General features: G+C 42.9%; 2 protein-coding genes across 2 annotated transcripts; one reads left to right on the top strand and one right to left on the bottom strand.

Annotated features, from left to right (window-relative positions):
• Positions 1-27,130: 27,130 nt before the first annotated feature.
• On the bottom strand, positions 27,131-33,498 carry LOC149271731 (alpha-1,3/1,6-mannosyltransferase ALG2-like). Its single transcript, XM_089507167.1, has 2 exons — positions 33,187-33,498; positions 27,131-28,033 (listed from the first exon to the last, which is right to left on the bottom strand). Exons 1-2 carry the CDS (start codon positions 33,496-33,498, stop codon positions 27,131-27,133), a joined length of 1,215 nt encoding a protein of 404 aa, XP_089363293.1.
• Positions 33,499-34,131: 633 nt separating this feature from the next.
• Positions 34,132-36,677, top strand: LOC149271730 (protein transport protein Sec61 subunit beta-like). The gene is made up of 4 exons (XM_089507166.1): positions 34,132-34,180; positions 35,311-35,408; positions 35,822-35,923; positions 36,590-36,677. Exons 1-4 carry the CDS (start codon positions 34,178-34,180, stop codon positions 36,675-36,677), a joined length of 291 nt encoding a protein of 96 aa, XP_089363292.1. The 5' UTR covers positions 34,132-34,177.
• The last annotated feature ends 35,412 nt before the right edge of the window (positions 36,678-72,089 follow it).

Here is a 72,089-nt window from a genome sequence, read left to right as displayed (position 1 = left end):
GTGATGCAACTAGGAGGGGGCAGCAGAGAGAGAGGAAGAGAGAGCATGGAATAAAGAAGTTGTTGCCTGATCTGTCTGTCTTTATTGTACATACAACACATGGTACCAGGAGTGTATCTAAAGAATAATGGCAAGCAGCACAAGAAACATTCCTCCCCTGGATTTAGAATCTGGAAATGTATCAGAGAACTGGGCAAAGTGGAAGGAGCTGATAGAGCTGGTTTATGCAGGCCCTGATGCAGCACAATGGACTGATCAACAAAAGGCTGCATACTTTCTCATCAGTGTTGGCCAAACAGGCCGGGATGTATGCAGAGCATGGTGTGCAAGTGGAAACATAGCTCCAGAGGACAAGAAAAAGACAGAGGTACTCTTTGCAAAGTTTGATGAATATTGTAATCCACGAAAAAACACCACAGTGCAAAGAAAGCTGTTCTATGAGAGGAACCAAGGGGGCAGTGAATCAGTTGATGAGTGGGTCACACAGTTACAATTGCTTGCAAAAGACTGTGCATTTCATGATAGCAGTGATATGATAAAAGACAGGATATTAATGGGCAGTCAGTTCAAAGAAGTGCAGGAAAAGTTACTGCAAGAGGAAGAATTAACCTTTGAAAAAGCTATCAGAATTGCGAGAGCATATGAGATGTCAACAAAAGACTTGCAGGTACTGGGAGGTCCACAACCACAAGTCAGTGCAATTGAAAAGCAATCTAGAAGTCACATAAGAGAAAAAGCTGACTGGAGAGGGAATAAAAGAGAAAACAGAGCTAGGAACACAGAAACAACCTGTGGATATTGTGGAAACACACACTACAAAGATATGTTATGCCCTGCAAGAGGCCAAATATGTAATAAATGCAGAAAAAAGGGGCACTTTGCCAAAATGTGTCATAATGGAATGAGCTATAGGAAGCCACAGACACGACCAGTGTATAATATAGATGATTTGGACAACCATTCAGATGATGACACAGACGGCTCACAGATATACCTTGCATCGGTGCAGAACACACAACACTCTGCAGATGAAGCAGTGGTCACCTTACATCTAGGGGATGCTAAGATCCCTGTCAAGTTTAAGATTGACACAGGAGCTCAGGTAAATTGCGTGCCAGGACACATATATCGCAAATTCCTCAGTAAGGAATTACAACTCGAAACGCAAAGGCTACCAAAGCTAAGAGGTTATGGAGGAGAGGTCCTGGATGTTATTGGACATTGTCATACAAAATGTGCCTATAAAGGATCTGAAACTAACTTACAGGTGTTTGTAATAGAAACACAGGCTCCTGCTGTGCTGGGTCTGCGGACGAGCCAAGAGATTGGTCTTATCAAAATTATAATGACTGTTAACAACGGTGAAAACATACTTACAGCTCACGGCATTAAACATGATTTCAGTGATGTATTCAGAGGACTCGGATGTCTTCCAGGGATATGCAAAATCCGGATCAAAGAAGGGGCACACCCTGTTATACATGCACCAAGGAAAATACCTTTAACGCTTCAAAGCCAAGTAGAACAAGAACTCTCAAGGATGGAAAAATTGGGAGTGATCAAAAAGGTCACAGAACCTTCTGAATGGGTCAGCTCTATGGTGGTGGTGGAAAAGAAAAACACAGGAGCAATCTGTATATGCATTGACCCACGTGATTTGAACAAGGTAATAATGAGAGAACATTACAGACTACCCACTCTAGAGGACATAGCACACAAACTTGTTGGGGCATCAGTGTTCAGTGTACTAGATGCACAGTCTGGGTACTGGCAACTACGTTTAGATGAGAACAGCAGTCGCCTCACCACGTTTAACTCCCCGGTTGGACGATGGAGATTTACAAGAGTACCTTTTGGTGTAGCATCTGCTCAAGAAATGTTCCAGAAAAAATCACACGAGCTAATTTCAGGCCTGCAGGGTGTGGAAGTCATAATTGATGATTTATTGGTCTATGGCAAAGACCGTGCGGAACATGACAAGAACCTGATTGCTTTGCTTAAGAGATGTCGTGAGAAGAATATGAAGCTCAACCCGAACAAACTGCAGATTGGTGTTGAGGAGGTAAGCTACTTTGGGCATATCATCAGTAAAGATGGTTTAAAACCTGATCCCAACAAGATACAAGCAATCATTAAAATGCAAGCACCAACTTCCAGAAAAGAACTAGAAACAGCACTGGGCATTTTCAATTATCTGTCAAAGTTTTCGCAGGGTTTAGCCCAACAAACAGCACCTCTACGAACTCTACTGAAGAAAAATGCATGCTGGTCTTGGGATGCTAATATGCAAACAACGTTTGAGAAAATAAAGGCCACCATAAGCAAACAGCCCGGACCCATCTTGAAATATTTTGATGTAAACTGTGATACTGTTCTTCAAGTAGACGCATCACAATTTGGGTTGGGTGCAGTACTGACACAAAGAGGTCACCCAGTGGCCTATGCCTCGAGGGCACTTACGGCAGCTCAATCCAACTATGCCCAAATTGAAAAGGAAATGCTAGCCATTGTCAACGGATGTGAAAAATTTCATCAATATATCTATGGGCGTCCAGTATTAGTGGAAACGGACCACAAGCCTTTAGAACACATAATGCTGAAACCACTAAACTTAGTCCCTCCACGCCTACAGAGAATGGTAATGAAGCTGCAACCATATGACCTTACTGTCAAATACAGACCAGGGAAAGAAATCCCAATGGCAGACACGCTATCCAGAGTGTTTCCAGCAGGACATGACGCACGGGATGAACCTGATCTGGAGGAACAAGTGCACACAGTCTTAGTCAATGTACCCGTCTCAGATGTCAGATTGGAAAGTATTCAAAAGGAAACGTTACTGGACAAGCAACTAGAAAAACTTTGCCGGGTCATGTGCAATGGTTGGCCGGAGAAGCGCAAAAAACTACCACCAGAGTTACAGGAATTCTGGCCTGTGAGACATGAATTGTCAAATAACGAGGGCATTATCTTCATGGGTGAACGTATACTCATTCCTAGAAGTCAACGGAAAGTGGTTTTGGAACAAATTCACCAAGGACACTTAGGCATGGCTCTGTGCAAACGACGGGCACGGGAATTGGTTTATTGGCCTAACATAGACTCTGACATTGAGAGGTTTGTGAAGATTTGTGAAACCTGCAACGAATTTCAACGACGAAACACAAAAGAACCCCTCATCCCCTGGAGTATCCCTTCTCGTGCTTGGCAACGACTGGCTACTGATATTTTTCATACTGAAGGAAATGACTACCTGATTATTGTTGACTATTACAGTAAATACTTTGAAATAGTACAACTGAAGGATCTGAAGTCCTCCTCTGTAATTTCGGCTTTCAAATCAATACTAGCCAGGCATGGTGTATGTGAAGAACTTGTCTCTGACAATGGTCCACAATTCTCCAGCGCTGAATTTCAATCTGTTCTCCACGAATGGGGCATCAAGCACAGTCCCGTTAGTCCACATCTACCACAGGCTAACGGACTAGCTGAAAAATATGTAGGCATTGCCAAATCCATTCTAAGGAAAGCACAATCGTCCGGGCAGGATGTTCATTTGGGTCTTCTGAACTATCGTGCAACACCTCTGGAGGGCTTATGTTCTCCTGCACAGTTACTTATGGGCAGAGCACTGAGAACTACAGTGCCAATTTCTCCAAAGAAACTTCAGCCTTGCACTTGCACACGAGCATGTAGCTGCGCAACGAAACAAAATAATTTCCAAACAAAAGCGATATTATAACCAATCAGCCAAATCTCTGACACCACTTGCCACAGGACAAGCTGTAAGACACAGAGTAGATGGAAAAACTTGGGAACCTGCACGTATAGTACGAGTATTGGAAACCCCAAGGTCATTTGTAATCGAGAATCGGCTGGGTCAGGAACTCAGACGAAACAGATGTCATCTACGTCCTGACTTTTCAAGTTCTACTACATGTACCTCAAATGATGCTGCAGCTTCCAGCACACCCGCCTTAACAGACAAGCTCGACTCGTATTCTGAGGACAACACTGAACCATATAAAACTACCGACTCCCTGGGTTTAGCATGTTCTACGGCTCCAGAAAGAGAGAATGCTCTGAACACTCCTATGGAATCAAGGGACACCTACTCTAGTTACGGTCGCAGATTGAAACCTAAAATATGGGAGGACTTTGTTACACATTAAATGAGTAAATGTTTGAGGGGGAAGATGTGATGTAATGTTATGTTGATTTGTGACACTGTTAATGTTGTTAATTTCCAAACTCTAAAGTTCTACCTTAAATACTAATATATGGTCTACCTTAAGTCCTGTGATGCAACTAGGAGGGGGCAGCAGAGAGAGAGGAAGAGAGAGCATGGAATAAAGAAGTTGTTGCCTGATCTGTCTGTCTTTATTGTACATACAACACATAAGGCATTTCAGGAGGCAGAGTGGCGTATAGAGGGTTAAAAGGCATTTCTGGAGGCAGAGTGTCATTAAGGGGGTTAAAAGGCATTTCACAGAGCACTTATGCCCCCCATTTAACACTCCCTTCCCCTCCCTCCTCCAAACTTACTGGAGCTTCTGAGTTCCCGGTGCGTAGTCCGGGCAGCGTGTAGAGCTCTACGCAATTCGCGTAGACAACTTCCGCTGCAGCCGGGAGGAGGTGCGGTTAGCAGTGGGGGTTGTCTGCGTCCATCGATGGTGGGGGGGGCAAGAGGATCCAGGTCCCCTGCATCGCTGTGGGGGATCTGGATCTTAGTCGCATAGTCAGACCTAGTTGAGGTCTGATTATATGACGACCCCGATTATAAGACGAGGGGTATTTTTCAGAGCATTTGCTCTGGAAAAAAACCTTGTCTTATAATCGAGCAAATATGGTAATTTAATAAGGTTAACTTAAGGTGCAGTTAGAGGTAAAAGGGGGGGGCAAACTAAAGGGAATCTAAATCCTGGGGGCAGTGAAGATTAACTTAGTATTTATTGTGTCAGTGTGCTGTGAACGAGTCAGTGAAACAGCCTGACCACTGCATTAAAAACACACAGCTTATCATTTCTGTAACACAGACTGACCTTTGTACAACAAAACACAATTTGACCTCTGGCTTAGCTCTAAATACTAGACTTGGGCACCAGGAAGGTCTTCGTGTTCGTCTTCGGCAAAAAAAAATCTTCGTATTCAGCGAATATTTGCCCATTCCTATCTTCTCTTCCCCTAATGATCAGATCAGCAGCTGCTAATATTTAGGGAATCATTTAAAATTGGGTCAAACTGATGGAAATTTGCACTTGCAACAAGTAGTGAAAATCAAATCCGACAGCCTTAGCTGTGTCTCCAACCAACCTCCCACATTTTTAAATTGCAACCTATTCCAAATGTATACAAGCAGTACTGTTGAATCTATTGGTTGGTGCTCTACAAATCTCAAATTCAATTTTGAATCAAATAAGGAAATCAAAAAGGAAAGGTTTCCTTTTTTGTGTTTGGCTAGACACATACTGATGTACACACTCAGCCCTACTGGTACACTGACCACACTAAACCATACTGAGCACACATACAACCCTCAGTCAAACTTCCATGTACAGTACTTTATGCCAAATGACACTTAACTTACAAATCACTCTCAGCAAGGCCCTTTACAATCAGCCGAACAAAACATACATGACACTTAGCCAAACACAGCCAACACACACTATACACACAAATTAGACTCATATGTCACATTACAATTGTTTGCATCCAGAACAGTACATCTCTTTGATATTCATGCAACCTGAACATCATTGAAACAGTAGACTATTTCACTTATTCTAGTAATATGAAGACTGTTTCTAGAGTGTGAACCCACCTCGTGGGTGCCTTGATTTGGACATATTAGATGTTGGGGTTATGTTTAACACCATACGCACATACACAAGATAGCGCTATACGCAAAGGCACACAAACACAGACATCCTAACACCATACATTTCACCCTTTCCTCTTCTCCCTCACTTCTCCCCTCTTACTTTATCACTCTCATTCCTTTTCCCTTCAAAGCTCTTTCTCTTCTTCTCCTCCATTCTGGGTCCAGATGTTAAAGCACAACCATGCAACAGACTGCAATTAAAGAAGGTGCATGACCAGTAAAGAACTAACAAGAAGTGAAATACAGCGCTAGCAAAACAGCAAGAAAAGCTCCAAACCAAATACTCAAGGTGGTCTCCCTTGAACACACCCAAAAACCATAAAGTGAAAAAAAAAACTTAGAGTAGGTGAGCTGTGGATAATAAATAACTAAATCAATATAAATCAATATGTAAAATGTGTTGTTCACACCCTGCGATATCAAAAATTTATATAAAAATAGATATATATATTTATATCCGAATGTGGAACTCTTCTGTCCGAATATTTAGAACTCGTAACATGAAACATAAAAAAACAAATAATACATAGCGCAACCTCTAATTACAAGATGAATAAGATCGAAAATTTTGCAGTATCAAACTTACACTTTTAACAGCACTAATAAAGTGCTATATGCGTGGATCATAAAGAGTAAATAAGATCAGTCAAGGTCCCGCAGAATAAATTTCTATATGTAGGTTTAATTCCGGCATCAAATAAATACAATAAATATGCTTACAGGACCAATGTATACAGACCCAAACGGAAGGTAGAAAACCTAAGAAAGTCCATTGGCGTCTATCTTCTATAGCGCGCTGATTGCTTCCGGGTTCTTGTGTGACGTCTCACAGGATCTCCGGAGGTTGGAAAAAAAAAACCAGTAGCACTACGCGTTTCGCCTTCTATCACAGCTTCATCAGGTGCATCTTTTGGTTAAGGATCTTTAACCCCTACATATATAGCTCCATCTAAGGCAGGACAGAAGCATAAGGAGTGCTAATGGGAGTATTATAAGGTAAGGTGATGGGTGGAACATGGGCAGAACTATGAGAGAGACACAGGCTGATGGGATGGACATGGGCCGACTGATGGGATGGACACGGGCCAGCAGAGGAGAGTGGATACCCTGCTAGGTGTATAGGAGCCCATATGGACCCTCCAGTCCTGTGTTCCCTCATCTTCATCAGTGGATCCCAGTCTTCTCTTTCTCTTGTTAATCCAAATGGTTTCTGGCAAGGCGCAATAACACAAAACACCAGTGCCACACGTGGAAAAGGGAAATCACTGTCACTGCTTCAAATCCTAACAGCTATTCTGGAACCCCAGGGTCAGATGCCTGGATATGAATGTCAAATGCCAGGATATGAATAAGGTCAGATAGCTTAACTCGTCCCCTATAAAAGCACACAAAGTCTTCTGTATTTTCTTAGCTTTATTAGAAAAGTCACAGAAATAAAGGCATTTGTTGGTTGTATAGTATTAGGAAAAAGTGCTTCTCTAGAAGAAGGTGCTTTGGTATAGGTGGAAGTGCTTCTGCAAGGGGAAGGTAAAAACAGATTGCCTTGGAAGGGAGAATAAAATCAGAACCTGTAATCACAGAGGCTGCTGAGATAGAATGTGCAGGGGAGAGATTTAGGGGAACAGGAAAACACCCAGGACAAACTAACTACAGAAAAGATGCATGGGAGGAATAGCCCAATCTCAACTATGAGAATTGGAAGGTTGCCAGGGCAACCAGCCACTTACTCGAAGAAAGGGAAAGAACAAAATAAAGACACTTGTTCCATGACACTCCCAGTCTTGTTTGAGCACTGGAATCAAACACTATCCGGATTTGACCAGGTTTCTGGGGATGGTTGTCAGGCTTCCACCCTACTAGCCCGGACCATGGATGATTTATTTTGCTGTAGTCCTGCTGCTACCACTAGTGGCCACCTTCCCCCTCCCTCTGGAGTGCTCGGGATCAGATTACCAGGTCAACTGAGTCTGATCACCTGAGTAGAACCTGCCTTTATTAACCTGCCCTGCCCTTTAGTCAGGGCCTTTGCATTGGAGTGTTTAGACCGCTCTGTTTTGGCCTTGAACCAGTGCCTGTACCTGGACTTCCTGCCTGTACCTGGACTTCCTGCCTGGACCTGCATTCCTTCCTGGACCTGCATTCGTGCCGCCTGCCCTGCCAGTGCGCTACTTGCCGTCAGCCCTGTCAGTGGGCCTCCGTACCCGTCAGCCCTGCCAGTGGGCCTCTGTACCCGTCTGCCCTGCCAGTGGGCTTCCTGCCGTCAGCCCATCCCGTGGGCCTCCGTATCCGTCAGCCCATCCCGTGGGCCTCCGTATCCGTCAACCCTGCCAGTGGGCATCCTGCCTAGAGACTTACTGCCTTTACTTGCTGGTCCTATCACCTTCATCAATACAGTACCTTTCCAAGTATCCTGTTTGTGCTGTGTTTCATTGCGCCTGTCCGTACCATCCCACTTGCTGTCATGCATCGTGGGGTACAAACGGAACCCCTTGTGTCCCCTGCTACTGGGCTCCTACCCGACCTGCTTACCTGGGTCCTGACAATGGTAGACGCCGAATGAGGGAAGGTACCAGCATTCCTCGCCTTCCTTCTGAGGGGGCGCTGGTTCTGCGTGACCACTAAGGAATATCTTCTGCATGAAGGCCACAAAACGATCCCTGGTCTCTAATTTCCTTTGTAGATTACGGCGGAGCAAAGTCTAGAGATGGTATGCTCTCTGTTCTTTGGGAGGCGTCTTCTGGGCGAACTGAACAGTAACAGTGCGCCCAACTGTTTGATTCGTCTTTGAAGAACTTCTTATCCATTATCTTCAGGAATTCTCTGTCTTCTATCGATAGTGCTTGCTTGTCATCATCCCCTGTCTGGAACACTGTACATCCTAGGTAATGAGTGAGTTTTTCTGATTGAAGAATGTCTCCTTCTGTTTTGATCGTATACTTTTGTTTCTCTTTGTTTCCAAGCTTTTCCTTGACATGGAAATGATATGGATATGGTTTAAAGAGAGATATACGACCGTTCTCCAGTAGGTTTGTTTGTAGAGCTTTTACGTTATCTGGTTTGCGTATCTTGTCAATATACACTTCGCTCACTATCCCCCATCCTAGATCGAGCCTTTGTGCGCATGGAGTATTATTCTCCCCATTCCGTTGATCACTGATTTTATGTCCTCTCATGATGTCTCTGCCAAGTAGCAGCAAGATCTGGGTGATCAGCTATCGCCTGCAGATGTGGATGGTGGCGTGCCACATCTGGTGTTGGGATTTTGCTTCTATCCTCCACCATATGATTGTACTTGATGAGTCCACTGAACATATGGTGTAGCCATTTACTCTCCTTCCTGTTGTTTCTATGTGCCCTGAGCATGTCCGGAGCCAATAAGGGTATGTTGAAAAGGTAAAAGAATTCTGACCTGACCAATGATTGATTTACTTTGATCATCGATGATGGCATAATTCTTATGGCCCTTTACAGCTACAAGACATATCTTAGAACAAGATCTGCCATCCTTGGCTTCCCCACAGATCTCGGAGCATTTAGATGCTACAGATAGGGGGTATCCTTGGCTCTTCTTCCTCCCCACCCTGCTTTGTTACAAGGTTAGGGGCCTTGATTGTTTAAGACTTAAGTGTCTCTGGATGTAAAGCTTCTACATACCTGTGGCTGTTACACTCTGTGCACTTTATAGCTTCTTTACACTCTTTGAATAGGTGACTTGTAAAAGCACAGCATTTAAAGCAAACCCCCAATTCTCAGAGTAGGGCCTTACGCTCCTCTATGGGCTTCATTCTGAACCCAATACACTTGCTAAGCAGATGTGGCTATGTATGGGACATTCTTTGTTAGGGTTTCTTGTTTCCATAGGCCGACTGGTCCAAACTCATATGGGTCGTAGAGGTCACGTCCATTCTGTGTACCTGGCTGCTGGTCTTTCATTCCTTGGGTTCCTTGCACTGGGTGCAGTATGCGTATCTAACATGAAGCTGGGGTCATTTTTTATCAGGCTGATCGCGAATGAAACTCAAGAAGAATGAGAAAGGGGGGTAGGTGACTTGCTTCTCACGATTATATTTTGAACCTTGTAAAGTCCATCTCTCTTGGAGGCTGTAAGGTAGCTTTTCCAAGATGGGTTTCACTCCACAAGCAGAATCTAGGACGTTGATCCCTGTTAAGGATTGGTCTGTCCTTGAAGACTCCAGCTCCTGCAGCAAGTCTCCAAGTTCTCGCAACTTTCAGTAGTCTTTGGTTGTAATTCTGGGACTACCATAGCATTCTTCTAGTCTTTCCCATACTAAATCAAGACCTACTTCGGGGTGGTTCACATTTGCTGACCAAAGCCTCTTTGCATGTTCTGCGGATTCTTTCCCCAGCCATTTAGTTAGTAGGCTAAGTTCTCCTCTTGCCGAGAAGCCCAGACTCTTGATAGCGTCTTTGAATGTGAATTTCCATATCCTGTAATTCTTGTGACGGTCGTCGGAGTTGGTAAGACCTGTCTGTGCCATGTCACGTCGGATCATGTACTTGCCCATGTCTGTTAGGCCTGATGCATCTATATGTCGGCCTTGTGTTCTCCCTTTCCTTGGCCTAGATGCTTGATGACCGCTAATCAGTGTGAGGAGCTGTTTCTCTATGCGTGGGCCTACCTGAGCGCCTGTTGTAGTGTATCCGTATGCCTACTGACGTGTAGATCACCGCTGGGGCCCTGGCTATCCCACGATGTGTGTGCCCTTGAAAGAACAGCGTCTATTCCTTGTGGACCTAGAGAGTCTTCAGCGTCTGAGATGTTGCTCTCGCAATTCCGAGATGGTGTACTGGTACTGACTCTGAGGAGGCTCCTTACATAGTTTGCGGTGCGTTGATTTATATCTTCTGGAGTTGTCTGGTGATATGTCTGCCCCTGTAACTTAAGGTGCAGTTAGAGGTAAAAGGGGGGCAAACCAAGGGGAATATAAATCCTGGGGGCAGTGAAGATTAATCCTGTACTTATTTATAAAAGTATTGTGTCAGTGAGATTCTCCGAACGATTCGAATCTCTGAATCATTCTCTGAAGGATTCGAATTTCTGAAGGATTCTCTGAACGACTCTCTGAATCTATGAGTCATAGTTCCTCTGTGAATGGATGAGCTGTACCCTGATCCCAGAGTCTGGTCAGGAGGTTAAGAATATATAAGATTCCCTTTGGAAGAGCAGAGATCTAAATTGTTGCCTTCCTCCCCATTGCTCTTTTGTATTTTACTCAGCAGGTGTTAATGTTCAGATATGAACTAGTCATGCTTACCTGCTGCTGCCTTTATACTAATTTAATTTCAGGTCTTTTCAGTCTCCTTTCTTTGGATCTTTTCTTTTGTCCATCTTTCTTTCTATGAATGTGATCAACCCTGTAAAGAAGAAAAAGGAAAGAGGCAAGGGTAACCTACGTGCCTATGGTAAAGTCATTCCGTCTGTCCGTGCTGCATTTCACACTCCCGGCGGCAGGTGGGGCTGTTTCCAACCCAGCTCCAGTTCTAGCTTTTCCCAGCTGTCACATCAAATCAACTCAGAGTCTTAAGTAACGTGTAAGCTGCTTATTCCGTTCTGTTGTTTCTTAGGGCTCTTTACCAATATTGGCTGCTTGCTAACTATTCCTCTCTGTTTCCTCGTTAAATGGCATATCAGGTACTCAGCAATTTAGCTTGTCCTTTCTGGCATGACCAGCATCCCGGAACTGCTCTCACAAATATCTCTGCAGTTGGTAGAAACCAGATGCTAGCCTTATAGAATAAACAGTGGGGAGTGTGGATTTGTGTCGCATTTACATCTGCCGTGTTTGTGTAAATAGGATTTGGATTTGGCTCAGCCACTGTCTGTCCACGTAGCCCTCTTCAAGACATGTTGGTGTACACCTTAATGCAAACATTGTGTCCTGAAAGACTTATGACTATTTCTTTTTTCCTTTCACTATTGTGTTTTCAGGCATAATTTATCTTACTCTCAGCTAGTTTAACCACATAAAATATGTATTGATTTTCATGGCAAGTAGGGCATTAGAAACCATATGTAAAGAGAAACCATCATTTAGTATGAAAAAATGGTTTTAGCTATAGACATTACATAGCCAGTGCAAATGGAATGAAGAAACGTGTCCTGATTTCAGAAACACCTCATATAACATGGTATGTTACTTTTGGACTTTTTGGTGTTTTTACCCTTAATCTATATACCCCCTTTAACAAATTTCCCTCTAACCCTCCCACCCAAATGTGATTAAAAATGAGGTTAAAACACAAAAATTGCCTTTAAATGCCATTGGTTGTTGCTGTTCCGTCTGCATCCCAGGAGGATAAAGCTGGTAACTCTTGATGTCGTATGCCAACCATGCATCGCATAAACAGTTAATACGCTAAAGGTTCATCGTAAGTAAAAATCTTTATTTTACAGTTCAATTCTCACCAGAATGTACCGTATTTGCTCGATTATAAGACGACCCTGATTATTAATTTAGGAAAAAAAGAAAAAGCCTGAATATAAGACGACCTTATAGGAAAAACGTTTTACCAGTAAATGTTAATTCATGTAAACTATTTTTTTTTTTAATAAAAGCTATGATTGAGAAAAATATTTTGGTTTTATTTCCTTCTATTTTCCAACCTGCCCCCCCAGTTATGCACATCTGCCCCAGAAATGCCTTATACCCCTATATGCCACTGTGCCCCATGATATGCCTTTTAACCCTATATGCCACTGTGCCCCATGATATGCCTTTTGATGCCCTATGTGCCACTCTGCCTCCAGAAATGCCTTATACCCCTATATGTCACTCTGGCATTAAGGGGGTTAAAAGGCATATTATGGGGCAGAGTAGCATATAGGGAGGTTTAAGGCATTTCAGGAGGCAGAGTGGCGTATAGAGTTAAGAAGGCATTTCTGGAGGCAGAGTGGCATTAAGGGGGTTAAAAGGCATTTCATAGAACACTCTGCCTCCAGAAATGCCTTATGCCCCCCATTTAACACTCCCCCGCCCCCCCCCAAACATACCGGTGCTTCTGACTCCGCTGTCATGCAGCCCGGGCAGTGTGTAGATGTCTACGGGTAGCCAACTTACGCTGCAGCCGGAAGGAGGTGTGGCTAGCAGCGAGGGGGTTGTCTGCGTCCATCGCGCAGACCTTCCCCAACTGTCAGAGAGAATTCCCCGCACCGATGCCGGTGCCGCACCGGTGCAGGGAACTCTGATGGACGCAGACAACCCCCGCTGCTAGCCACACCTCCTTCCGGCTGCAGCGCAAGTTGTCTACGCGAATCGCGTGCCTAACCTGAGGGGATGTACTGGACTGGAATGAGAACCCCTAGGAGCAGATATAGTCATCCAGTAAAAATTTTACTAGTAAATTTTAATTCACATATAAACAATTTTTTTCTAATTTAATAAAAACTATGATTGAGAAAAATGCATTTTTTGTTTTTAGTTCTTTATTTGCCAACTTTATATACCACTCTGCCTCCCTGATATTCCTTTTAACCCCTTTATGCCACTCTGCCTCCCTGATATTCCTTTTAACCCCTTTATGCCACTCTTACCCTCCCTGATATTCCTTTTAACCCCTATATGCCACTCTTACCCTCCCCCGACATACCAGTGGTTCCCTAGACTTCCTTGGTGTGTAGTGGTGGCAGCCGGTGAAGGTCTGTGCAATGCGTGCATACAACCTCCGCTGTTGCCGGCACTTTCACCGGGGCTTCTATGAATGAGCACTGGAAGGTCATGTGACGCCGGCGCTCCGTTATAGAAGCCCCGGCAGCAGCAGAGGTATAAGACGATGGTTATTTTTCAGAGCATTTGCTCTTATAATCGAGCAAATACGGTGTATATATATATTTTATTTAGGGCTGCAACAACTAATCGATAAAATCGATGATAATTGATAATGAAATTCGTTGGCAACGAATTTCATTATCGATTAGTTGAATCGATTTTTATCGATTATAAAATGAGGGTTTTTTCAGAGCAAATCTGAAAAAATCCCCTTGTGTTATAATCCGTTTAGTGTGACTCACAGGAGTCACAGCAGCAGTTGCTACTTACAGTTCCTCCCTGCAGTCACTGCCGATTGGCCCGCCCACTTCCTTTTTCCAGTCCCTCCCTGCAATCGCTGCTGGAGAAAGAAAGGGGCGGAGCCAATCGGCAGGGACTGCAGGGAGGGACAGGGAGGAAGAAAGGGGCGGAGCCAAACAGCCGATTGGCTCCGCCTATTTCCTTAGCATCGCCATGGCTGTGACACTCAAGAGGCAAGAGGGATCTATAATCCTCGGCTTCAGATTTGTCGACAAGAGAATGTTCTCGTTCCTCACTTGATTCCTCCAGTACTTATGATTCAGAGGATGAAGCCGGTTTCCCGTCTCAAGAATTCAGCAAGTTTATAAGGGAAATTAACCATTTGCTGCAACAAGATCCTGAGACAAAAAAGAAAGGTTTCCCTATCCTCCCAAAGCTGACTGAATTGGTGCAGCGAGAGTGAAATAACCCTGGTAGGCGGGCGTTTATATCAAAGCACTTCAAGCAAATTTTTTAATTACAGGATGATGGTAAATGGGAAAATCTTCCTAAGGTTGACGTGCAAATAGTGTAGTTGTCTAAGAAAACTACCCTTCCTATAGGAGAAGTGGCTGGTCTCAAGGATGCCATGGACAAAAGAGCTGAAACGGCAGGTAGAAGAATTTTTCACAAAGCTGGGTCAGCTGGTGCAGCCGTAGCCAGAGCTCAGGTCTATGGAGCCAGAAACTCTAAGAGCATTTATTGGAAGATGCAGATAAAGACATCACACAGCTTTTAAAGAATTTGAAGTTATCCAACTAGTTCCTAATTGATACTGTAGAGGAAGTTGTGAAGCTTTCAGCACGTAATATGGGTCTTTCAGCTGTTGCTAGATGAGCGGTATGGCTTAGGTCCTGGAATGCAGATACGGCATCTAAATCAGCACTGTGGGATCTCCCGTTTGAAAAGGGAAAGTTATTAGGTTCTCCACTTGAGGATCTCATCAAACAAATGCCTGATACTAAGAGAGCTCTTAAACCAGAGACGGAGATGGAATCGGAGATATCCATACAACAAACAGAGATATTCCAGAGCATCTGACAAGTCTTTTTCCTTTCAGAGGCAAAATAGAGAAGGAAGGTTTCAAGCAAAACCCACTAGAAAGGCCAAGAAAATTCTGACAAGGTGGGAGGTCGCCTTCAGGTATTCCAGAACGCATGGTTCCAGACTACAAACAACTCATGGATCCGACAAATATCAGAAGGCTACAAGATCAGATTTTTCAAGGCTCCTGGCAATCACTTCCTGGTTTCTTCCTACCCATCCGTAAGCAGGAATACGGCATTAGTGACAGCCGCATCCAAATTCCTCAAGAAAGGATTCATCGAAAAGGTGCCAAGAAAGCAACAATTCCAGGGTGTTTATTCCCGTCTGTTCCTGGTTCCAAAACTAGATGGTTCATTTCGCCCAGTACTGGATCTAAAATCCATCAATCAGTGCATAGCATATCAGCGCTTCAGGATGGAAACGATTCTTTCAGTCACTCATATCATCCAAAAAAGGGACTATATGGTCATGTTGGATTTCAAGGATGCATATCTACACGTACCAATGGCAGTAAGAACCAGAAAGTTTTTAAGGTTCGCTATAAAAACAAGAGGCATTTCAACAGCTCCAAGAATTTTTACCCAGATTCTCAGTCTGTTAGCAGCAGAATGAAGACTTCAGGGTATAGCTATCATACCGTACCTGGACGACTGGCTAATAAAAGCCACCTCCCCGGCCCAGCTTCAGAAAGACCTACAAACCTTTTTACAACACCATGGATAGATTATTAATACAACAAAATCCAATCTGACCCCTTCCACAAAAATCAAGTTCCTGGGCTTTATTGTGGACTCTGTTTCCCTATGTATTCACCTGCTGACCCAGAAGATCAGGCATATAACACTATCCATTGTTCAGTTACATGCAAATCCATGCTGCTCTGTCAGAAAAGCTATGAGCATCCTGGGTTTACTGACATCCACTATTCTAGCAGTGGAATGGGCACGAACAAGCATGAGGCCACTACAGTGGCAGATCCTTTCCAACTGGTCCAAGACAGAGGAAGATCTGGACACAGATATTCTTATATTGGAGGAGGTTTTGCATCAGCTGAATTGGTGGAAGGTCAGAGCAAATCTATCCAAGGGTCTCTCTTTCCAGCCAAAAGCATGGGTTATCATCACAACAGATGCATCAGAAATCGGCTGGGGCGCCCACCTCCAGTTTCGGATGGCCCAAGGGAAGTGGACACCAAAAGAATCAGTCCAATCCTCCAATTACAGAGAACTAAACGCAGTATTCCAGGCTCTGCAAGTTTTCAAACCATGGATATCAGACAGAGCAGTGAGGATTCAATCAGACAATACTACCACAGTGTCCTATCTTAACAGACAGGGGGGCACAAAGGTTTTCCGTGCCTCTGTTAGGAGATTATGTTATGGGTACAACAAAATCTGGAGGCGCTTTCTGCATGTCACATCAGAGGTCATAACAATGTTCTAGCAGACAACCTAAGCAGAAGACGATGCTCCCAGGCAGAATGGCCACTAGATCCACGTATCTTCAATACGATTATCAAGAGAGTAGGTCTCCCAGAAGTAGATTTGATGGCAACAAAAATGAACCTACCCTTATTTTCTGGATGGGCTGGCCCTGAAGTGGCAGTTTTCCTTGTGTTCTCCAGAAAAGACAAAACAGACAAAGCACGAGTCTTGGCTATCCTTCCATTCTGCCCAAACAGTAGTTGGTTTACAGACCTCCGTCAGCTGTCAGTGAATCATCGGGAACTGCCAGTCTCCAGAGATGTATTGGAGAACAAGGAGATTCACCTTCACACTATCCAGATGTTCCGATTGACGGCATGGCTACTGCAAGGCTAATTTTAAAGAAAAAAATGACATTGCCAGTCTTCGCTTAAGCTCGGTTAAAAGCTCCACAGCTAATAAATATACTTAAGAACTTGGAGAATTTCTTGAGTGGTGTTATTCTCAGGTGCTCCAGAGTTCTCCATCTATACCGGTGATCTTACAATTTCTTAGATTAGGTTTTGATGCAGGCCTCAAGGTTTCTACCATTAAGCGTCAAGTCTCTGCCCTCAGTCATTTCCTGCTATCCGATTTTTCCTCAGACATGTTCATTAGATGATTTTTTAAAGCCATCACTATTAAAAGACCGCCGACAAGATCATGTTTTCCACCTTGGGATCTTACAATGTTGCTTAAGGCCCTGTGTCCCTCTCCATTTGAACCTCTACAGGATGTGTCCCTTAAATTTCTCTCCCTTAAGACTACCTTTCTGGTGACCATTACATCAGCACGAAGGATTGGTGGAACTCCAAGCCATTTCAGCAGCTGCAGAATTCCTTATTTTTCACCAGCATAAAGTGGTTTTGTACCTTAGACCTTCTTTTCTGCTTAACCCCTTCGTGACAAAGGCTGATTTTACTTTTTGTACCCTTCGTGACAATGGCCGTTTTAACATTTCTGCGCTGCTCGTGTTTAGCTGTAATTTTCTTCTTTCCTGTTTACTGAACCCACACACATTAGATATTGTTTTTTTCAGGACAAGAAGGGCTTTCTTTAGATGACATTGTTTTGATTGTATCATATTATTTACTACTAAAAAAAAGTATAAAATATGGTGAAAAATTTAGAAAAAAATGACTGTTTCTAACTTTTAGTTGAAAAATCTTTTACTCATTTATAAAAGGTAATGAAAAAACCTGCTAAATGGATTCTACTATTTGTCCTGAGTTTAGAAATACCCAATGTTTTTATGTTTTTTTGCTTTTTTCTACCCATTATGGGGAAATAAGTACAGGTAGCGTTTTGCTATTTCAAAGCCATTTTTTCCAAATCTGGTAATTCTTCCCCCCATGTGCCATTTCGGGTATCTTTGAACCCGGCCAATGCAATTTACCCCATCAAATCATATATTTTTGAAAACTAGACAGCCCAGGGTATTCCAAATGCTAGTATTTTAACTATTTCCATGCACCATATCTACCACCAGTTTTTGTCAAACTTTGTGGTAGTCATTTTTTTGCATTTGTTTTGTCACACACATTTTACTTCAGGTATCAATTAAAAGGTTCTCGTTTATGTCACTATCACAAAACACCCCAATATGTGTTCAGCAACATCTCCTGAGTACAGCGATACCTCACATGAATGATTTTGCCTGGCTGTTTGGGGGCAAAAGGGCCACATTTGGGGCATGCGCATTTTTCAATGTTGAACTTTGGCATTTGGGGATCCACTGCCTATGCCCTATTTGGTACATCTTTGAGCCGGGCCATTTCAGTGTGCCCAATAAACCCATATATTTTTGAAAACTAGACACCCCAGGGTATTTCAAATGCTAGTATTTTAACTCTTTCCATGCACCATATCTACCACCAGTCTTTGTAAAACTTTGTGGTAGTCATTTTTTTGCATTTGGTTTTCCACACACATTTTACTTCAGGTATGAATTAAAAAGATCTTGTATATGTCACTGTCACAAAACACCCCAATATGTGTTCAGCAACATCTCCTGAGTACAGCGATACCTCACATGAATGATTTTGCCTGGCCGTTTGGGGGCAAAAGGGCCACATTTGGGGCATGCGCATTTTTCAATGTTGAACTTTGGCATTTGGGGATCCACTGCCCATGCCCTATTTGGTACATCTTTGAGCCGGGCCATTTCAGTGTGCCCAACAAAACCATATATTTTTCAAAACTAGACACCACAGGGTATTTTAAATGCTGGTATTTTAACTCTTTGCATGCACACATTTTACCACCAGCATGTTTTCAAAGTTTGCAGTAGTATTTTTGTGTGTGTATTTTTCCCACACACACCTACTTTATGTATGAATTTACAGCTCCTGGTATATGCCGCTGTCACACGACACCCCAATATGTGTTCAGCAACATCTCCTGTGTGCAGTGATACCCCACATGCATGGGTTTGTCATTTTTGTGGGAACTAAAAGGCCACATTTGGTACGTGTGCATTTTTCTAATTGGAAATTAGGTGTGTGGCCATCCTTCCCCCGGTGTTAATTGGGACGTTGTTGAACCTGGCCAATTCAATTTACCTCATCAAATCATACCTTTTTTAAAAGTAGACACCCCACGGGCATTTAATATGCCAGTATTTTAACTCTTTCCATGTGAGAATTGTTTTAAGCTAATATGCTAATTTTAGGACTTGCTCACAAAAATATATTTTTTATATATATATATTTTTTTTTTGTCTTTTAAAAAAAAAATTTTTAACATTTTTTTTCAACTTGGAGGTTCCCCTGATAGTGACATCAGTGGGAAATGATTTTTACATTTTACTAGTTTTTTACTATTTTTTTTCTAATTATTATTAATTTTATTTTATTTTTTCATTTATTTTTACTAATCACACTGTGATTAGAAAGTTGGGTTCCATTGACTTGCATGGTGAATGCAGTACCTGTATTCAACCTGCAAGTGGAGCCAAAGTTCTCTAGATGGTCTGGACCATCTAGCGAACTTTTAAAATTTGTTGGTTCCTGTTACAGGGCAGCGGCCATCTTGCTTGATGGCGAAGATCATCGGCAGCTGCGGCTGTGACCGCTCTCCGGAGCGTTCACAGCCCATCGAAAGGTAAGTGTTTGGTGTCGCTGGATGCCTCCTGATCGTCGATCGCCTCCTAAACGCTTTTAAAACGGGCGTCCGCCGCCATACAAAGTATGGCGGATGTTGACGCCCCGTGGAGGGGCCAGAGATGGCCCCTTCGTTCCGATCGCGGCGTTGCTGAATGCCTCGAGGTCGAGGCATTCAGCAACGTTTTTTGGGTGCAGAAAGCGAAAACAGATCGCTTTCTGCACCCGTTTAAAGACGTGCCGGTCCTGGCACGTCAATTGTCGTAAAGCACATGCTTTCCCGTGTCGTGCCAGGACCGGCAATTGTCGTTAAGGGGTTAAGGTTTTGTCTCAAGTCAGTGTCAACCACTTTTTTCTTTCCACTTTTTACCCGAATCCTACCTTACCAGAGGAAAGAACATGGCATACCTTAAATGTAAAGAGGGGCTCTATGCATCTATTTGAAACACTGTTAATTCCGATTCTCTCCCATTACGGGATCTTGTTATATCCCACAGGCAGGGGCGTACCTAGAGTATTTGGCACCCGGGGCGGATCCTGTAAGTGGCACCCCCCCAAATGTAAAGAATATTTATTGCACCAATTTGTAAACTGTATGTCAACTGTAAACAACAAGAAATCTGAAAAAATAAATTAATAACTTATAAGTAAAATAAACACGTATAAATAACATTTACTGAACATATAATAGTGCTTTCTTTAATAACCCTCCAAAAAAAAAAAACAGCGTCCACATTGCCCACATAGAACCTGACCAGCACCCAAATTACACACACATAGGACGTGCCATCTTTGCCCCCAAACAGCCCAGCATGAGTGAGCATTGTTCCCAAACAGCCGAGTGTACGCCATCTTTGTCCCATAAACACGCTACCTGTGCCATCTTTGTCCCATAAACACCCTGCCTGTGCAGTTTTTGTCCCATAAACACCCTGCTTATACCACCTTTGCCTTTTTGACAAATCAACTATACACCTATGATTAACACAAACACTTTTACAGTCACTCACTAATTCACTTTCTGACTCTTTATTTCAATATTCTTTCTCCCTATCTACCCCTTCTCACTCCCTTCTCACTCCCTTCTCCCTATCTACCCCCTATCACCCCGTTTCACTCCCTTCTCCCTATCTACCCCCTCCTAACTATCTCCCCTCTCCCCTCTTTGAAGTTCACTTACCTTTCAGGAGTCCTGCGGTGGGGGTGCAAGGCCTCTGTCTCCCAGCTCTGCCACTGTATAGAACAGCATAGAGTGATGGGAGTTATGATGTACTTTAGAGCATAATTATATAATGAAAAAGACATTGGAAATGGTACAGCATAACACCCATCACTCTCACACATTTACCAATCCACACTTACCATTCCACAGATTCCACACATACCAATCCACACATACCAATCCACAGATTCCACATTTACCAATCCACACATACCAATCCACAGATTCCACACATACCAATCCATAGATTCCACACATACCAATCCACAGATTCCACACATACCAATCCACAGATTCCACACATACCAATCCACAGATTCCACACTTATCAATCCACATTTACCAATCCACAGATTCCACACATACCAATCCACACATTCCACACATACCAATCCACATTTACCAATCCACAGATTCCACACATACCAATTCACACTTACCAATCCACAGATTCCACACATACCAATCCACTCTCACTGTCACTCTCACTGAATCATTTCCTACCTTTCCTCTTTTCTTCTTACAGAAGTCAGCTCCTTTTCTTCCTCTTCGCTCCTCTTTTTCTGGGTTCAGAGGGCACGGACGGCGGTGGGCGCAGCTTCAGTGTTGTGCGCCAGGATCTGACAACAAACCCCGGCGCACAGGAGCAGTTGCCGCGTGGATCATGAGGGAGCGGTATTGGAGGTCTTTAACAGACCTCTGTCTCCCTTGAGTGATTTTAAGCCAGTTAAAGACCTCCGATACCGCTCCCTTGCGAGCCTTCTCCTCCAGCGGCGGACATTACTGTCCGTCTCTGGAGGGGTGCCGGGTGCTGGCAAGTTGGCACCCCCCTGATGAGCGGCACCCGGTGCGGACCGCCCCCCCCCAGGTACGCTACTGCCACTATATGTCACCGTAAATTCTCTTTTCCCCAGTATAGTGGCAGTACGGTGAGTTTTTTTCTGACATTCCACTTGATTAAAATAATAAAGAACACGATAACTATACGCAATACAAAAAAATATATACTCAAATAATAATATAAGCAAGGCAATAAAAGTAAATATAAAGTAAAAATACTCAAAAAGGTCCTCTTATAAGACACTCCCCCTATAGAGTCGAGGAGTACCAAAAGAAGAAAATAACCACTCACCACAGAGTATTGTGCCTGGCCAAGCAGGCGGCAAATACAGGACGCGTTTTGAATACTTCATCAGCTGTAGTGAGGTGTACAATTCTCTCACTGGTGGATCCGCCTTTAATAATCTATAAAAAACTCTCTCTCCTTCACCACAAGTCCGCTGCCTCAGAGTGACTCTTGATTCAAACTTATCTTTTATCCCTCTCGTCAAATCACTCTCTAAATCCTGCCACAACCAACTGCACAACATTTCCAAAATTCGTCCATTCCTGACTGCCAGCACCGCTAAACAACTAATCCACTCCCTTGTAATCTCCCATCTAGACTACTGCACATACTCTATGGGTATTTTATCAATATATTCCCTTTGGTCATTTAATGCATATGAATCTTAATATATTTCTTTATATTTGTTACTGGTCTCTTAACATCTGCAAGTATCTCATTTATTTATTATGGGATGTATACTTTTGAATATTTACTTATGTTAATGCGTGATCATCAATTATGCTACATATGGTGCTAGATTGGATTGGTCTTTTGATTGGCTATCCATATATTGATATGTGCTATTTAAACTCTTACTTTTGATTGTGTGGTTAACTTGATAAAGACCTCATTGTGAGGTTGAAACGTTGTTGCTGTCGTCCTGAGTTGAGCTGGAACCCTTGAGTGCCTGGAGCCTTTATTTATTTTGATCTACTGGGGAGCTGGCCCTTCCTGGCACAGTTAAGCACCTGAGTTCCTTTGGTGTGTGTGCAGATTCCTCATTCTGGTGACTAGACTACTGTAACAACCTACTTACTGGCCTCCCTCTCTCCCGACTATCCCCCCTCCAGTCTGTCCTCAATGCCTCTGCCAGACTTATCTAGCTCACCCGACGCTCTGCATCTGCCGCACCTCTCTACGAGTCCCTCCACTGGCTCCCCATACAAAGCTCTCTAACACCGCTCCCCCCTACCTATCCTCCCTCATCAGCAAATATACTCCAGCATACCCTCTAAGATCCAACAATGACCTGCTCCTCGCATCTTCACTTATCACCTCCTCCCACGCCCGCCTACAGGACTTCTCTCACGCAGCACCAACCCTCTGGAACTCTCTTCCCCATGCTGTCCTACTCTCACCAACTCTACCCCCTCCTTTAAACGCTCACTAAAAACTTTTCTCTTCAGGGAAGCCTACCACTGAAGTTATCGTCAAAACTTCTCTCTCACCCACCTACAACCCTTATCTCGCCCCACATTAACATAATTCACTACCATGTAGTCCTCACCTCCTGTTTCTTACCCCTTATCCACCTAGATTGTAAGTTCCTGCGGGAACAGGGCCCCTCATTCCTCTTGTATCTGTATGTCAAATGTTGTATTGTACCTGTCATTATCTGTAACCTTTTCACCTTGTACAGCGCTGCAGAATTTGTCGGCGCTTTAGAAATAAAGAAAAACGCGAGATCGCAGCATCATCCGAGACTTCCGCATGTACAGAGAAAGGGGAGGGGAATAGACTCCAATGCAGAGAGTGGGACGGGAACCATCAAAACAAACCTTGCATAGCAAGGCAGCAATGATGATGACGGAGCCAGACACACTGGGAGCATGGGACCTACACCAACTCAATATATATGCATATTCATATACGGAGCCGGCCTTAAGTGCTCTCGCGCCCTGTGCGGACTACTCCTCTGGCGCCCCCCATCCCCCCAAAAAAAGGAAAAAAAATCTTGTTACAAACAACTAGCTGTCATTAAAGATAGTTTATGTGCAAGTGCAAACAAGTACAGTAATATATAACTGGAAACAATGGAAACAACAATATACATTAAATACAAGGAAAAAACAGCTAATCTGCTGTAACAAAAACATCTTTTTAAATATTGAAAAAATTGGACCCCAGAAAGCATTTCCTTGGGCCCTGCTCCACGCTCCCTAGCATGCAATCACTCTCTCCGCTACACAGACTGCAGATTAGGGGAAGACTGTGATAATCAGCGCAGTCTTCCTCCCTTCTCACCCTGACCATGACTTTGAGAGGTCCTCTTCCCTGCAATCATTCCCAGTCCCTTTGTCCCTCATTCACTAAGCCATATCTCTCCTTTCCTGTGAACTATAGATCAACACATATAAACAGCACTTGCATGTATAGATCACATACAAACCCAAGATTTGCAGGAATGCATAAATTATGTATGGAAACATAGCATATCAGGTATAGATCAATAGAATCAACACAAAAACCAAGCTTTGCAGGTATAGATCAATTGAAAATCACATGTTAACTCAGCGTTGAAGGTATAGATCTAATAAAAAAAAAAAAAGAATGAGACATACAAACCCTCTATTTTTAGGTATACAATAATAATGTATGGAAACAGAGTGTACCAGATACAGATCAACAGAATAACACAAACCCAGCTTTGCAGGTATAAATCAATTGGAATTCACATATAAACTCAGCATTAACGGTATAGATAACCCCCTAAATTACAGGCATAGATCATAGGTGGCACACCCAAAGCCAGCCCTGGTGTCCACATTGCCCACATAGAACCTGATCAGCACCCAGATTACACACACATTACAACCCAGCCTGAGCCAACTTTGTCCCCTAACAGCCCAGTGTAAGACATCTTTGTCGGCAAAAAGCCCACCCTTCATGTGCCATCTTTGCATTTCCCCAAATCACTTAAACATCCATGATAGACAAACACTTACACAGTTACTCACTCATTCACACAAATCATTTACACATATTCATTAATGCAGTCTCACAAATCATTCAAGCAATTCATCCACACATTAATTCATTAATTCTGGTACACATTCACACAACTCATCCACACATTAATTCATTAATTCTGGTACACATTCACACAACTCATCCACACATTAATTCATTCATTTTCGTACGCATTCATACTACACCCTCTCCCCATCTACCCCTCCCCTTCTTGATGGCTGCCCCCTCTCACCGCCTTTCCACCTCTCACCGTGTACCCCCTCTCACTATCTATCCCCTCTCCCCCTTCTCACTATCTACCACCTCTGCCCCTTCTCACTGCCTCTCCCCCCTCTGCCTCTTCTCACTGCCCCCCCATCTGCCCCTTCTCACTGCCCCCCCCTGACCTCACTATCTACCCCCTCTCCCTACTTCTCATTATCCTTACTTACCTTGTTGAGTCCTGCGGTTGGAGCGGGAGGCGGCCATCTTCCCGCTCTGCCACGGTGCGCGCTTCACAGCTGAGTGCCGGAATATGACATCATATTCCGGCGCTCAGCATGAAACGCTGGCACCGCGACAGAGTCACGGAGAGTGAGGGGTGCCGAGCGGTTGCTGAAAACTTCACGAGCGACCGCTCTGTTCCCTTGCCCGGGACTTAAATTAAAACATTGGGTTTTTTTTTGTTGTTGTTTTAACTTTATTTAACATCCTCCATGTTAAATAAAGTAAAAAAAACAAACAAACAAAAAACAATGTTTTAATTTAAGTCCAGGTCACACACCCCTAAGACCGGCCCTGCTTGGGAAAGCCTAGTACCACACTGAACGGATCAAAAATGTATAAAACCCAATTTAAGTAAAACAATTAAGTAACGTGGATTATTCCGTCTTTTTCGGAAGGTAGAGTTTGGTTAGAGCACAGAGGGGCGGAGACTGGATTAATGTTTAGTTTAATCTGACAGATGTCACAATGCTAAAGTACAAAAATTATATGACCAAAAGGTGACAATTTAGACACAGAGCATACGATACAGTTTATGCCTAGTCACCCAAAGCACGTGCATGCCCTGAGTAGATATAGAAAGTCTGTCTGATATAAACTATTGCAGTGGATCCCGAGAGTTCCACTACATATGGTACATATCAGTTGCATATGGTTTGTGGAGACACTACAGACTAATTTTGAACCTTACTTCTTTCTGGGTTTACAGCTCTTAAAACACTTTGTTGATTCAACAATATTTGAGAGGTCTTATGCTGCAAAAGAGACAGACACAACTTATATCTCAACTTTACTCACATATTATAGCTAATCTACATGCCCCAAGATCCAAAGCGATATGGGCTGAAGATCTACATCTGGAGATCTTGGATGAAGATTGGTTGACATTATTCCAAAATACTCATTCTCGCTACATGTACAATCAAAGAACTAGACTTTAAGGTAACTTTGTGATAGTGCCTAGATCCCATGAAATTACAAAGGATGCTTGCTTTCAAAAGCACTTTCAATCCTCAACACTGATAACCTGCAATTTACAAAACCAAAAATCCTACTAGTACAGACAGTATTTAGATAGAAGATCCAGCTCCACAAATAAGGGTTTAAAAATTCAAAATTTTATTAGACCAGTTAAAACATGATAGACATAAAAAGTGCTCAAGTGATTTGAGAAAAAACGCGTTTCAAACCTTACGGTTCTTAATCATGGCTTAAATGTATGTTGCTGCTACTGCACCTTATATATAAATGACTGTCTGGAGATTGATCTATGCTCACGCCCCCTCGTTAACCCATAATTAGTCAACACAGGGAGCGGGTGCAATTGATACAAATCAAATCAAAACCAAATCAAGGGAGCGGGTGCAATTGATACAGATCATGGTACACATGGAAATTCTACACCAGGTGATAATTCCGGTACGTATAACAAATGAAAAAGATTCAACTTAATAATAATATATTATATATAAAGCTTAATAAATATATGCCAGGATATATTTATTAAGCTTTATATATAATATATTATTATTAAGTTGAATCTGGAACACAATGAAATAAATGTTCTTTAATGATTAACTGTGTAACAGCACTGTATATAACGCTCAAAGAAGAAAAAAAACATTGGCTTTCAACTGAACGTTTACATTTAATTAGGGGTTAGGGAGAAGGGGAAAAAAGTGTGATTGTAAAATTTGAGTGGGTTTTGAAAAATAGTTTATTTTAGATAATATTAGTGATTGCATTAAGGAAGATAGAGAAGCACCAGTCCTGATTCAAATTAGTGACTGCAGCACAGAAATAGATTGCCACCACAAAAGTATGCTCAATTTATACATACAAACGCATCAAATCTCAGCTGGCTCAGGCAAATATCAATCTATACAAGGTCAGTGTACTAACTTTATAGCATTTTTTTTTTTTTTTTTTTATAGACCATCATAATATCTTTATGATATGTATTTTAGGTACAGTATTTGGCTCCTCCCTCCATTTTGAAATGTTCACATCATTCTGCTAACCTACGTATGTGGTGATACAGATGTGCTGAAAATGCCTCAAAAGAAAATGTTTTCATTACTCTTTCATGACCTGAGTTTCCCATTGTAACTTTAAGACTAGGGTTTTTAACAAATCTTTCCATTGCACAAGAAAAGTCTTTGGCCTTAGGTAGGCAAAGATATCCTGTAACGTTATTCACCATAGATTCCAGAGGGCCCCCGGAGTTAACAGCTATTACAGGGCAGCGCATATACATAGCCTCTATTGGAACAATCCCAAAGTGTTCATTACTTGGAGTATATAGGACACATATGCAATTATTCAAGAGGTTTACTTTTTGTTTATCCGAAAAAGATCTTACAAATGTAACATGATCCCTAATTCCATATCTGGTTGCAAGATCATTCAGCTCCTGATAATGTTGAACATTCTCTAAAATCCGTTCATCATATCCTCCCGCTAACACCAGATGCACTTTTTCCCATTCTGATTTGCTAAGTCTGTCTCGTAGGTCATACAATGCTTCAAGCGCAAGAGCAAGATTTTTCTTTCTTTCAAATCTGTTGATTGAAAGAAATACATTATTTCTTTCCACAGGAACAATATTGCTCAGATCTTCAAAAAAGTCACATTCAAATTTGCTGACATTTATTGACGGATAGAGAACCTCTGGCTCTATGCAAGCTAACGAAGCAAAGGTTTTTCTGAAGATATCAGCCGTGAAAAGACTATTGACAAGAATGCAGTCTGCCATGCCGGTTGTTTTTTCTTCTAGCCAATCAACTGGCTTTCTATATATCCTTTTCATTAACGATATCCTCTGAGTAAGGAGCTGATCTGGAAAGTGACAATAAAACAAAACTTTCTTTGGATTTCTGGCCAGTTTGAAGAATGGAATACAGGCAGACACCTACAGGGAAGAAAAGATAATGCAAATGAATTAATACATTTTGAACGTGATAGACTACATATCACTTAGCACAGGGCTTGACAAATTTGTTGTGGATTTTTTTTTAAACTAACAGTTGGTCAGGAGTGATCTGATCATCATCAGCCCACTTACTAAACTCACAGCATTTGACCTGGAAGCACCCTGGACTTTCAGGTCAGTGCTGGTTTTTGTTGTTTTTTTTTTTTTAATTATTATTATTTTTTAACGCTTTCAATGCTGATGTTCCATTGGAGCACAGAATTGACTGATATTTAGTCCCCACAACCTTGTGGGGACAAATGTTAACCCCTGCAATGCCATGAATGTGTTATACACAATTGTGGAATTGAAGGGGTTAACGCTGCACTGTCGCTCTCATGGAGCGACCAGGCAGCAGGGTGGTGTTGGGGCTGGCCTCCACACTCATGAGGAGACCGAAGAACCCTCTCCCCCTGGCCCTGAAGCTGCCTCTGGCAGCTGGGATGCAATTGCTGGTCTATAGACCAGCCATTGCATTCCAGGGGGGTGGGGGGAGAGAGTCACTGATGACTGCTGTAGGCTTCCATGCCTACAGGAATCAAAGGGCTTGTGGGGGCTCGTTTTTGCGGTTTCTGGTCTGCCTGGGCTTCCAGGCAGACCACCAGCAGCAGAGCCCCGTACAAAACGGGAACTAACCCCTAAAATGCCGCGAATGTGTTATACACAATTGTGGAATTGAAAGGGTTAACGCTTTACTTGCGCTCTCCTGGAGCGATCAGGCAGCAGGGGGGTGTTGGGGCTGGTCCCCACACTTGTGGCAGCTGAAAATGCGATTGCTGGTTTTCCTGCAACCGCGTTTTCAGCCTACAGAATCACTCCGTGGGAGTGATCTCAGGCTCGGGGGTGGGATCTGAGTGGCTGTGCTGTCTGCCCAGACTCCTGGGCAGGCAGACAGCAGCAGCAGCGCACCCCGCGGTTACAGGCTGACAAACACCTAGGCGCCAGGACAAAATTCTGAGTCGCCATGGCGACCTGGCGCCTGACTTAGCATACCAGTGTCAGGACATGACATTACAGTCCTGGCAAAAATTTTTGAGAATTAACCAAATATTAGTTTTCACAACGTCTGCTGCCTCGGTTTAGATGATGGCAATTTGCATATACTCCAGAATGTTATGAAGAGTGATCAGACGAATTGCAAGTCAATTGCAAAGTCCCTCTTTGCCATAAAACGGAGCTTAATCCCAAAAAACATTTCCACTGCATTTCAGACCTGCCCCTAAAGGACCAGCTGACATGTCAGTGAGTGACAGGTGAAAGTGTTGACATGGACAAGGCTGGAGATCACTCTGTTATGATGACTGAATTAGAACAACAGACTGGAAGTTTTAACCCCTTAACGATATATCAAACCATATATTTTTGAAAACTAGACACCTCAAGGTATTTCAAATGCTGATATGTAAACCCTTTCCATGCACTAATTCAGGGCTTGACAAATTTATTTTGAATCTAGGAGCCAGCTAAAAAAAAGTTAGGAGACAGGACTTTTTTTTTTTAAACTAGCAAAGTTTTATTTTCAATGACAAAAATTAACGATGTCCCAAGGGAATTGCCCCCTCTCCCTTAAGTATAGATCCACTTTCTGCTAATCCCTATTTTTTTTTTTTTTTTTTTATAATACTTACATTTTCGCTTTTCTTTTTTCCCCGCTCTCCTCCGACGTGACGATCCTCTCACGAGGAACTCTTCTGTGAGCCCCGCCCCCTTGAGCATCAAGTCTTGAAAGGGGCGGGATGAAGAGCCTCACTGAGGCACTGCCACTCAGCAGCACGGTGTGTGCAAGCCAGCCGTCTCATAAAAATAAAGCGCCCAGCGTGCACACACGGCGGTCTTACCACTTCACCTCACGGCCGCACCACATGAACATTGGTCTGCCAGCCCACCCGGTGGGCCGGTCCATGGGCCAGCATACCAAAGTTCAGGTGGTGCGGCTGCGAGATGAGGTGGTAAGACTGCCGTGTGTGCACGCTGGCCGCTTAAATTTTATTAAGCGGCCGGCTTGCACACCGTGCTGCACTGTGCGCAGGGCCATTCCGGCCTTGCTCACGCGAGCTGCACACTGAAGTCTGGCGGGTCGCACGTTGGACGCCCCTGACCTAGGCGCCAGGACAAAATTCTCAGTCGCCATGGCGCCTGGGATTTGTTGAGCCCTGGTATAAGGCATATCTGGGGGGGGGCATAGTGGCATATATGGGGGGTATGTGGCATATCTGGGAGGCAATGTGGCCTCCGGGGCGTCAACATCTGCTACACACTGTATGGCGGCGGACGCCCGTTACAGTTTAGCAGGCGAACAACGATCTTGGAATATATTTTTTAAACATGGGGATTATGAGTGGAATATATAATAGGGCTGAAACAACTAATCGATAAAATCGATAATCGATAATGAAAATCGTTGTCAACGATATTCATTATCGATTAATCGAATCGATTTTTATCGATTATAAAAAGAGGTTTTTTTCAGAGCAAATGCTCTGAAAAACTCCTCTCCTTATATAATCCGACCTCAAACAGAGATCGGATTATAATACTAGAACCCAGATCCCCCGCAACGCTGCAGGGGACCTGGATTCCCCTCACTGCCGGCCGGTCTCTCACTTCCGTCTCTCTCCCCCCTCCCATACACCCCTCTGACCCCCCCCCCCCATACATCACTCTGCCTCTCTCCCGCCTCGTTACTGACAGGCACTTTCACTGCAGCCTCAGCGTAAGTGAAGGGCAGTAACGGAGGCTGGCTGTGCGCATCGTGCAGACCCCCACCGGCTGACAGAGAATCATCCTCTCTGTCAGCCGGTGGGGGTCTGAATCGCACAGACAGCCTCCGTTACTTACCTTCACTTACGCTGAGGCTTCTATGAAACTGCAGTGAAAGTGCCTGTCAGTAACAGAGTCGGGTAGAGAGGCAGAGCGGTGTATGGGAGGGGGGAGGAGTCAGAGGGGTGTATGGGAGCCACCCTCCCACACACCACTCTGCCTCCTCCCCCTCCCATACGCCACTCTGCCTCTCTACCCGGCTCCCTGGTGTCTTGTGAACCTCCGTTGCTGACAGGAGGCAGAGTGGAGTATGGGAGGGGGGAGGAGGCAGAGTGGAGTATGGGAGGGGGAGGAGCCAAAGTGGAGTATGGGAGGGGGAGGAGCCAAAGTGGTGTATGTGAGAGGGAGGAGCCAGAGTGGTGTATGGGAGGGGGGAGGAGGCAGAGTGGTGTATGGGAGGGGGGAGGAGGCAGAGTGGATTATGGGAGGGGGGAGGAGGCAGAGTGGAGTATGGGAGGGGGGGAGGAGGCAGAGTGGAGTATGGGAGGGGGAGGAGCCAGAGTGGTGTATGGGAGGGGGAGGAGCCAGAGTGGTGTATGGGAAGGGGAGGAGCCAGAGTGGTGTATGGGTGAGTTATAGTGGTGTATGGGGGGGTATTATGAATTTCAGGGCATATAGGGGGTATAAGGCATATCGATATTAGGCATATCAGGGGGGCATAAAACATATCTGGGGGTAAAAGGTATATCAGGGGGCTCAGTGGCATATAGGGGGTATAAGGCATATCGATATTAGGCATATCAGGGGGGGCATAAAACATATCTGGGGGTAAAAGGTATATCAGGGGGCTCAGTTGCATATCACTGGCATATAAGGAGTATAAGGCATATCAGGGGCACAGTGGCATATCAGGGGGCACAGTGGAATCTGGCATATAAGAGGTATAAGGCATATATGGGGGCAGAGTGGCAAGCTGGGGGTCAGATGTGCATAACCGGGGGCTTTATTCTCATAGTTTTTATTAAATATGAAAAATAGTTAACATATGAATTAATATTTACTAATAACTTTGCATTAAAACCTAGTTTGAGAAACACAGTGTTTGGGTTCTTGTAGCTTTTATTATTATGTCAGTAAAATAAGAAGGTGAATAGAGAGAGCAAGAGAGAGGCCATTGCAATAAAGAGATGAAAGTGTAAATTGTACGTTTTTTATTACATTATTTTAAATTGAAAAAAATTGCATTTTTTTATCCGATTAATCGAAAAAATAATCGGCCAACTAATCGATTATTAAAATAATTGTTAGTTGCAGCCCTAATATATAATAATTATAATTCCTATGTAAAAAAAATATTATACCCATATTCTTGTCAGAAACAGGTCAAATATGTTCCTTGGCATGTGTAACCATGATATTGCACCCATAACCCCCATGTAGAAAAATAACTATAGCCATATTCTTATCAGAAACAGGTCAAGTATGTTACTTAGCATGTGTTACTATAATATTCCACCCATAATCCCTATGTTTAAAAAATATATTCCCAGATAGTGCCAATCAAAACAGATAAAATATGGTGTTTGCACATACATGTATCATATTAAATCAATATTTTGATTAAATAACATTTTTCTATTATTTCTATAGAATTTACTTTGATTCCTTTATAAAACTGTATATAGTTCAGCAAGTAACTTTTTGCAACTTATTATCAAGAACACACCTTGATTTACCATGTATGAGTGTAAAAAGTGTACTGACACCTAATGATAGTGATGAGCATTGCAGCCAATCATCCCATCATCCCAACATGTTGTTTAGTACGTCCCCTTTAGGGGACCTTGGAGCCAAGAATGTACTTCGCACATACTGTATAAATGGCATGGATTTGGGATCTCTGACTACTATTGAAGTTAGATTCCCACTATGCTAAATTTGAAGGACAAATATGGAGTCTGAAAAAGGTGATGCATCATTTGTAATATTTGCTCTATACCCTACAAAATAGATGAAAAACCTAGGCACGTAAGGTGGTTTCCAAGTCGGGACTAGTGAATGAATATATGTCGGGTTAGGGTATTTTTCGCCTTTCCTGTGTGTTATGTGGAAATGATGTAAGAGTGGTACCCCCAACTTGCTGAGGTTGAGGGCATAAGAAATTATAGGAGACTGACGAAGCTTTGATTTTCAAAAGGATGAAAAAGCTATGCTAGAGGGAATAAACATTTATCATATTCCTGTGCCCAGAAGCAGAAAAGCAACAGTAACAAGGAGTGCAAGTGTTTTTATGCTGAAATGAATGAACTTCGAATAGAATATCAGTACTTCACCTGGTCGCAAAATACGACATCGAATCTCTCGCCACTAAGAAATATTATATACAAAGCCAGGAATATCATCCGAACATAGGCACACAGGGCATGACATCTACCAAAAAGGCTCCGGGGAAGCCAGTCTCCACAACACCGAATAGGAATACCGGAATCCTTAGTTTCGGAAAAACAGTGGTTGGGATCGTAATGGGTAGTCCACACTTGAACGTGACAACCGCGAGATTTAAGCGCTAGAGCTGCATCCACAACCAGCCTCTCTGCTCCTCCGATTCCGAGATCCGGGTGCACAAACAACACGAAAGGCTCCATACTGCCGGGCGCTGCGACTGCCTAACGCTATAATGAAAGACTTTCAGATCTTACGCCGCACCTCCTTTGCGCGGCCTAAAACCTTCGGGCATATAGACCTTTGTAAAATGACGACATCATATATACAATATGATCAAACACTGATGACGTTTCTAGTAAAGGAGAACAATCACGTGATTAGAACCGTTCGCGGCCTTTTTTTGCAGCCAAATCAAGCTTTACATTTGTACGTTTGGTACTCAACATTCGTTTTACTTATTGCATTTTCTTCGCACTTATTATCTGTTGCCAGCAGTGTGCTTAATTTCTGACGAAACAAGACAACAAGCCTGTAAGCGCTAGACACATCAGCACATACATATATTTAGCTGCCTACTGCATTTGCCTGTCTTTTTCATGCGCTATTCTTAAAAAACCCACCCCCGAACCTGTTGGTGGCGCTTTGCACAGTGTACAGGCAGTTTCTGGTTAACCCACTGACGTGTCCTATAGTTACAGTAGGAAAGGACCCCGTGTAGAGGAAAAGGAAGTCATGAATAGTAAGAGCTGTGATTGGAGAGTAAGGTTGATTACGTGTTTTTACGGTCTTCGGTTCGCCGTAACGCCGTCTGCTTTCCTTTTTCCACTCAGATTGTCGCGGTAGGTAAACGAAGGCAGAGGTTCATCTTCAACTAAGAAAATGGTAAGTCGCTGGTTCCTCGTTAGCGCTTTCTTATTAATAATGGGTGTATGTCGGAAAACACACTTCGGCTTATATTGTTTAATAAGTAATTTAGAGGGTTTGCTTAATAGAACAGTGTTTCACAATACCCAATGTATTTCTTTCGGAAATGGGGATTTCTCTTTGCCTATACAGAGTTTTACCAAATAACTTACTAAGGAAACGGCAAAATATACTTCCCGTGCTTAATAGTACGTATTTCGAATTTGGTTGTACACGTGGCTGTTTTATATATTGGGTTTTCTGTGTAACGTTTCAATTAAAGTGGAGGGTAGTTGCAAGGGGTTCAACATATTAACTTGATATCATTTTAGTTAAATATCTTGTATATAGTACTGTGAGTGAATTTGGAGTTCTATTATATATTATGCATATTCCATTTGTCTGCAGATTTTATGCCATATTATGGATGTTCAAGTACTACCTACCTGTACTTTAAGTAGCTGACATTACAAGACTATATTGTGTCAGAATTCAAGATTCTTATTAACTTTCTTTTATTTATGTAGTGCCGGCAATGTACACAGCGCTTTTTACAATAAGACAACCCAATGCATTAGGTAGAGAGGGCCAGCTCGCAAGCTTACTCTTTAGGGATGTACTAATTTGTGCAAAAGCTGTTTAAAACTTTAAGTTTTAGTCCAGTTTTCATTGATTTCACCCAGCAAAGTACGTATTGAGTATTTTGGGTAGAAAATGAAAGCCATAAATGCACAATATTTAGGACAACTAGTTTAGCTGCATATCTGCATTTGATAGCTCTTTGTCCATACTTGTGCATTTAAGTATTATTAAAAGTAAAGCACTTTGCGGTATACAGATTATCCTTAAATTGTATATGCCTCGGCTTCATCCAACCTTTTTTGTTTGGATGGGGTCATTATATAAATTACTTGAAATGGTCAGGTGTTCAACCTGCTTCTCGTTTCAAATTATTCACTTGGTGTTCTGTAATGTGGTTATTTTGAAATTATGTTAAAGGCATCAGTAAAAATGGATTCTATATGACTGTAATAAATTTTTTGAGCTTACAGTGCGCTAAATATATCTTGTCATAGTTATGAATTTTTGTTTTCGGTTTTCCATTTTAGCCTGGTCCTGCAGCAAGCGCTACCAATGTTGGTGCATCCAGTCGATCCCCAAGTAAAGCAGTTGCACCAAGGTCTGCAGGGTCTACAGTAAGGCAAAGGTATGCTAGAAGTGCATTTAGTGTGGTCAGATGAAAATTTTCCCTTGCATATCTGTGATGATACATCCTGGGGGAGAGGCTGCTCCAGGTATCCATATAGTTACAATATCATTAAAATTTGTTTTATTTATACAATATATATAGATGCTTGATAAAGACTTTAGCCGGCAAGGGAAGCAGATTGCTCCTCTGGCTAACTTTTGGGCCACTTTTACCAACTGTGTGGCAAATGATGAAAAAATCATCAGGGTGGTTCATAAGCATTGTGCAGCGCTGCATAATATGATAGCCCTATATAATAAGGATGCAGTAAAGGGAACTACCAGTAGGTCCCATGTTGTTCATATTATTTGTATGTTATGTCTGTATTTTTGCATGTATGTTGTAGTTACATCTAAAATTTGTTTTTAAAGAAAAACTGCAAGTAGCAGTACAAGGAGTGCAGGGCGTACTACATCAGCAGGTACGGGAGGCATGTGGCGGTTTTACACTGAAGATTCACCGGGACTTAAAGTGTAAGTTTCTGAACTCCTGCAGTTACCGGCTTGGTCATATTTCTATGAATTCCTACAGCTGTATTATTTAGTTGAGGTCTTATTTAGTTGTGAAAACACTTCTCCACTATTCTATGAAGAGTTTGGTGGCTCACTGTAGTGTATATGAACGTTCGTTGCAGCATTAAAAAATTTCTTTTCAAGGCTAACACTTTCAGAGGTGACTTTCACCTCTGAAAGTGTTAGCCTTGAAAGAAAATCTAAAAATACAAATAATTACATATAACTTGCTATTGAGAGTCCTTAGTATTTATATAAGGAAAATCTTTTAGAAAGTTGGCAATAACATTACCATCTGGTTTGATTTAACTGTCTGTTACTGAATTATTTTGTGGTTGTTAGGCTTGTAACTATGTAATAAGTCTATTAATTCCGTAATCATAGTAACCATAGATAAACCAGTCGGTAGTAGGTGACAGACAATCTCTTCACTTCTTTTTAATGCATAATGAATTCAATTTTGTGTGGACCCCTTTGCCTTTTACTGCATGCATATGGATCCAGTAGATGCTTCCAGGGAAAATGTTTAATGAGAAGTCCAAGAAGGAAGGATCGCTCAATGTTACTTGGTATTAAACATTTTTAACTTTCATAATAACAATCTGTATTTGTTCTCTTCGTTCGCAGTGGACCAGTTCCTGTTTTGGTGATGAGTCTTCTCTTCATTGCATCTGTCTTCATGCTGCATATCTGGGGCAAATACACACGTTCATAGAATACTTCCTACTTCTGAAAATCACCATTGATAATGGACCAAACATTTGCAAATTTGCCCCTCCTGGGACTGAAGTTTAAAACTGAGAAATCAGTAGGAACAAATGCTTTTATGTGTCTATGGTGGTTTAATATATATTAACATGACTCCTTGTATTTTGTATAACAGTAAAACATCTATACTGTTAGGGATCATGTTGTTTATAGTCTTGGACTATACAAAAATAAAAATCTTGATTTTTAATTATTATATTCAAACTACATTTTGAACAATGTCTTATGCTCAAAAGTGCTCATAATGTTCCTCAATCCTCTTTATTTGCCTGTCTTTACAAACTTTTGTGACGCTGAATCTTTTTTTTTTTACTTCCTTCTAAAACATGTTTTGAAGGTTGAAACACACCTCTGTCGCTTTCCCCAGAAAACCTATATTTTATAGTTCAGCATTCTAAATAAAGTTATGTAACTCTAAATATGGCTTGCAAGTGCACCCTTACTCCAATCCCAGCCACTATCCTTAACACCAGTTCTTCAAACAATGTGGAGAGTAGCAAGTATTTTCCTATATTTGATGCATAACCACAAAAAGCACCTTCTGCATATCTGTAGCTGTGTTTTGCAATTTCCGTTTGTGTAACTGGTATGTAATAGTTCGCCCATTTCTGGAAATCAAATGGTGGAAGTGCCTCATCCTTTACTCTTCTCTTATTGTAATGAGCCACTGTAGATATAGGCCCAGTTTAATACAAGAAATGCTTACTTGTGTGAAAGAAAATGTTACACTAATACATTACCACTATTACTGTATTATAAAACCAAAGAAAGATGGAGACAACACACTGCTGTAAATAGTTAATGTTATGTGTATAAATGAAACAGAATTTATAGGGGAGTGGAACATTCCAAATCCCTAAGGAACGCATGGGGTTAATAAATAACACACTCTACATATCTCCTTACCTCCTAAGTTCTTGTGATACGGTTGATGGTATCCATCCAGTTATACGTTAGGTAAAAATCACTGGCCACGCCTTTGGCAATGAACTGTTGAGGGGTCATCTCTCCTTTTTAGATGCACCCTTAAAATTTGGTGCTATTTTAAAGAAAAAATTTATAAAAAAATTAAATAACACAGTGGAATAGTAAAACACAGTATTTTATCTAATGAACAGGAATACATGTATTAACACTTTTGGTATCTATTATGCAGTTAGCATATGTTACATACAGAGATACGGGAAAAAAAACAAAAGCCATTTTAAGGTACCTTACATATAGATATGCCACTAACCCCCCCCCCCCCCCCACACTTGTATATGCTACTCTGCCTCCCCAGACTTTTCTCCATGCCCCAGACTTCCTGGTGTCTAGTGGGTGCAGCCGGTGGAAGTGCCAGCAGCAGTGGGGGTTGTCTACATCATGCAGACATCCACCGGCTGCCAGAGAGGAGGATCCAGGCCCCTTGCGGCAGGAAGCTGGATGCTAACCCTGCTGCTTACCCGCAGCAACGTTAAATGCAAAAGAAAAACCTGCCCAGCACCCGAAGCTGCGTGTCCTGGGCATCGGGCGATACCAACTGCGCATCCTTGCACTAGACCCCGATTTAAAAATGTGCGGCCTGTAATCGGGCCAATACAGTAAATCTCCATGTCCTCATCTTTATTCTAGGGAATAATAAAAAACAATAAAAAAAATCCATTCTGCACTATGTCAGATAATTCTAGAAAGGCCACTGGTTGAACAATAGTTTATACGTATAATTCCATGTGCTAGCAATATTTAGAGGATCCTACATTCAACTCAATGGTACACACTGAAATAAATGGGGAATGCAATGCATCCTCTTACTGAATAGTGAATAACACTTTTGTCCTCTAATTTGATGTGTTAGAAGCAGGATAAGTGGGCAAATTGAGATGGCTATACGACTGGTTGAAAGCATCTCCAAAACTACCACTCTTTTGGGGGAGTTCATGGTCTGCAGTGGTCAGTACATATCAAAAGTGGTCCAAGGAAGGAGAAGCTGTGATGCATGTGGGGAGGCGCAGGATGGCCCATGTGGTCAAATCCAACAAGCTACTGTAGTTTAAAAAGTTAATGCTGGTTCTGATAGAAAAGTGTCAGAACACAAAGTGCATCACAGTTCGTTGCCCATGGTCAGGGTGTCCACTCCTGAAAGAAACTACAATGGGCACATGAGCATAAAAACTCGGCCATAGCAATAGAAGAAGGTGGCCTAAACTGATGAATCATGTTTTCCTTTACATCACGTTGATAGCTGAGTGTGCATTGCTTACCTGGACACATGGCACCAGGATGGTTGTAAGATGGAGGTTGTAAGCACCACGGCTGAACAATGACCCAATTTATGCTCAGCAACATCTACTGATTATAGTTGTAACGGGTTGACCAAGAGAGCTGTAGTAACTCCCAGAGATCACCCAGATGTATCCTCCTGTTGTCCCCGGAATCACTTCCAGCACCAGTCAGCATGCACATCTTGGAACCCTGCTATGTGTACCCAATAAGTAGACACAACTACCTTGAATTGAGTACAGCAGGAATAAAACAACATATATCCACAGAACTTCATTAACATAAATTAACATTGGTTAATAGGTGCATGTAGACAACCCAACCTTTAATCCCCTGACAGCAATCCTATTGATGGGATTAATTAAACAATGGAGTACCTTGGGGCCCTGTATGACAGGTCATTCTGTCACAATAGTCATACCCCACACACATATTTGTTTATGTTCGAGAGGACAACATTGATGCTTTACGTATTACCCTATATTATCAATTTTTTTATATTATTGACTTAAGGTGGTAAGGGGCACTTGTTTTAAGAAAATAAATATTTTGTATCTTTATGCCAGTAATGTGAAAAAGAACATAGTCAGTTTGGGTTACATTACAATTTGGTAAACGTACAGTAACTCATGATTTAAAGACCCCCTGGGCAAGTAGAAGAGCTAGGTTATCTACCAATTGAGGAAACTTCTAAAATGACGTGAAAGTTATAATCATGGGTGACTAATGTTTGTGATGTGAACTGGAAAACCGAAGCAGCTGGTTGTGCCAGGAGTGCAGATATTCAAAACTCCCTGTTGGGATTATTATTTATTGTTTTATATAGCGCCATCAAATTCCGTAGCGCCGTACAATGGGTAGACAGGACATAACAAGTAGTACGTAACAAAACAAATTGACTTACAGAGAACAGATGAGGAGGGCCCTGCTCAAATGAGCTTACAATTTAGAGGATCTTTAAAACATGAAGTTGAGAAGAGGTAGTCACACAATTTCAATATCAAAAGAGTATGGAATTAGGTTTTTCGATTGAGAGGTCAATAATATAATATATATATATATAAACAAATTTGGGATATCATGAAAACTTTACCTAGATCTGTAATTTATAAAAATTTGCAATAAAAAAAACTAACAAAAAATCCCCACAAAATGTTGAGGAGCCAACTCATAAGGAGGCCATATTAGATTCAGTGCTCACAAATGGGAGATTTGTTGACGGACACTACTGTAGGTTAAAGTTTAGGATCTAGTGATCATCAGTCTCTGTGGTTTAATCCCTTAACGTCCAATGATGGGCCAGGCACGTCACACAAAAAACGGTCAGGTAACAACCAATGATGTCCCTGGCACGTCATTTCATTAAACATTCTGAGAAAGTGATCTACAATCACTTTCTTCGCTTAAACTGTGTCGAGGAATTCAGCAACACCGAGCTCGGCATCAGGAGCCATTTCTGGCCCCTCCCCGACAGCCAATGTCCGCCATACACTGTATGCCCTTTTTAAAAGAGTTTAGGAGGCGATCAATGATCTCCAGTGGCGACTCTAGAAACAATATATAGGGGGGGCACACAAGATACCACAGTCAAACTGGGGGGGCATTAATAATTTCCACCATTAAATCATACCACTGAAAAAACACACACACACACATATATATATATATATATATATATATATTGCCAAAAGTAATGTGCTATGGAATGATACTTTTGTTATTGGACAATACAATACTTGATCATTCAGCATGGGAAGCCTGAAGCCACCATTTAGTACGACTAATCCTTGAAATCCTTTAAACAACACAATACCTTAACTTTTCCACTAAATGATTTCAGGGCCTAATATTAGTCCCTGCTGCCGATATATATATATATATATATATATATATATATAAATATAAATATATATAAATATTAGACCCTGCTGCCGATAGCAGGCATAGATCAACACATTAACACACAAACCCATCTTTGCATGTATAGATCAATTGAAATTCACTTGTGATCTCAGCACTGAAGGTATATATCAAATAAACAGAATCAGACATACAAATCCTGTATTTGCAGGTATACAATAATATATGAAATGTAGCATTGCAGGTATAGATCAAATCAATACATGGAAACAGCATTGCAGGTATTAATCAACTGAACAAGACATACAAACCCTGTATTTGCAGGTATACATAAATAATGTATGGAAACATAGTATAGCAGATATGGATCTACAGAAGAACACACAAACCAAGCTTTGCAGGTACAGATCAATTGGAATTCACATAAAAACACAGCATTAAAGGTATATTTAAAACCCCTAAATTACAGGCATAGATCACAGGTTGCACACCCCAACCACGCTGCCCACATAGAACCTGGCCAGCACCCAGATAACACACATAAGATTTGCTATCTTTTTCCCCATATACACCCTGCCTGTGCCATCCTGTTCCCCAAGGCTCAAACATCCTGCTAGTGCCATCTTTGCCCTTCCACAATTATACATCTATGATACACACAATCACATTAACTCATGCTCTCCCTCATTCAGACAAATCATCCACATATTAACTCATGCTCTCCCTCATTCAGACAATTCATCCATGTTAAGAAACTACATCCCTTGGAGCTTCAAATGAGGGGCTACGTGTATTTCTAGGACAAAAGTTGAGTGCACAAATAATGATGGAATATGCCGCTTTGGCTTGAAAATATGTTTTTTCTAACTATAGCGACATGTTCATTTGTGTCTTGCTCACTCCAGGTTTGTACTAGAAACACATGCAGCCCCTCATTTTATGCGCCAAGGGATGTGGTTTTTGCAAATGTGTACTTTTTGTGCCATAATTTAACTTCCTACGTGAGCAGTAATGCAAGGCGCTCCAGGGATGATATGGTTACTCACGTACCGCACAGGCTAAATGGCTGATTTTAATAATATTTGCAGTTCATCAGGATTTCAAAAATTGCCTCCCTCTACCGTTGGCTAAATTTAACCCCATGATCAAAGGGATCATAGGATTAAAAATTAGTATCGGCCATTTTTAAAAAGGGAATGTGACTTTTTATAGCTATATGATCGCTGTGGTAACATTGGCTACCACAGTGATCATTTAGCTAGAATACGTAAACTTTTTTTTTTTTTTTAAGTTAAACTACTTTATGTTTAAATAATTTAATTTGGGGGTCTCTAGGCAATTTTGATCTTTTTTTATCTGCCTTAAGAGACCCCCAAATCATTTTTTTTACATTTTTATTTTTTTTAAAGTAATATTTTTTATTCTTTTTTTACAATCTATATACCGTTGGAAAGGTGAGGCGATTACCTTTCCAATGGTATATGTTGGGGGTATGTAACTGCTTAGATGCCTGAGATACAGGCATCTAAGCAGCATGCCCCCATACCTCTTTAACTGACAATTGTCAGTTGTTAATAAAGTTGCGCGGTGACGTCATCGCGTAATTGCGCGAGACGTCACCGGGCAGATCGGGTGGCCCCGGTGATGCCCTTCAGTGTGAGGGGCAGATCGCCGGGGTAGGTGGTGATGGAGGTCCACAGACCTCCATCAATGTAAGATAGTGCTAGTGACGGCATGGTGCCGTTGTTAGCACCTGACTGGGACTGCTAGCGACGGCACCATGCCGTCGTTAGCAGTCAAGGACTGTCCTGGGGGGTTTCAAATTCGGCGGGGGGGCAACAGGGGGGGCAAGGAATAACCTTGCCCCCCTGTAGCGACGCCACTGATGATCTCCCACCCTAGGATGCACCACAACCGCCACTTTGCCACTCGGAAGATGGCGGCGTGTCCTTTAAAAAAATAAAGTCATTGTGAAAGTTTGCCAGACCCTCTTAAGAACTCTGGCTCCCCTTGCAGGTTGAATACAGGTACTGCATTCAACCATGCAAGTCAATCGAGCTGAGCTTTCTAATGCCAATGTGATTAGTAAAATATTTAAAAAATAATTTAAAAAAATATGGAAAAAATTGCTAAAAAAAAATAAATATATAAATTGTGGTAACATTTAAAAATAATTATGTAGTGATGTCACCATCAGAGGAACCATCCAGTTCCAGCAAAATGTAAAAATAAAGTCCAAAAAGAATAAAATAAAAAAAGAAAGTTTATTATTATGAGCAAGTGCTAAAATTAGCGCTGTATCTTCCCAAGACTCTTGACATGGAAAGAGTTAAAATAAAAGCATTTCAAATACCCAAGGAGCGTCTAATTTATAAAAAAAATTAATGGTTTGATGTGGTAAATTGGAGTGGCCAGGTTCAAAGATAAGGCATAGGCACAGACTGACCAAAATGGGAAAAAAGCGCACTTCCCAAATATGGCCTTTTAGCCCCCAAACACCATACAAACCCATGCATATGGGGTATCACTGTAATCAAAAGATGTTGCTGAACACATACTGGGGTGTTGTACCAGTGAGCTGTAAATTCAGACCTAAAATTTGTGTGACAAAAAAAATCACTATTACAAATTTTGACAAAGGCTGGTAGTAAAATTAGTGCATGGAAAGGGTTAAAATACTACCATTTGAAATACCCTGAGGTGTCCAGTTTTCAAAAACATATGGTTTGATGGGGCTTCGAAGATGGCCCTATTAGGACAAGGGGGCAGTAAGACCAGATGTCAAAGTTCCAAGTTAAAAATGCACGCTTCCTAAATGTGGCATTTTACCTCCCAAACAACCTGACAAACCCATGCATGGGGGGGTATCACTGATACTCAAAAGATGTTGCTGAACACATATTGGGGTGTTGTTTGACAGTGGCATATACCTGGAGCTGTAAGTCCATACCTGAAGTGCATTTTTTTGTGATAAAAACACAAAATAAATCACTAACACAAAGTTTGACAAAGGGTGGTAATAGAATTAGTGCATGGAAAGGATTAAAATACCAGTATTTGAAATACCTTGGGGTGCCTAGTTTTCAAAAATATATGGTTTGATGGGGTAAATTGCATTGGACAGCTTTTTTTTTTAAATTAAATAATAAAACATGATTACAGAACAATAGTACAGATAATTGAAAACCTTGGAATAGTATTAATATGTTCACTTATATATATCTTCAAGAAAAGCATGGTATCTGTAGTAGGTTCGCTCATCATAACAATTACAAAGTTTTAGATAAGATATTCAATGTTTTATCCCCAAGCCTAACACATCAAAGAGAAGAAAAAAAAAAAAAGGAAAAGGCATCTACATTCATACCACATACACACTTTGTAGAGCTCGAATCTGATAATATTTGATTTAATATATATTGCCATAGTTCAGGGGTATCCAAGTTTTTTCTGCAGTGAGCCACTTAATCAGAATTGTATACGTGCGAGGGCCGCACTCATTTTTCACTGTGAGAAAATATGGCCTTTAATAAGATATGCAGATTAAAATAAAGTAAATGACACAAAACCTTTACTTTTCCTCTCACTGATTTCTGGGCCTACAAAGTTTTATGACTACAAATTCAGGATTCTGGATAACTAAAAATGAAATAGTTCTATTTATTTTAGGGATGCACTAAAATGAAAATTCTGGACCAAAACCGAAAATTCAGGGTTCACTTAAACGAAACCGAAAATGACCCCTCCCTCACCTTTAAAAATAAAAAAAAAAATCCCACACTTTTAATAAAAGTAAGTTACACACCAAAATTGTAAAAAAAATATATATATTTGTCACGCACAGCGTATGGTAGAACCTGTAATCAGGTAGAGCAGCGTGTGCAAGTCCAATAGACAGAGAACCAGAGTCCAGTATAGAATAGCCAATGAGCAAGCCGAGGTCAGGAAGCCAGAAGTCAGGATCGTAGCAGGGTAAGCCGAGGTCAGGAAGCCAGAAGTCAGGATAAACGTGAGGAAAGCCAGAGTCAAACGCCAGGAATCAGAATCAGGAACAAGCCGGGTCGGTAACGGGAAATCAACAGGAACGCGTACTGAGCAGACACTATACGAGATAGGTACAACCATCAGAAGGCAAGGCTGGAGTGTTTCTGAGGCTCTTAAATAAGCAGAGGAAGTCCAGGCATCAATTACTGAATTCCCGCCAAAAAATCAAAGTGCCGTTACGTCACTTCCGGTTCGCGGCCATCTTGGGATTGGCAGAACGTAAAAATCTAAAAAGAGCCGTAGTACCGACTGGCGCCACTAGGTGGCGTGCAGCGGACCGCGTGCACGCAGCAGGACCGGACCTGGCTCCAACACAGGACGACCGACGCGTGGAGCCGCGAGGTCTTCCCCTCCCTCGCGGCGGCTGAGGCTGTCTCGGAGAGGCGGGAGGTCTCCCTCTTCCTCGCGGCGGTTGCGGCTCCCGCGGCAAGGCGGGAGGTCTCCCCCTCTTCCGCGGCGGCTGCCGTGTAGAGGCGGGAGGTCTCCCTCTTTTCCGCGGCGGTTGCAGCTGCTGCGGTACGGTGGGGGGTCTCCCTCTTCTCCGTGGCGGCTGCGGTTGCCGCGGCACGGTGGGAGGTCTCCCCCTTCTTCTCGGCGGCTGCCGGACCAGGTATGTGACAGTACCCCCCCTCGAAGGGGCGGCCACCGGACGACCCTTGGCAAGGCCAACCCGTCTCCTGGCGAGGAAGACCCGTACCAGACGAGGAGCGTTGAGACGAGCCGCGGGTACCCAGGAACGACTCTCTGGACCAAGACCTCTCCAGTGGATCAAATATTGCACGCTCCCCTGTTGTCTGCGAGTGGCCAGAATCGTCTGAGGACAACGCCGAGGTGGATCTGCACCAGAAGTCCCCGCAACAGTAGGTCTTGTAGCAGTAAATCGATTGCACACCAGAGGCTTCAGGAGCGAAACATGGAAGACTCGAGGAATCCGAAGGGTACGAGGTAAGAGAAGTTCGTAGGCTACTGGATTGATCCGACGAACAATAGGAAAAGGACCAATAAAACGTGGAGCCAACTTCATGGAAGGAACCCCGAGTTTGAGATACCAGGTAGACAACCAGACCCTCTCTCCAGGTAAGTACGCAGGAGCACTGGAGCGTCTCTTGTTTGCCTGATGTTCCTGACGCCTGCCTGCCTGTTGCAGCGCCTCTAATACTGAAGACCACGTGGACCGTATGGTAGCCAATCTCTCCTGTAATTCTGGAACCGCCGAGGCGGGGAACGTTCCGGGAAAGGACTGTGGATGCAGACCATACAAACAGAAAAATGACGATACTCCTGTGGACTCCTGTACGGAGTTGTTGCGGGCAAATTCAGCGAAGGGTAGCAGATTAACCCAATTGTCCTGGTGGTTATTGACAAACAGGCGCAAATATTGCTCCAAGTGTTGATTAGCCCTCTCCGCTGCTCCGTTGGACTGTGGATGATACGCGGATGAGAATGCCAGAGTAATACCCAAGGCCTTAGTGAATTCACGCCAGAAGCGTGCTATGAATTGAGAACCTCGGTCGGAGACAATCTCGGTGGGTAATCCGTGGAGACGGACGATCTCGCGTATAAAAACTTCGGCCAACATGGCAGCAGAGGGCAATTTCTTCAACGGGATCATATGAGCCATCTTGGAAAAGCGATCAACCACCATAAGGATAACAGTATGACCTCTGGAGTTCGGTAAGTCCACAATGAAGTCCATGGCTATGTGCGTCCACGGAGTCGAAGGAAGAGGCAGAGGATGCAACAGGCCAGCAGGTAGTCTCTTGGAAGACTTATTAGCTGCACACTTGGTACAGGACTGGACGAATAGGACAGTGTCCTTGGCCCAATTCGGCCACCAAAAAGTTCTGGACACGAGCTCCTTAGTACGTGTAATTCCCGGATGTCCCGCCGTCCTGGAACCATGAGAAAGACGGAGGACTCGAGACCGGAAACGAACAGGAACGAACAACCTCCCAGCTGGCAGAGATACCGGAGCTTGAGTCTGCATACTAGCAATACGATCCACCAGAGGAGTATGACAGGTAAGTCGGGTAGCAGCCACAACCTTGGTCGCAGGAACGATCGCCTCGGGTTCGTGACACTCCTCTTCAGGAAACGTGTGCATGCGTGAGAGAGCGTCCGCTTTGACATTCTTGGATCCTGGACGGTAGGTCAGTACAAAGGGAAAACGTGACAGGAGCAAGGACCATCTTGCTTGCCGAGGATTGAGACATTTTGTGGTCTCGATGTACTGTAAGTTCTTATGATCCGTTAAGATTAATGTAGGAACTTGTACCCCCTCCAGTAGATGTCGCCATTCCTCCAGAGCAAGTATAACCGCCAACAGTTCCTTGTTGCCGATGTCATAATTTCTCTCCGCAGACGAAAATCTCCTGGAGAAAAATCCACACGGGTGTAGTGGCCCGCTATATGAGGCCCTCTGGGATAGGACAGCCCCCACGCCTGTCCCAGAGGCATCCACTTCCAGGACAAACGGTAAGAGGGGATCCGGATGTCGCAGTACCGGAGCAGTAGTAAACCTCTCCCTTAACTGGTCAAAAGCGGAGACGGCATCGGGTGGCCATTCAATGGTATTGGCCCCTTTCTTGGTCAGGGCTGTAAGAGGAGCAGCAATCTTAGAATAGTCTCTAATAAAACGTCTGTAATAGTTGGCAAACCCCAGAAAGCGTTGTAACGGTTTCAGACCCACGGGCTGTGGCCAGTCCTTGATAGCCCGTACTTTGGAAGGGTCCATCTCAAATCCCTCCGGGGAAATGACATACCCCAAAAACAAGACCTTGCGGACCTCGAACTCGCATTTCTCCAGTTTGGCGTAGAGCCCATGTTGCCGTAGTCGAAGTAGTACTTTAGCTACCTGCGTGCGATGAGTCGGAAGATCCGAAGAGTAAATCAAAATGTCGTCTAGATACACCACGACAAACTGTTGCAGGAAGTCTCTGAGACAGTCATTGATGAACTCCTGGAAAACAGCTGGCGCATTGCATAACCCGAAAGGCATCACTGTATACTCGTAATGTCCCGACCGTGTATTAAAAGCCGTCCTCCACTCATCGTCAGCACGAATTCTAACAAGGTTGTAAGCCCCCCGAAGATCCAGCTTGGTATAGATGGTAGCACCGCGCAAACGGTCAAACAGTTCGGAGATCAATGGAATGGGGTATGTGTTACGTCTCGTGATGCGGTTAAGACCTCTGTAATCGATGCATGGGCGAAGCTCTCCATTCTTTTTCTTAACAAAAAAAAAATCCTGCTCCTGCGGGCGACGTAGATCGGCGAATAAAACCCCGACGAAGATTCTCCTCAATGTATGACTCCATCGCTTTGGTTTCGGGAACAGAGAGCGGATAAACCCGACCTCTGGGTGTCATGGTACCAGGAAGCAGATCGATGGGACAGTCATAAGGTCGGTGCGGGGGTAGTTTCTCCGCCTCCTTCTTGTCGAAGACGTCCGCGAAACACCGACACGCCTCAGGCAGAAGTGAAGTCCCGATGGAGTTCAATGTCACCGACGTAGTCCTCAGAGGTAAGAGGCAATGATCCTTACAGGAACTGCTCCAAGCCGTAATCTGGTTGGTACACCAGTCAATGGAAGGGTTGTGACTACGCAGCCAAGGATACCCCAATATAATCGGAACAGAAGGGGAACGGATGAGCAACAACTGCAACGGTTCGCTGTGAACCACTCCCACAGAGAGAGTAAGTGGAGTCGTATGAAGAGTTATGTGCTCTTGGAGAAGAGGCCTCCCGTCGATAGCTTCCACAGACAACGGATTGGGCAGGGGAAGGGTGGGAACCAGAAACCGGGTACAAAACTCAGAGTCAATGAAGTTGCCGGTGGCGCCGGAATCCAGAAAGGCCATGGTGTTCACGGAACCCCTAGACCAGACGAGTCGAACTGGGACCGTCATGCGGGTAATCTTGGTTTCAGGGGATGGTCTAATCACACCTATAGTAGGTCCCCTCAGCCTACCTAGGTGCAGGCGTTTCCCGGCCTCTTAGAACAGTTCTTGAGAAAATGTCCCGACAGACCACAATACAAGCATAATCCCTCCTTCCTCCTCCTGCTCCTCTCATGCTCCGAGAGTCTAGCTGCCCCCAGCTGCATAGGTTCCTCCGCAGAATCGGACACCATGGGTGAGGACGGAACTTGGGAAAAATGACGTACAGTGTCCCTCACTCCCCTCTCCTGTCGTCTCAGGTTCTCGCGTTGAGCTTGTCTTTCACGAAGACGTAAGTCCACCTGGGCGACGTACTGTATTACCGCATCCAGGTCCGTAGGAAGGTCTCTAGCCGCGATCTCATCCTTGAGGGATTCAGATAGTCCATTCAGGAATGCGGCGACTAGAGCCTCGTTCGTCCAGTTGACCTCTGCCATCAAGGTGCGGCATTCGATGGAATACTCCTGAAGAGAACGGGAACCTTGGCGGATAGAGAACAGGGATGCTGATGCCGTACTTCTCCTTCCCGGAACGTCAAATACAGAACGCAGACTTGAGACGAATTCCGAATAGGACCGAACAGGAGGAGCATTTCTCTCCCATAGTGGAGAGGCCCAAGCCAGTGCCTTGCCCGTGAGTAACGAAATCACATAGCCCACCTTAGCCCGTTCAGTAGGAAAGGCATAAGGTGAAAGTTCAAAATGAATCTCGCACTGGTTCAGGAACCCTCTGCATGCTGCTGGCTCACCATCATAACGTTGAGGAGGAGGTAGATGAGCGGGCACAGAATGGACAGGTGCAGGTGGTGGTGGATGAACCGCAATTGCCGGAGGAGCTTGTAGCGCTGGGTCGGTGCGTTGCAACAACGTCTGGAGAGCTTGGGCAAACTGATCCAGACGATGATCCATCCCATCCAAACGATCCTCCGTAGAACTCTGCTGTCCTACCGATGCAGGTCTCATGTTGGCCTTCTGATTCTGTCACGCACAGCGTATGGTAGAACCTGTAATCAGGTAGAGCAGCGTGTGCAAGTCCAATAGACAGGGAACCAGAGTCCAGTATAAAATAGCCAATGAGCAAGCCGAGGTCAGGAAGCCAGAAGTCAGGATCGTAGCAGGGTAAGCCGAGGTCAGGAAGCCAGAAGTCAGGATAAACGTGAGGAAAGCCAGAGTCAAACGCCAGGAATCAGAATCAGGAACAAGCCGGGTCGGTAACGGGAAATCAACAGGAACGCGTACTGAGCAGACACTATACGAGATAGGTACAACCATCAGAAGGCAAGGCTGGAGTGTTTCTGAGGCTCTTAAATAAGCAGAGGAAGTCCAGGCATCAATTACTGAATTCCCGCCAAAAATTCAAAGTGCCGTTACGTCACTTCCGGTTCGCGACCATCTTGGGATTGGCAGAACGTAAAAATCTAAAAGGAGCCGTAGTACCAGCTGGCGCCACTAGGTGGCGTGCAGCGGACCGCATGCACGCAGCAGGACCGGACCTGGCTCCAACACAGGACGACCGACGCGTGGAGCAGCGAGGTCTTCCCCTCCCTCGCGGCGGCTGAGGCTGTCTCGGAGAGGCGGGAGGTCTCCCTCTTCCTCGCGGCGGTTGCGGCTCCCGCGGCAAGGCGGGAGGTCTCCCCCTCTTCCGCGGCAGCTGCCGTGTAGAGGCGGGAGGTCTCCCTCTTTTCCGCGGCGGTTGCAGCTGTTACGGTACGGTGGGGGGTCTCCCTCTTCTCCGTGGCGGCTGCGGTTGCCGCGGCACGGTGGGAGGTCTCCCCCTTCTTCTCGGCGGCTGCCGGACCAGGTATGTGACAATATTATGATTGTTAACAGCAATACCCAGATTCCAGCATGTACTGGTTGGCTGGGCATGATAGCAGTGCTGTCAACAATCATATATAAATTAATAGTTATTGTATTTTTTGTCCAATTTTAGTGCGTTAACACACCACAATTGGACAAAAAAAACAACAATATGACTTGGCATGATAGGAGTGTGATTGCTAACAGCAAACACACTCTTTTTATACCCAGGCAACCAGTAAATGCTGGAACCTAGGCATGATGGGACTGTGACTGCTGTTAGCTGTTAGCAATCACACTCCTATCATCCCAAGTCAGCCAGTACATGCTGGTAAAGGGTGGCTGTAAGTGCAGACCCCATACTGCTGGCAGCATCAATACACAAGGGGGCAGCTAGCCAGGTTTCAGCATGTACTGGCTGACTTGGCATGATAGGAGTGTGATTGCTAACAGCAATCACAGTCCCATCATGCCTAGGTTCCAGAATTTACACATCCATGCTATCACACACACAAATTCATTCATTCACAGATTCATTCCCTCAATCACGCATACTCATTCAAACACCCTCCCCCATCCCCTTACCTGCACTACAGCTCTCGATGCCGCTCACAAACTTCAGCATGGGGCGTGGCCTCCCGCTTCCTCTGTGCAGGACAATAGACCCTCCCACAAGTAAGCAGCAGGGCTCTTGTGATCCTGGCTGCCGATCTCACGCGGGCCGCGCCTCGCATGTTGGACGCCCCTGCCATAGTTAATTGGAAACTTGACAGTCCAGGACTTCCAGATTGTGTTAAATTTATGTAGTCTCTGAAGTGCTTGAAAATACTGCAGTCCCACCAGATATGTCTAAATGTGCCTTGTACCAGATTACATCTCCAACACATGGGAGATGAATTCTGTTTAATTTTGGCTAGTCTGACAGGAATTAGATATCATCGAAGCATGATTTAGTGGTGCAGTTCTTACATATTTAAGCAATGGGAGGCTCTGTTTATTTCCACTAAGCTATTTATCCATTGTTTTTGGTCAATTTGAATGCAGAGGTCTTGTTGCCAGGAAGTCAAGGCGTTAATACATAATGGGGTTTCAATTTCCTCCAATATAGAATAGCATCTCTTCAGACCTTTAGGAACTATTTAGTAATTTAGTAATTCATTAATCTGTACGCATAGGTCCGCTATGTATAGATGCTTATTTAAATAATGCTTAATCCTTAATCAATTAAAAGACTCCAAATTATTAAGATTAAAATCCTCATAGATTTGAAAAAAGGGTTTCATTTTATTTTCAATCAGTATATCTTTAACTCTTTTATTTCTAAGTTTGCACCATTTCCTAAGGTTCAGATGAGAAATATTATTATGTAGTATTTCTAGCGGGACTAATGGGATAATTTTATTTCTCAATCCTATTCGATGTTTAAAAGCGTACCATTATTCCATTGAACTTTTGAGAGAAATGGGAAGAGATTTTGATATTATGTGAAACCTATCCTGATGCAGCCGTAGAAGGCATTCCAGATTAGACATTCCTGTCAGTTCTTGTTCTATACGAAACCAATCTTCATTGGTGCTATGCTTATATTGGATCTTTAGAGTGTGTAAGAGCAAACGGGCCTGTAAGTATCTTCCCAAACAGGGCATGTTTAGACCTTCCTTTTTTGTTTGCATAAAGGATTTTCCTGGAGATTCTAGGTTTTTTGTATCCAATAATTTGGAAGGCTAATAGGTATCATTCTTAACATATATAGCCATTTGGGAATTATATAGGATCTTATAATATTTATTCTATCTAGCCAGGACACAAATAATCCCTTCCAGGCTGAGATTTGTTTTATCAATTCGACTTGCAGCTTATTATAATAAATTTCGATGATGTTGGATACCTTAAGTGGAATAATAATACCTAAATAGTCAATCTTATTCATTTCCCATGTAAAGTCATATTCTTCTTCCAGTTCCATTCTTATCAGATCTGGAATGCCTGCCATCACTGCTTGTGTCTTTTTTATGTTTAGCTTGTAATTTGAAAATCTATAAAAGTATGATATTTCACCCATCAATGCTTTTAGGGATAACACTGGGTCGTAGAGAGAAATCAAAACATCATCCGCATGCCAAAGGGCATCCCTACATAGTACCATTGTTGATATTGAACCACACAGCTTTGAAGTTGCGAAAAAAACATAAAACAGTGGTTGTTAGGGTTACTTTATAAACCATATAACACCAGAGCTGTATAAATATAGATACCTATTTTAAGGCTTGTATTTCTCTGTGGTGCATATTACAAGCATACCAGGGAACTTCCTAAACAAACATCTTAACAGTTCCTCACAACGATTTAGTGATTGTCTAACTGTGGCAACCAAACATTTCTCGTAAAACATCAGTTTTCTAGCAGGAAATTCCACTGTGATACACCAATGAGAAAACCCACCAGTTTGGATGCTTAGATATTGTTAAATTAAAGCAGAATATGGAATCAGCTGTAGACCGTGAGACCTGAGAATTAGCCCATTCACCTTGAGGTACGTGTGTGCGACTCTATTGGTCGCCGGAAGGGGGCTGGTCTGGCATCAACAAATGAATTGCAGAACTGCAGAATGCACACACTTACCGAGGTGTACTCTACACAATACACATTGCCCGAAACTGAGGGCCAAGTTCCTCCGAGCAGTTGTCTTGTCTGAGACCTAGACAAATGCTCCAAGGAACTTGGCCTCCTTTTTATCATACACAGTCACACATCCATAGATGTTTAATAAAAGAATAGGGATTTTACATTTTTAAATCGATTTTGGACCACTTGTAATACATGCCTAACATTTGCTACCTATTTATAATGGCATACTTTGCAACAACCCAACTTTTACTGGACAGGACTGGAAAAAAGCAGGACTGTCCACGAAAATGTTGGGTGTGTTGGCAGGTATGCGAATGGAAAAATGTTGGGCAAGAACTAAAAAATAGCTTAGGTTTAATGTACGGTTATTTTTAAGATTATTAGCAGTGCACTGTTTTGGTTAAAGATGTATTATTATGTCTAAATATAATTTAATTTTAATGGGTTTATTTAATTTTATTTTAAAGTTATATTTATTATTATTTGTGACAGAACCCTCCATCACTGGGGTCCCTGGAGAGGCCTGAGAGCCAGCCTCCTCCCTATCGACTATGGGCCCAGGCCTTGTAGAGACTTCTGTGTGTGGATACAGGGGTTCAGTTTCTGCTGATGTACCCCATGTTTTAGCACTCAGAGTCTCAGAACTGTAACATCAGCTGGACATCCTGTGGTAGGAAGAAGGCTGATTGTCTGTGCATTGTTAATTGTATAGGTGTGAAGTGTTTTCCCTGTTATTGTGTGAGTTAGCCCTTGTCTTAAGACCCCCTGTAGGTATGACTATGTGTCACTGCTGCATACCTAATTATCAATTACATAACAGGTAGCTGTTAATCCTGTGAGCTCCTGTTATCCCTGTGTCCTGGCCATTGTCTGTTTTAAGCCAATTATATGTCTATCGTCATTCCACGTCTACGTCCCCAATTAATGTAATTATTTATGTCTCATGTCATTCTGTCCTTCCCCCGGATATTGTGTTGCAGGATTTGATCTAATTACTTTCTTCCTGCCATGGTAATTAGATCATGTGATATTTGTCTTGCCCCTTTTCTTGTATATATATATAGCTCTGTATTTGGTTTTAATAAATGAGTCCTGTTTTCACCTCAACATGAGTGTTGCCTGATGTTTGGGGTGGGCTGTAGCCTCGCTGTGTAGCTAAGCTTCGGATAGCCACGGTGCCAATGCAGCTACGGTGCAGCGACGTCCCCCCTTCTATCTACAACGCTGGTTCTGCCCTGCGCTGAAGGGGTTACCAGTTGGTGTCCCATCAGGAGGAAGCAACGTTTGGCGGGAGTACCCAGTCGGGGTACAGGTCGGTCCCGTCACATTATTTACTTTATTATATTTATTTAATGTTGTAGTGCTACCCTACCCAGCTATACCTATGTGCACTAGCATACCTAGTTTAGCTAAATTTGATGGGACAGGAAGAAAGCAGGACTGTCCCTGAAAAAGTTGGGTCTGTTGGCAGGTATGTGGATGGAAAAATGTTATAGGGTGAAGTGTGAGTTATAGCGTTAATACTAGTGAGTGTAGAAGTGAAGGCCAGGGCAAATAACAGGAGGAAAGGTCCTTGTGATTTGTGAATTGTACGTGTGTGTGTTATGTGTTATGTCACTGTGTTATATGTGTTATGTGTGTTGTGTTATGTCATTGTGTTAAATGTGTTATTGTGTGTGTTATGTTTGGTAGGTTGTGTATCAGACGGAAAAAAATGAAATGGAAATGGAAAAGGCGAATGAGTGGGCAATTGGCGACCCACTCACCTGTTTCACCCCAGGGCAAAGCATCCAAACAACTGTCAGTCCTAGACGTTTGGCAGCGGACTTCCAGAGCTCAGACACTAGGCCCTAGCGTAAGCTGGCTACTCCAGCGGAGGTAGCAGGCGTTGCCACACCGCAAACAGACGCAGCCAGGGGGGAGAAACTACCCTTAACATTAGGGACATTTTGGGCATGACTCTAGCCAGGAAGCGAACTGGCAAAGAAGAGACGCTGGCACCACCACCACCACCAGCAGCAGCAGCATTGGGAAAGGCGAATAAGTGGGCAATTGGCGACCCGCTCACCTGTTTCACCCCAGAGCAAAGCATCTAAACACTGTCAGTCCTTGGCGTTTGGGAGCGGACTTCCAGAGCTCAGACACTAGGCCCTAGCGTAAGCTGGCTACTCCGGCGGAGGTAGCAGGCGTTGCCACACCCCAAACAGACGCAGCCAGGGGGGAGAAACTGCCCTTACTATTAGGGACATTTTGGGCATGACTCTAGCCAGGAAGCGAACTGGCAGAAAAGAGACGCTGGCACCACCACCAGCAGCAGCAGCATTGGGAAAGGCGAATGAGTGGGCAATTGGCGACCCGCTCACTTGTTTCACCCCAGGGCAAAGCATCCAAACAACTGTCAGTCCTAGGTGTTTGGGAGCAGACCTCCAGAACTCAGACACTAGGCCCTAGCGTAAATTGGCTACACTGGCGGAGGTAGCAGACGTTGCCACACCACAAACACGTGCAAACAGGGGGAGAAACTACCATGAACATTAGAGAAAGAAAATTAACTTTCCAAGCTAAGAGCTGGGTAACCCAACTTGGGCAGATTGAATTTAAGAAAGACAATCTGCTCCATCAGATGAGGTGCCATGCGTGAGTGCTGTGGATGTTTCCAGTCATAGAAAACACGTGCTCACTTTGAACAGTGGTTGGCGGACATGATAGAAGTTGCTGCGCAACCCATGAGAGTGCAGGCCACACACTCTTCTTTTCATCCCAGTAGCTAAGAGGATCAACATTAGGTGCAGAAGGAACTTCACAGAGGTAAAGTTTGACCATTTCAGCAGCACTACTCTCCTTTCTGCTGCTAGCTCTGTCAGATGGTCCAACTATACTCCCAAGTGCCTCTTCCCAAAACGCAGCTGCTCCACTCAGCTGTATTGTGATGCTTGTGGCACTGCTGCTGATGCAGACCACATAATCTCTTCCTCCTCCTGCACCTCTCCCTCCTCGGACAGCATTCCCATTTTACGCTGCCAGTCACGCACCTTGTTGACCAATTGCTCCCGGTAGCTACTGAGAACATTGAATTTCAAAGCTAGCTTTCCCTTAATTCTTGGATCGCAAAGGCACGCTAGCATCATTTCAGGACTCTCTTCCATGCGTTTGCGAAGGTGTACTTTTAGCAGATCCTTCAGCTTCCTGACTATGGCTGCTATGTCAGGATGTAGAGTGCCACCTTGAACAGCGTCATGGTTTTCAAGGAACACATCCATATTGCTGCCTAGATGGGAGAACACTGGGATTACCTGGGCCAGACTGGCAGTGATTGAGTTTAAATTTTCAGTGGCATCCCTGACTGGTTTAAGGACTGCCACTAGCTGGGCGATCACTGTCCAATCCTCCCTATTCAATGGAGATGTAATCCCAATATTTTGCTCTGAGGCAAGATTATTTGCTGCTCCAAAATCCTCTCCAGCATGTCTAATGTGGAGTTCCACCGTGTACTGACATCCTGACGTAGGCAGTGTACGGGAAGACCTGACCTCTCTTGCTCTTCCCTCAAAAGTTGGCTAGCCTTAACACTATGATGAAAGTGCCCAGCGATCTTTCTGCAGCGGGACAGAACTACTGCTGCTACATTAGTTCCTTCTGACATTGCTGCCTTCACTACAAGTTGGATCATGTGGGCTGCACAGCGCACACCAACAATATGACCATCTCGCAGCGCTTTCACCATATTGGCACCTCCGTCAGTTACCACAAAACCAACTTCAACATTGGTGCCTGCCTCTGCTCCCACCCAAAGGCTAAACATTTTCCTCATCGCCTGCAGAATATTTTGGGAAGTGTGCTTTTCATCCATCACTTCTGCATGGAGAAGGAATGATCGGTAGCCTGCTGCAGCAGCTTCCTTGGGCACACCGGGCTGCCATCAGTGTGCTGTCAAAGAAAGGCATGCTGCCCACTAGGTGCACTCCACAAATCTGTTGTGAAATGAACAGACTGACCAGCAGCCTTGGAAAGCTCCTCTTTCACTGCTGAAACACAGGACCGATACAATGAGGGGACAATGTTCCTGCTGAAAGTGGAACGTGACGGAACTGTATATTGTGGAGCCACAGCCGCCATCAATTGTTTGAAAGGCTCCCCTTCAATCATAGAGAAGGATGCCCCTCCAACAGCAATGAACTGACCAATAAGTCACGTTATTTTATTGGCCTGCTGTTTGGACATTGACCTTTTTGATTGGAATGCCACAAATTGTTCCAGGGTGGGCTGGACATGCAGTGCTCCAACCTGCCTTGGTCTCTGGCTGCCAGCACTAGCTGCTGCTGCTGCTATTGGCTCAGAAGCAGCTGTTGGGGGTTTATCCACGGCCACCAGCTATGCTGCCTGCACTAAGTTTTACTTCTGCATCTTTCCCCAATAGCACAGCGTTGTGTTGAGTGCTGAGGTGATGCTTCATGCTAGCACTGGTAAAATGGCCAGACACTTTCCCTCTGCTTATTAGCTTCCCACAATGTTTGCACTTTGTGGGCACGCATAGCCTTGGAGTGTGCCTTGGGTGCTGCTTCCACTGCTCGGGGTGGATGAACAGAGGCAGAACTAGTGGTAGTGGTACTGGTGGTAACAGTACTGGCCATAGTGGGACTGCTAATTGCTTTAACTCTAGATTTGGTAGGTTTTGCTGCTGCTGGTGGTGGTGATGATCGTAGCGGAGAAGGTGGAGGCTCAGGGGAAAATTGTGTACTAGTCATTTGGACACTGCTCCCTGAGGAATCTGATTCCTGATCACTCATCTCCTCTACTTCCTCTGGCTCATAGTCTAGTTCTTCATTATCCAGATCAAATGGAATTCCTGCTAGGCTGGAGCTAAGACTGACGTCGTCGTGACTAATAGTAGTGCGAGCAGGAAGAACAGACTCTGCACTTGGCCTCTCAGTCTCAGGCTCCTCTGCTACCTCGCTAGGTGGAGTTCCACTATGTGTAGCCCTCTCTCTAACTGTTGTGAATATTGAATATGTGCCTTCAGCTTCTCAGCAGATATTTTTATGTTAACCCTGAGTGTCCTTTTCTGTGTGACTCTATGTGCAATGAAAGGTTAAGAGTGGACAGGTGGTTGGCTATTTCTTGCTCCAAGTAAGTTAAAAGAAACTGACCAAGTCTATACAAGGACCACAATGAGGGGGGTCAGAAGTGATTGATCATCTCAGCTGCAAACATGGTCTTTGCCATAAACTGACCATAATAGGATGAATGGTTTTCTGTATCTTTCTGTATGTATATTTCAGGACACTTGCTACGTAGACAGATCTTAGCACGTAGCTCTCTTGTTTGTAAAGGTATATAAGACATGTGTTGTTTTCATTGAGAGAGAGTAGTCTGGCTGATGACACTCCCTCGTGTGCACGAGCAATAAAATCTGCTTATTCAACTCTTTTGGGAAGAATCTGTGTCTCAAAGTTATTGAGCATTCACAGTTGGGGGCTCGTCCGGGATCCCACATTTCGGACTCAGGATCCAGACGGTGCAGACTCACGATCCTTTACCCAACATTGAGCTCATCTGAAAAAAGGTAAGAGGCACCTCTTTTAAAAGAAAGCCTTTAGTGTAAAGTATTGGGTAGAGGATACGGGGGTCGGCCACTGGGTACCTATCTGAATGACGGGATCCATAAGAGTTGAGTAAGTAAGATGCATGCATGTTATTCTATTTTGTATGTTTATAAGAAGTAAGTTATTGTATTGTATGGTATTGTCAGAAGTTGCAACTAAGTTGAGTACATAGCCTAACCCGCTATTGTAGAGTACATAGCCTAACCCGCTATTGTAGAAGTGCATAGCCTAACCCGCTATTGTAGAGTACATAGCCTAACCCGCTATTGTAGATTTGTGTAGAGGAGAATAAGATGGGAAATCTTTTCTCCAGAGTTACCCCGGGGTCCCCTCTAGAAACCATGATTAAGAAGCATGGCAAAGAGATGGGAAAATATATGTATAAATGGAAATTAGCCTCAGAATCAGATGAGGATAATTTTTATTGTTGACCCTCACAGGGATCTTTAAATATGGAATCCTTAAAAGGACTCCGTATGACTTTAACCCCTTCGAGACAAAGGCTGATTTTACTTTTTGTACCCTTTGTGACAATGGCCTTTTTAACATTTCTGCGCTGCTTGTGTTTAGCTGTAATTTTCTTCTTTCCCGTTTACTGAACCCACACACATTAGATATTGTTTTTTTCAGGACAAGAAGGGCTTTCTTTAGATGACATTGTTTTGATTGTATCATATTATTTACTATTAAAAAAATTATAAAATATGGTGAAAAATTTAGAAAAAAATGACTGTTTCTAACTTTTAGTTGAAAAATCTTTTACTCATCTATAAAAGGTAATGAAAAAACCTGCTAAGTAGATTCTACTATTTGTCCTGAGTTTAGAAATACCCAATGTTTTTATGTTTTTATGCTTTTTTCTACCCATTATGGGGCAATAAGTACAGGTAGCGTTTTGCTATTTCAAAGCCATTTTTTCCAAATCTGGTAATTCTTCCCCCCATGTGCCATTTCGGGTATCTTTGAACCCGGCCAATGCAATTTACCCCATCAAGTCATATATTTTTGAAAACTAGACAGCCCAGGGTATTCCAAATGCTAGTATTTTAACTCTTTCCATGCACCATATCTACCACCAGTCTTTGTCAAACTTTATGGTAGTCATTTTTTTGCATTTGTTTTGTCATACACATTTTACTTCAGGTATGAATTAAAATGTTCTAGTTTATGTCACTATCACAAAACACCCCAATATGTGTTCAGCAACATCTCCTGAGCGCAGCGATACCTCACATGAATGATTTTGCCTGGCTGTTTTGGGGCAAAAGGGCCACATTTGGGGCATGCGCTTTTTTCAATGTTGAACTTTGGCATTTGGGATCCACGGCCCATGCCCTATTTGGTACATCTTTGAGCCGGGCCATTTCAGTGTGCCCAACAAAACCATATATTTTTTAAAACTAGACACCACAGGGTATTTTAAATGCTGGTATTTTAACTCTTTGCATGCACATATTTTACCACCAGCATTTTTTCAAAGTTTGCAGTAATATTTTTGTGTGTGTATTTTTCCCACACACACCTACTTTATGTATGAATTTACAGCTCCTGGTATATGCCGCTGTCACACGACACCCCATAATGTGTTCAGCAACATCTCCTGAGTGCAGTGATACCCCACATGCATGGGTGTGTCATTTTTGGGGGGAACTAAAAGGCCACATTTGGTACGTGTGCATTTTTCTAATTGGAAATTAGATGTGTGGCCATCCTTCCCCCCGTGTTAATTGGGACGTTGTTGAACCTGGCCCATTCAATTTACCCCATCAAATCATAAATTTTTTAAAAGTAGACACCCCACGGGCATTTAATATGCCAGTATTTTAACTCTTTCCATGCGAGAATTGTTTTAAGCTAATATGCTAATTTTAGGACTTGCTCACAAAAATATATTTTTTATATATATATATTTTTATTTTTTATTTTTTATTTTTTAAAAAAGTTTAACATTTTTTTTCAACTTGGAGGTTCCCCTGATAGTGACATCAGTGGGAAATGATTTTTACATTTTACTGTTTTTTTACTATTTTTTTCTAATTATTATTAATTTTATTTTATTTTTTAATTTATTTTTACTAATCACACTGTGATTAGAAAGCTGGGCTCCATTGACTTGCATGGTGAATGCAGTACCTGTATTCAACCTGCAAGTGGAGCCAAAGTTCTCTAGATGGTCTGGACCATCTAGCGAACTTTTAAAATTTGTGGTTCCTGTTACAGGACGGCGGCCATCTTCCTTGATGGCGAAGATTGCCGGCAGCTGCGGCTGTGACCGCTCTCCGGAGCGGTCACAGCCCATCAAAAGGTTAGTGTTTGGTGTCGCTGGATGCCTCCTGATCGAGGCATTCCAGCGACACCATTTAAGTTTAGGAGGCGATCGTCGATCGCCTCCTAAACGCTTTTAAAACGGGCGTCCGCCGCCATACAAAGTATGGCGGATGTTGACGCCCCGTGGAGGGGCCAGAGATGGCCCCTTCGTGCCGATCGCGGCGTTGCTGAATGCCTCGAGGTCGAGGCATTCAGCAACGCTTTTTGGGTGCAGAAAGCGATAGTAGATCGCTTTCTGCACCCGTTTAAAGACGTGCCGGTCCTGGCACGTCAATTGTCGTAAAGCACATGCTTTTCCGTGTCGTGCCAGGACCGGCAATTGTCGTTAAGGGGTTAAAGAAAGACATGTCACATGTCTCCAAAAATGAATGAGAGTGTTTTGTATGTGGTTTAGGGAAGGTTTCAAAATCTGGAGAAAGCATAATGAGTCTGCTCCACTTGAAAACTCCCAACACCCTCAGGCGGCCGCCAGTTCCCTTTATCCTGTTAGGAAGAAGGAAACTGATAAAAAACTGCAGAAAGAAGCTCAGAATGTTGTACTTGTTGATAAGTTATATCCTCCATTGCTTACTAACAATGATATGACTATTGATGATTTGATATTTAATCCTCCCCCTTATAATCATGTTGCCCCTGGAGCTGATGCTCCTGTCCATTCTGTCCCAACACCCTTTTCATCTCTATCACCCTTATCCCAATCTACTGCTTCCCCTCCTCCTCTGCACCCAATTTCCCCTCCTCCTTCTATTGATGTTAAACACCCCTATGATTTAAGAAATACAGATAAAACTGTTAAAGTAAAACAGATTGCTTTGAGCACAGAAAGCATGTATCCTATGAGAGAAATAGGACAAAGGGATAATGCTGGTGTTCCCTTTACCATTCATCACCCTTGGGCACCGGGAGAACTGTTAGTTCTAAAACAACAATTTCCCCGTCCTGGAGATGATATTACAAAATTTTGTGATGTTTTGAAAGGACTGATGACTGCTTATGACCCTGTTAAACGAGATTATGATCAATTGTGGCAGATTATTTTAACCAGTGCAGAGTTTACTTGTTTTAAAGCAGCATTTCCTAAAGTAGTACATGACTTGAATTGGGATACAGATGTTGAATTGGTAGAGCGCAATGCTGCCGCACGCAAGACATTGAATGATAATATTATTAAAGCTTTTGTTGAAGGATTTCCTCAGAACACTGACTGGACTAAGATTAACACTGCTTCACAGGGTAAAAATGAAAGTGTTGAAGAGTTTGCGGATAGAATTAAAAAGTTGGTGAAAGCATATAGTGGTGTGAATGACCCAGAGAGAAACGCAGAACCTATGATAGTTGCTGCATTTGTGAAAGGATTGTTACCAGAGGTAAAGAAGGGAGTAAAAAGAGTGGTGATTGGTTGGGAAGAGAAGAGTTTAAAAGATGTGGTCTCTGCTGCAAAGCATTTTGAGAAATATAAAGAGGATTCTAGAGAAAGGCAGAGAGTTTCTGAAGTTAAGGAGTATAGAGCTGCAATGAGAGCAGTGGTCTCTGCTTCACAGCCTGTGGCTGGAGGGGGAAGTACTGATCAGTTGGTGCAGCAACCTGGAGGAAACGTGACATGTTATAATTGTGGCAAACTTGGTCATATGGCTAGGAATTGCAAATTCCCAAAAAAGAATGTGAATAATGGTGAAGGTTATAGCTTTGACAGACGGCAGTTCTCTAGTGCAACCGGTCAACAGAGAGCAAAGTGGGTACCCCCACTATACAGACAGGACAGTAATGTACGAGATTGACTAGTTAACACTGACACCCATGCTCCTGCTGTTTCTGACTCATTCCCCACTATAACGGCCGAAGATGAAGGCCCATTTATTAAAGCAAAAAAATACTGAAATTTTTGGTAGACACCGGAGCTCTAAAGACTGGATAGGGAAATTTCCCTTAAGCTCAGATCTGCCAGTTCTTGTAAAAGGTGTTGGTAACAAAACAATTCCTCCCCCTGTTTCTCAGCCACTAAACTTTCAATTGGCAGGAATAAATTTACAAGTAAAATTTCTCGTAAGCCCCACTTGTCCCATAAATTTGCTAGGAAAGGACTTGTTGTGTGATATGGGTTGAACCATATCTTGCACTCCTAATGGCCATATTGTTTTAGAACTTCCTGAGTATGAGGAATTGTATTTGGGTAGGTTAGAAGAAGTGATCAAAGATAGAAAATCGATGTCTACGATTGATTTTGATATTGCATATCCATTGACAGAGCAGGTTACAAATGATATGTGGAAAGGGCTACCTAAATGGGTATGGGCAGTCCCAGGTGATTCTGCAGGGTTGATTTGGGAAGAACCCCGGTTAAAATAAAATTAAATTTTATTCCCAAATTGATGAGAAAACTCAACAATATTGGGAACAAAAGGGAGGAGTGGAAGAAAATGTTTTTTGGTTTTTGGCATGGCCTTCAAATTTTTTTAAACTTTTACCAGTTTTACCTCCTGATTTGGCTCCCTATATTATCAGACTAGCGCATGGCCTGAGTCATGTGTCTAGTGAAGCAATGATTAAAGCTATACAAATTGATTGGTGGGCCCCAGGTATCCGGCCCCTTGTTAAAGAATATTGTGAACAATGTGTTATTTGTCAACAGCACAATGTGGGTAAGCGAGTACACATACAAGGGCATGGGAGGACTCCGTGTCCCATGGGACCCTTTAGAAGTTTGCAAATTGACTTTATTGAAATGCCAAGATCTTTGTATTATAAATACGTCCTTGTTATAGTATGTACATATTCCCGCTGGATAGAAGCCTATGCATGCCAACATGCAGAGGCAAGAACAGTAGCAAAGAAACTACTACAGGAATTTATTCCTAGATATGGTATACCTCTGCACATCTTTTCAGATCAAGGAACGCACTTTACTGCTGATATAGTACAGGAGCTTGCTAGAGTTTTAGGTATTGTGTACCATCTGCATTGTCCATATCACCCTCAGAGTGCAGGAAAAGTAGAAAGAGCTAATGGAGTCTTAAAAAATAAGATTAGCAAAATATGCGCAGAAACTCATATGCTCTGGCCAGAAGCTTTACCCTTAGCATTAATGTCTATGCGAGACTCAGCTCATGCAGCCATAAAAGTTACACCTCACAAGCTCATAATGGGACGTCCTATGCTAACTGCTAATTCTCTAGAAGTATAAGTGCATGATCATAGTGATAGATGACACAATTAGCGTGTATTGTAAGACTCTAATGAAGTCCTTTAAGTCTCTCAAATCACAGGTGCAAGCAGTGCGCACGGACACAGGACGACAAACCAATTCACCAAATCCAACCAGGAGAATACGTATTGGTCAAGAGTTTTTAAAAGAAAGAAAGTTCTTCAACTTTGCTGGAAATGCCCATATCATGTCTGCTTGTAACTAACAGAGCTGCAAAGGTAGCTGAGATTGCTTCTTGTATTCATTGCAGCCATATAAAGCTTTTCCCAACTCCAAGGAAATCAACACGTTAGTCCTCCAACAGGCACAATAATCCTAGCTGACTAACCTACGTGGGAAAGCCGAGAAAGGCCAAGAGGCCACTCGTGAAACCATGCAGCAAAATATTGGAAAAGCCGAAAGAAAGATCTAAATGTTTTTTTTTTGCATGTCTTGTTAGATTTTTATGGGATTGTGCATGTTGGTAGAATTCCCTTTATCAGTCTAATAAGAAGTGGTCAACTCTATAGTCAGATACAAAAGGGAGGATATTAGAGTACCATGGCAGAGGGATGGTTTGTATTTTGACATAGGCAGAATGTTTTGTGGAGCTTCGGTTGTGATCAGTCATGTTGGGTGTGTGGGTTTGTTCCACATGCTGCAGACACTCCCTGTGTTGGGTGTCCTTGTGCCGGGTCGGGGGTTTCACGGGAACTAGGTAATGGGTTTAGTTTTATAAAGCGATGAGGAATGGGATCCATTTGGCCTTGAAAGATGGCTCGGTTCACTTGGAGCAAAGCTGGTGACTGGTATGATTGTGGCTTTGTTTGTTATTGTATGTGTATGTATGTTTTCTTTCTACTAATTAAGTCGCTGAGTGTAAAGTGTACTGGCACTAGCCACACAATGCCTTTGTTGGAAGGTGAAGAATTCCCCCGATTTTAAAGACCCGGAAACTCTGGATAACACATTGTATGATGATCCACATGAAAAGGAATAAATGGACGCATGGTTCGCTATGCAACAAGCTCCATCTCGTCCAAAAACAAATTATTGATTACTTAACAGGATCTGTTAAGAATAAAAAGGGAGGACTGTGAATATTGAATATGTGCCTTCAGCTTCTCAGCAGATATTTTTATGTTAACCCTGAGTGTCCTTTTCTGTGTGACTCTATGTGCAATGAAAGGTTAAGAGTGGACAGGTGGTTGGCTATTTCTTGCTCCAAGTAAGTTAAAAGAAACTGACCAAGTCTATTCAAGGACCACAATGAGGGGGGTCAGAAGTGATTGATCATCTCAGCTGCAAACATGGTCTTTGCCATAAACTGACCATAATAGGATGAATGGTTTTCTGTATCTTTCTGTATGTATATTTCAGGACACTTGCTACGTAGACAGATCTTAGCACGTAGCTCTCTTGTTTGTAAAGGTATATAAGACATGTGTTGTTTTCATTGAGAGAGAGTAGTCTGGCTGATGACACTCCCTCGTGTGCACGAGCAATAAAATCTGCTTATTCAACTCTTTTGGGAAGAATCTGTGTCTCAAAGTTATTGAGCATTCACACTGTCTTTACGAAAATATTGTAAGTACTTGGTTGCTTGCTAGAGGTACTAGGAGGACATGGCGTGGCGGTACCGGTGGGAACAGTAGGCGCAGCACTAGTGGTGGTAGAGGCGGTAGAAGTGGTGGTTTCCCTACGAAGGAATGAGATCACTTTGGTTTGGGAAAACCCCTCTGAGTCTTGCTGCTAATTTGGCTCTGCTTGGTACCTTGCATGCTGCTTGTGGATGGGGAAGATGCTGCTTGGGGCAAAAGGCACTTTTTACTCACTGGGCTAGTAGAAGTACTAGTTGTGCTACCCTTTAACTTTGAACGTGCTTCTGGTGCTTTAGGCTTTCTGTAAAAAAAACATAGAGCTTGTGGGCCTAGCAGCACTACTACTGCCTGCTTTTGGTGCCTTTCCTTTACTTGATGATCCTTCAAGCAATGCTTCCCCAAATGATAAGCGAGAGTGTTAAAAAAAAAATAAAAAGGGGGATAAAAAATTAAAGACTTTGAATTTACACGGGCCTAAGAGCCTATCCTACTACTATGCTAAACCTAAAGCTATATTTCTTAGTATTCTATTCTAACTCTAGGCAGACGCTCTGAAGCCCACTAAGCTAAAGTGAGGTTAAATTATAATATTATATTATTAATAGATTAGAATTACTTATATTATGGATTGTAGATAGAATATAGATTATGAATTAGAACTAATTATATTATAGATTATGTTATAGATTATAAATTAGAATTTATTATATTATGTTATATAATAGTTAATATTAGAAGAATTACTTATATTATGGATTATAGATAGAAGAATATAGATTATGAATTAGAATTACTTATATTATAGATTATGAATTAGAATTTATATTTAATATAATATATTATAGATTAAGATTAAAGATTAGAATTATTTTAGTACTACAGCTAGTATCTTGAAGCTTTGCTTAGTACAGTTGTCGTCACACAGTCAATCTTTCTTGAAAAGAAATTAGAAATAAAATAAAATGTCACAGCAAAACAGTTAGCTTCACTGCTTGCTGAAACACACAGCACTTATGCGGCTGCACTCACTAGCCCAACAAGTTCACTTCACTGATGGACCGAGGTGAGCAAAACAAATGAAATAAAATATTATTAATTAAGAAAAATTGACTTGGTCTCTTCCTGTTGCTAAAACAAAGCACAAACTAAAGAGCTGCAGCACCAGTACTAATAAGATTAGCTGAACTATAAGCTAGTAGTAATTAATTATTAATTTTATTTATAGCTAATTAACTATTAAGCTAGCTAAAATGAATTATAGAATTATTAATATTACTGAATGATTTTAGATTAGACACTATTAGATGTCTTGAATGTCTACAGTACACTCTACACTAGTATACTAACTATAGTATATATAACTGACAAATATATATATAATTTTATAATGTATTCAATTATTAATAATATATTCTATTAAATTATTTATAAATTCTATTATTTAATTTATCAACGCAGGACAGGCAGTAGGCACTAGTGCCAGCCCAGGGCAAGGGCACTCCAGTGCCAGTGAGGCACTGGGTGCACTGTCAACTCAACAGCACTACACAGTTGATGACAGACAAAAGCACCAAAATTTTTTTTTAAAATGATTAAATTACAGTACACTGTGAGAAATGGCAGGCTGAGGCTTACCAGTCTCACACAGAACAGAACAATCTCTCTCTGTAACGCTCGGATGCAGCAGAGCAGTGTTGCCAAAGCAGCCACAGCGAAAAATGAATGGATCTCTCAGGCAAGCTCTGGTCTTATAAAGGCGGTTTCAGAATTCAAAAAACAGCAGCACAGGCATTGGACAAGACCCTTAGCGTGACGTCACAAGAGTGAGCTGATTGGAGAGACGAGGATCAGCTCACTCCTGTTTGAAATTTTGGCGGTTGCGCGGCAAAAACGAAGACGATCTTCGATTCTTCGTGGTTGTGAGTCTTCGTCTACGGTTTGCCGGCACTGTATTCTATTCTATATTCCTTCGGAACGAACAAAAAAACCGCCTCTACGTGCTCGTTTTCATGTTCGCCCGAAGACGAATGCGCAAGTCTAGTATCTACAACAGACTTGGGGCTTTAGCATCCTCAGCTACCCTGCAGCAATGTGTAGATTGTCATGTTATATGCATCACATTCTAAATGTCTCTATCATAGCCCCACAACATAATATAACAGCAGACAGGTCTTTTTTGGATAACCATATAGCAGTGGCGTCCAACATGCGGCCCGCAAGACCTCGAGGTGCGGCCCGCAAGAGATCGGCAGCCAGGGCAACCAGGATCACAAAAGCCCTGCTGCTTACCTGTGGGAGGGTCTTTTGTACTGCACAGAGGAAGCGGAACCCGGCAGAGTCATGTGAATGTAAGTGATATCACATGACTCTGCTCCAGTCCTGCTTCCTCTGTGCAGTACAAGAGAACGCAGAGGGAGGCCGCGCCCCCTGCTGAAGTCTGTGAGCGGCTTCGAGAGACCTGCAGTGCAGGTAAGGGGGTGGGGGAGGGTGTTTGAATGAGTATGCGTGATTGAGGGAATGCATCTGTGAATGAATGAGTGTGTGTGTAAGTGCTGTTAGCAATCACACTCCTATCATGCCAAGTCAGCCAGTACATGCTGAAACCTGGCTAGCTGCCCCCCTTGTGTATTGATGCTGCCAGCAGTATGAGGTCTGCATATCACTTACAGCCACCCTGTACCAGCATGTACTGGCTGACTTGGCATGATAGGAGTGTGATTGCCAACAATCACAGTTCCATCATGCCTAGATTCCAGCATTTACTGGTTTCCTGGGTATGATAGGAGCGTGATTGCCGTTAGCATGGGTGTTAGCAATCACACTCCAATCATGCCAAGTCATATTGTTGATTTTTTTTGTCCAATTGGGTGTGTTACTTACTTTTATTAAAAGTGTGGGGGTTTTTAAGATTGTCATGTTATATGCATCACATTCTCGGTTTCGGCTAAGTGAACCCTGAATTTTCGGTTTTGGTACAGAATTTTCATTTTGGTGCATCCCTAGAATAAATAGAACTATTTCATTTTTAATTATCCTAAATCCTGAATTTGTGTCACAAAACTTTCTAGGCCCAGAAATCAGTAAGAAGAAAAGTAGAGAAAAAGGTTTTGTGTAACTTACTTTATTTTAATTTGCATATCTTATTAAAGGCCATATGTTCTCACAGAGAAAAATGAGTGCGGCCCGCGCACGTATACAATTCTGATGAAGTTGCCCACTGCAGAAAAAACTTGGACACCCCTGCCATATAGTGTTATAAGCCCTTTTACAGAAGGTCTGCAGATTATGCTTGCAACAGTAATACAGGTCATTAAGAAAGACAATTGTTTGCAATATTTTCTGTATAACAATCACCAGAGGATCAGTTACGAAAACTAATTGTTAAAGTGACACTTTGAGTGTAAAATTTTTATTTTCTGATGATACTTGTTGAGAGCGAAAGTTACACAGCTTAATATTCATAGTTACTATGGAATAGAACGTAATTATTTTAGAGACGTACAGAAAGTAGTACTTATCTGTGCTTTTGTGACTGCCCTCTGTTGTTGGTAACTAACAAGCTAATATCTAGTATGCAGGGATCACACCTATTACTTTGGTCACTTAGTTGTCTAGGGAACTATCTGGGTAAACACAATGGCTGAAGCTCATTGTTTTATAAAAGTGGAAAAGATGGAAAACGGGACAAATCAGCTGAGGTTTGTATTAGTCAAACACATAAAACAGACACGTGTCCCATAACATAAAAATAGACAAGTAGTGGCACTGCATCAGTGAGAAGGGGATTAGAGTTAATGAGCCAGATATAACTTCCCGAATGTATCACTTAGGGTGACCACATCAACCACGTTTTCCAGGACACATATGGTTTTTACATATGACTGACCAGCCCAGATACAATGCTGCCGTGCAGTATAGAGGATATACAGACTTATGGAAGGGAACCAATTAGTTATACATCCCTTAACCCCTTCAATCCCAGGGGTTTTTGGTACCTCAAAGCCCAGAGCAATTTTGCCATTTTTGGGGTATGTCGGTTTAGCGATGATTCTCTGTTCCTGTGAATAGTGTACCCATGTAAACTATATATTGTTTTTTCAAGGAGAGATAGCTTTCGTTTGATACCATAGTTGGGTGATTAGCTGAAAATTTAGAATGAGAAATTTAGTAAAAACTAGTGAAGATTAGAAAAATAAACTATTTTTTTTTACATTTTCCCTCTGAATCCTCACAAAATTAGGTAAAGTGATGGAAAATCCCCTCCAAGTTTATCAATTCAGGTATCCTGATTTCAGAAATACCTAATTTATATAGATTTTCCAGACTTTCCCAGCACCAGGGAGCGTTCTATTAGGTGTACAATTTTGTATAATTTTTATGCCTATGGCTTAACGGGTTTGAGGGTTGTGAACGGGGGAAGGAGGGTTATACTGGCTAGATGTTATGCTAGGGCAATGGGAAGTAAGGTTTTTTAATAATTTTTTTATTATCTTTTTTTATATATATTTTTTTAATTTTTATTTTATTTTAATTTTTTTTACATTTTTTTTTTTATTTTTTATATATTATTTTTACACAGTAATGGTTAGAGGTCCTCCTAGGGACCTCCTGAACATGTCAGTGATGTCACAATGACATCACAGCCCACATTATAATTTTTTTTGTATTATTTATATTAATATTTTAATGATTTATTTAATATTATTTTTAAATGAATAACGTTTTTTTTTTTTTTCTGCTTTTCCCCTACAGGACGGGAGGGGATATCCTGTCCTCCGATGACCTTCCGGGTTACGTCAGCAGCCCGGAAGGGAATGCCCAATCGCGCGATTGCAACTGCGCGATCGGGCAGTTTACCGGTAACAGCTTACCGGCTTTCATGCCGGAAGCTGTTACGGGCGATCGGACAGCAGAAAGCCGGCTTCTGCTGTCAGTGGGGAGTCCAGGCTGTCAAACGACAGCCTGGTCTCCCGTGCAGCGGCAGGGATGTGTCCCTGACGCTGCACGAAGGGCTGGACGTACCGGGACGTCCATAGGGGTTTCTTTGTGGGCGTTTTTTGGACGTCCCGGTACGTCTATAGGGGAACTAAGGGGTTAAACAGCAGGGTAGCATTTTAATCACAACAAAAGATACATTTAACAGGCTCCCTTCTATCAAAAATGTTTTGCCTGTTTACCATACTGAATGTGTTGTCTTAATTCCTTATGTTCCTTCCTGATCATCCACTGGTATAACGCTTAATTATACAAAAAAAACTTTAGACAAAGGCCCTAGGAACCACAAATTTAAACAAAAAACATCTCCCCCATTGGTGTCACCCTGCCCCCCCCCTCTTTAGGCCCATCAGTAACAAAAATATCTCTATAGTGCAAGGTCATTGTCGTTTGTCAATGTCAGGGGTTAACAGGGATGTTCGGGCACAACTATGTCTAGTTGTGTGGACGAAAATGCCTTGTTAATGTCAGAGGTTAGTCTAAAATGGGCAGAAAGGTAACAGTAACTCAAATAGCCTCTCCTTACAACCAAGATATGCAGAATACCATCTCTGAATGCACAACACGTCGAACTCTGAAGCAGACGGGCTACAGCAGCAGAAGACCACACCGGGTGCCACTCCTGTCAGCTAAGAACAGGAAACGGAGGCTACAATTCGTACATGCTCACCAACATTGGACAACGGAAGACTGGAAGAATGTTGCCTGGTTTGATGAGTCTTGATTCCAGCTGCGACATTCAGATGGCAGGGTCAGACTTTGGTGTAAACAATATTAAAGCATAGATCCATCCTGCAGTGTATCAACGGTTCAACAGTGGTGGTGGTGTAATGGTGTGGGGAACCACTTCCCAGTGTCCCATAAGAAGGCCCCTTATCAAAAAAATAAAGGTTGATAATGGGCACCCCTGTCATATCCTCCATTTCATATAGACCTTTTCTGAGTCCAAACCATGAAACTATAACATACTAAATAGATGAGGGCATGGCACATGGTCAAAGGCACCATCGGCATTTAGACTGTCCAATGTGTCTCTGAGCCCTTACCCCTTGTCCTAGTCATACAAGTTGCTGCAATAGGCACGCGGATACCCACTACTGCTTGTCTTTAACGCACACAT

This window comes from Sceloporus occidentalis, unplaced genomic scaffold (assembly GCF_023333645.1).
Source record: "Sceloporus occidentalis isolate IW3139 unplaced genomic scaffold, rSceOcc1.0.p SCAF_467, whole genome shotgun sequence".
NCBI classification, from domain to species: Eukaryota; Metazoa; Chordata; class Lepidosauria; order Squamata; family Phrynosomatidae; genus Sceloporus; species Sceloporus occidentalis.
Note: the sequence above shows the minus strand (reverse complement) of the source record. Positions and strands in the feature narration are given on the sequence as shown.

Excerpts from the sequence above, each read along its gene's own strand:
- LOC149271731 (XM_089507167.1), bottom strand. The coding sequence starts at position 33,498 with ATGGAGCCTTTCGTGTTGTTTGTGCACCCGGATCTCGGAATCGGAGGA. Across the intron at positions 28,034-33,186 it reads ATGTCGTATTTTGCGACCAG|GTGTCTGCCTGTATTCCATT; the intron begins GTGAAGTACTGA and ends TCTTCCCTGTAG.
- LOC149271730 (XM_089507166.1), top strand. Across the intron at positions 35,409-35,821 it reads GGGTCTACAGTAAGGCAAAG|AAAAACTGCAAGTAGCAGTA; the intron begins GTATGCTAGAAG and ends TTGTTTTTAAAG. Across the intron at positions 35,924-36,589 it reads GATTCACCGGGACTTAAAGT|TGGACCAGTTCCTGTTTTGG; the intron begins GTAAGTTTCTGA and ends CTTCGTTCGCAG.